The following is a 57,052-nucleotide window of genomic DNA, read 5'->3' on the forward strand; positions in this document are numbered from 1 at the left end:
GGTGGTTAATGGAGATGTGAAAGCCATCTTAGCTGGAAAACCTGATACCTCATGCAACATCTCCAAGTTTTTTTTTATTCCAGCCACACTCAAATGGCACAAGCATCAGTTTCATTCAGTAATAGTGGTAGAAAAAAGTAAGGCAAGTAACAAAAGGTAGTTAGCTGATCAATTGACCCACAGTAGAACTTTTTATAATAGCACAGAAGCAAAATACTCTCCTTCAAAATACTCTCCATTAGATGACACGCACTTGTCCTAACAGTTTTTGCATTCCATTTATATTCTTCTGAACTAATGATGTTAATTGTCCCCAGCAATTTTTTCCTTACCTTTTCTATATCCTGAAAATACTTTCCCTTTAGGATTTTCTTCATTCTTGGGAATAAGAAGAAGTCACAGAGGGCTAAGTTATAAGAATAAGAGGAGGGGGGTGACCCTAATTTTTTGTCAAAAGTCATCACAGTGGATGAATCTTGGTGTTACGCCTATGATCCTGAAACTAAACAACAGTCCAGCCAGTGGAAGACAGATTCATCGCTCAGGCCAAAAAAAATCACGGCAAGTAAAATCAAATTTGAAGATTTTTTTTTCTTCAACATCAAAGAAGTCGTTCATGTTGAATTTATTCCTCAGGGCACCTCAGCCAACCAACGTTACTAACTGCAAGTGCTGAAGTCATTGCGTGAGGCAGTGAGTAAAAGACAACATGAATTGTGGCGATTGTCAGACTGGCTGCTTCATCATGACAGCGTGCCTGCCCACACAGCATTGAAAGTCAACCAGTTTTTGGTAAATGTCATGATAATGGAATTTTACCCACCCCTTACTTGCCCAAACTAGCCCCCTGAGACTTCTTCTTATTCCCAAGAATATAGAATAACCTATAGGGAAGTGTTTTGAGAACGTAGAAGAGGTTAAGAAAAACAAATCTGAAGTCACTTAACAGCATTAGTTTAGAAGAATATAAATGTTTCGAACAGTGGATAAAACATTGGTACAAGTGTATATCGTCAACTGAACAGTATTTTGAATGGGATTAATGTTTTCAAGATGCTATATTGAATAAAACATTTTTAAATAAGTAATTCTCATGTTTTGGGTTACCTCCTCATATTACTTTTATTATGCTGTAGGGCAGGGGTGGGGAACATCAGGCTCATAGGTTTTAATTTACCTTTTCTCCAGTCATTGGGCAAATTCCTGGGGACCACAGTACTTGAGTTGACAGCTGTGTTTTGATGGTCACCCGTAATTTTAATAACTTCTTTCTCTGTGGGCACGCGCACACAGCATTCACTACTGAACGCTGAGGCATGTGCAATGAAAGATTACATCCTGACACCAGTGCCAGCATCAACACTTATTTTGTGGGTGGAGTTTGTGAACAATATATACGACCCCCGAAGGATGGTTTAAATATCCAAATGGCCCTTTGCGAGAAAAGGTTCCCCACCTCTGCTCTAAGGTCTTAAGAGCCCTTAGACCATAATAGGGGATATTCAATTTGGAAAGAAATAATTTTCTCCGAATAGAATTTCCACAATGCAAACAGCTAAATTTAAAAATTGCTTGATTCGCTCATCTCTAAGTACCATAGAAAATAGATAAAAGAAGAAGCTATTGAGTTTATGTAGAATGGTTAAACATACGCATGCAGAATATGGACAATAAAGAATCAAGACAGAAGAAGAATTGTCAACTACGAAATGTGGTGATTGAGATGGATGTTATCAACACCATGGATTGCAAGAAGAACAAACTAATCAATTTTGGAAAAAAAAATCAAGCCAAACATATCACTGGAAGCAAGGATCACCAAACTACGATTTGCCTCCTGTGAAGACATCATACGAAGAGAGCGATCACTGGAGAAGAACAGTATGGGTGGAAAAATAGGAGGAACAAGGCAAAGAGAAAGACCAGCATCCTGATGGCTTAATACTTTCAAGATAACCGTGGAGAAGACCCTGGTGGACCTATCTAGGCTTGTACAAAATCCATATTCCCATAGAGTGTTCATCCTTCAAGTCTCCATTGGTCGAGATTAAGCTGGTTAAAAATGGTTATTATTGATGATCATCACATCCCTGTTAGAATTTATATCTTGGGGGTCTCTAATTTCCAAATTCATGATCCAGTAGGTGTTCTGGTAATAAGCAAATATTTAAGTAAGAGTTCATTGGCGCAAGATGCTGATTAAAAGCAGATATCTGTCAAAAATCAATTTTATCTCATTTGATTTTTGTTACTGCTTGCTCATAAATCGTTATCTTTAGAGGAAGTGTGAAATGTTTTGTCTTACTAAAGGACACAAGTAGGAAAATCAGACATCTGTCTTCTTATAATGACTTTATTGTGTGCATTTATAATATTAAAGATCCAACTCCTTTGTGGAAGACATGAGTGTGAATGGATGCTCTTCAGTATTTTACCCAGCGATACATTGTGCACAATGCTTTTTATAATAAAGAAAGAACAATTATATTTTTATACACTTGAATCATGCACTAAACACAGATTAAGGATATGTATAGGATTTAAGCTTTAAATATAACATTTGACTTGGCAACTCATGTTGTGTCATAAGCCTATATCTCTTTGTGAGCTGCAATGAATATCTGGGCCTTATAATCAATGTAGTCATTCACATCTGTTCTCTTTTTAACCTTACAGCGGTCAATGATCAAACCTTCTCCAACTAGAGCTTTCCTGACAAAATCCTCATCATGATTGAAACCATGGAACTTATGATTCCCGTGTAATATGTCATCTCTAAGCTACTAATTATTATGATGTGTCCTCCAGGTTTCAGTAACTTTAAGAACTTCCTCAGATATCTGATGTAATCATCTTTATCTTTGCTGATAATTTCCAGAAGCCAAGCACTGATGATACAATCTGCCGGTGGTAAGACAATCGGATCTATGATATCTTCTTTCTCGAGGTTACACTTCACAATATGTTGAAGGGCTGATCGCACTTTTCCTTCTTTGTCCTGTAACTGGTCACTAAAATAAATGAGAAAAATTATGAAAGTGATTTTCCCCTAGTCAATACTAATTAGGACGGCTTTAGAGCTCAGTGGTTATCAGTGGTTCATTGACTTCCAGTTGCCGAAATAGTTGAATCCCCCAAGACTGTTATATATTGTTTGGATATAATTGTTTTGTTCCCTTTAAATGCATAAATCTGTAGGACTCCATTCACCTATATGAGGCCTTATATAGTGTCTTATCGTTCTCTGTTAATGTAGTATACACTGGCAACATTTTTTACAAAATAGAAAAATGCAGCAAATTGCACTTTCCTATACAGAGAGCCACTGCAAAAACTTATATCATTAAATGCTCTTTTTTTGCTCTTTGGTCAATGATGATCAATTCCCACTGTGTGGCTTATCAGAGGAATACATTGGATTCATACATCAGAGCTGATCTTTGTATACTGCCATTTTATTCCTATAACCAAAATGTGACAGAAACTGAGCCTTACTGTTCCCTTCCAACAGCACTCATTATTCCACAGCTACAAAAACGGTGAAATTTTTAACTGACATGTAAAAATAAATTTTGAATTGGTTGTGAATATAAAATAAAGTAGACAAAAGATACTCAATATTACACTAAGACCGCACTAAGAATAGTATGCCAACTAGCGCTATAGGAAATGATGAAAAGGACCACTTGAAGTGATGTATAAACTCCCGTATATTTAGACTTATGTAAAAATGTTATCCTTACATGTATTGCACTTGCCCCGTATTTCCCTTTAAAATTCACTATGGTTCAATAGGTAAAAAACTTTAGATGTGTCTCGCACAAGTTTCCTACTCATGGAACTTAGGATGAAATATACAAATAAACCCCATTCGGTGAAGGACTAAGTATTGCTAATTATACACAGGCTTAATTGTTATGTTTACCAATGTCAATTGCCGCCCTTAATTGTCTTTAAGTTGGGACTTATTCCCGCATCTGCTAATATAGATCCATTTTTAAATATCTAATACAAATATGACAACATTGCACACTGAATAAATGGACGAGAATATGCCAACCTTAATAGTCCCGCTACTTGCACCTGTTGGTAAGATGTCCACTTTTGCATAGACCACGTAAAATGGAGATGGAATACTGAAATGTTCCATTACAGATGACGGTGCGCCTAGAAGGTTTCAAGCTGTACCTACTTGCTGAAATCCACACCCGTGTAAGTTGAAGACTCCGGTGAATTGAGTACCTAGGTAAACTTGAATAACCCAGTGTCACGCGACTTCACGATGGTTCTAAGGAAAACTGAATGTATCAATTCCTACTCGTTTTGGAAGCAAACGGCTTGCTCCACGATCCCTGATGATGGAAGCTATTTGCTCCCGATACACCACATCTAAAGTTTTTTACATATTAAACCATAGCAAATTTTTAAGGGAAATCTGGGGCAAGTGCAATACATGTAAGGATGAAAATTTTTACATAAATCTAAATATACGGGCTGCACACATCACCTCAAGTGGTCCTTTTCATCATTTCCCATAGCGCTACTTGGTGTACTATTACAATAATAAAGTTTCTGTTTTTGCAAACTGTGGAATTTGCTATTCAACCACCAGTTGGGGAAATTAAGGATATTTAGTGCCACGGTATGCTCATTATTATTACACAGTCATCTCTTATGTACTGTAGAAACAATGACAGTGGAATTCCCCCAATTTATGGACAAATGCTTAACCAGTTTCCTTCTACGTCAGCATGAAGTTTTGTGGCATGGTTCCAATCAAATGCTCCTGTACGCTCGTCCACCCATCTTTTCAGCTCTATGATGCATTGGTCTCTCATCTTCAGCACTATGATGTGCTTGAAAAAGGCACAGGCTGCAAACAAATGATGAACCACAGATCCAACACTGAGGTCAATCAAGATATCGCCTTTAACATGACCTGCAGAAAAAAATCCAAATATTGAAATATTTATACATAGAGGTGAAATGGTCACAAAATCAGTTATGAATATCTAAATATACTACTTTTGCTGTAAACCATAGGCGGATTAAACATTTATTTTTTTATTTTTATGTCTTGTGATATTCATTGACCTTTTTGCAACAAATTCTTCAGGTTGGAGACACCCTAGATTGTAATAAGGTACAAATTCCTTGACAAAACCCACACGAACAGTGAAATTTGCCTGATCTGCTCATCTATATCCTTTTCCTTTCCTCTTTTTTGGTCTTTGACCTGTTTTTCATCCTTTTTCCACATTGGCTTCAAATTTGCTCCAAAATATCTAGTGTACATGAAATCATCTTAGAGGAAGACTAAAGTATGAACTTTAGAGGCAAAGGATGATTCAATCCAGCACACCCAACTCAGTAAAAATATGCGTTTATTTCATCATGTTTTTAAAAGAAGCTTAAAAAGAAACTTGATGAGATTCTGCACCAAAAGGGGCGCCCTTAATCATAGAATGTCAGAAAGAAAATAGAAACATGCATATAAAGACAAATAAACCAATAATCTCAGAATTAATTAAGTATGGGTGACTGCAGATGGGCAAACAAATGACGACACATATCTGGATGCAAGCAGTTAATAAACTTAACATAAGTTGTTCTTGTAATTCATCCTGCGAGGATCTGAGGTTGTGGTTTATAAAAATAACCTAGACAGGATAGCAATGCAAATATTTTTAATTCCATACACCCATGGTTGCACAACAAATCCAGGTAGATGGCCAAAATACAATGTCCTCAATACACAAGATCCTTTCCCCGGGGCCGATAGTCCCACTGCTCAGGTATCAGGTGCTACTCACTGTCTCTGAACTTTTGGTATCCCACAGATTCATATCTCCTGCCATTATAGTCTGTAGTCACAATCCAAGCTCCTACAAACGACAAATATCACAACCGACGTCCATGTATCCAGTATCAACAATCCTTAAGATAATTTGTTAAATCCAGACAACAGATCCCTCAACTGTAGCAGGCGGATCCAGCCCAGGCAGCAACCGATCTCCAAAACTCCATAGATGATCCATCTCAGCTTGGATCCTCTCCATTCAAAGTCAATCCAACAACTGCCTGATTCAACCTATGTGTCTTTTTCTCCCTCCCCCTTAAACATTTTCCTTTAGCTCACAGAATGAAGCATATTCCATCACCTGGGCATCATCACATGGGCAGCACAGTGGCTCAGTGGATAGCATTGCAGCACTGGGGTCCTGGGTTCAAATCCCATCAAGGACAACATTTGCAAGGAGTTTGTATGTTCTCCCCGTGTTTGCGTGGGTTTCCTCTGGGTTCTCCGGTTTCCTCCCACATTCCAAAAAACTTACTGATAGGGATTCTAGATTGTGAGCCCCATCGGGGACAGCGATGATAATGTGTGCAAACTATAAAGCATTGCGGAATATGTTAGCGCTATATAAAATAAAGATTAATATTATTATCACCTGGGACTGCATGTGAGATCCCGTCGTTATGGCTCCCCTGGGTCTACAATCCCCATCCACACAATGGGCCTAGGACTCTGAGTACAATGGCGTGAGACCTTGTGATACAGATGAGATTGATAGTCTAGCCTTAAGGTACCTTCACACTAAACAACTTTCCAATGAGAAAGACAACGATCCGTGACGTTGCAGCGTCCTGGATAGCAATCTCGTTGAGTTTGACACGCAGCAGTGATCTGGATCCCGCTGTTATATCGCTGGTCGGAGCTAGAAGTCTGGAACTTTATTTGGTCGCTAGATCGGCGTGTATCGTCATGTTTGACAGAAAAAGCAACGATGTCAGCAATGTTTTTACATGGAGCGTGAACGATAAGTGAGTCGCCGTTACATCACTGGATTGCTCCTGCATCTTTCTGGAGCTGCTGTGTTTGACGTCTCTACAGCAACCTAACAGCGACGCTCCAGCGATTTAGTTTAGGTCGGATCGTTGTCTATATCGCTGGAGCGTCGCTTAGTGTAACGGTATCACGGGGAGACTTGGTGAGCGAGAGCTAATAACCCGGGCCCCTGCAATTTCCCTCAGACTAGAGAAATCCTGACTGACCCTCTACCTGGAGTTTACACTGAAGGTGTGCATGTCCAGGCCTCGAACCTCACCCTGTCTCCTGAGCTCAGCCCTAGGCTGAAACCTCCACCCATCACCCAGTGAAGATGTAACACACCAATACCCACAGTTAGCACAGACAAGGATAAAGGAAAATATACACCACGCCGCAGTCACTCAGGAATACACTATAAATGTGCAGGGCAAAATAAATACAAATATAGGAAGGAGTAAATAAGACAAAGGAAAATACACCATCAGCAACGAATCTCCAACAACCAGCTCTCCACTCCAGACCGAGATAACAACGCAAGAAGACAGAAGCTATAATCGGCGATGCCCAATGATCAGGAGAACTATTTAAAGGCAATGGGCATGGCCCAGCCTCCAATCCGAGGATCAGGTAAATTAACCCCGGAACAGCTAGATAAAATCTAGCCGATGCCAATGAGCACATAATGGTCAAAAGCGGAATTACCGCTGTCTGTCGAACGACCTGGTCTGAACAACGTCCGACATGACAGTACCACGCCTTCTACGAGGGACCCCAGGGCCCTCACGGCTTATAGGACCCGGCTTGTCTGGATGGCGACGATGAAAAAACCTGACCAGCCGATCCGCATGAATGTCTGAGGCTGGTACCCAGGACCTCTCGTCAGGCCCATAACCACGCCAGTGTACCAAGTACTGTAAAGTGCTGCGCACTACATGAGAGTCAACCACCTTGGAGACTTCAAATTCCAGGTTACCATCCACCAAGACTGGAGGTGGCATAGGCGCCGCGTCCACAGAACCCACCACCTTCTTTAGAAGAGACCTGTGGAACACGTTATGTATCTTATACACAATAGGGAGCTCCAATCGGTACGCTACTGGGTTAATGACGGCGGTGACCCTAAATGGACCAATAAACCATGGACCCAATTTAAGGGACGGTATTTTGAGTCTTATGTTTTTTGTGGATAACCACACCCAGTCATCCACACTCAGGTCTGGACCTGGCACACGCCTACTGTCAGCCACACGTTTGTACCTAGCACCCACACTCAACAGGCGCTGTTTAACTCTTCTCCAGACTGACGACAATTGTGCTCCTAACTGGTCCTCCTCCGGAACGCCAGAAGAGCCCCTCTGACTCAAAGTACAAAATTGAGGATGAAGCCCGTAAACACAAAAAAACAGAGACTCCCCAGACGACTCCTGGCGGTGATTATTGATGGCAAACTCAGCCAAAGGAAGAAAGGTAGACCACTCCTCCTGATTATCAGAGACAAAGCAGCGTAGGTACTGTTCCAAATTTTGGTTCATACGCTCAGTCTGACCATTTGACTGAGGATGAAACGCCGAAGAATGAGACAACTTGATCCCCAGCCGTGAGCAAAATGCTTTCCAAAATTTTGCCACTAACTGAGACCCCCTATCAGACACGATGTCAGATGGAACCCCATGAAGTCTGACCACCTCCTGCACAAATACCTGAGCCAGAGTCTTAGCATTAGGCAACGAAGGCAAAGACACAAAGTGCAACATTTTTGAAAACCGATCAACAATCACCAAGATGACCATGTTCCCAGCTGATGAGGGCAAATCAGTGATGAAATCCATGGAGATTTCCATCCATGGCTTACTAGGTACCTCAAGAGGAAGTAGTGTGCCAACAGGACGGGAGAGGTGCGTCTTAGCCTTAGCGCACATGGTACAAGCTGACACGTATGAGACCACGTCCTGTCGGATCTTGGGCCACCAAAACTGACGTGACACCAACTCCAAGGTACCTCTAAGCCCTGGGTGGCCAGCCAGGACAGCATCATGATGCTCCGCTAAAACCTTTAAGCCGAGATGAAGCGGTACAAAAGATTTGTTGATGGGAAGCTCAGATGGTACCTCCTCCTGAGCCTCGGCAATCTCAGCCTCAACCTTGGTAGTGAGAGCCGAAACCACAACACCCTTTTGGAGGATGGGTACTGGATCCTCTCGAGGTTCTCCCCTGGAAAACACCTGGAAAGAGCATCTGCCTTAGTGTTTTTAGACCCCGGTCTGTAAGTGACAACAAAATTGAACCACGTGAAAAACAATGCCCAGCGAGCCTGCCTAGGGGACAGACGCTTGGCTGACTCCAAATACAGCAGATTCTTATGATCAGTAATAACAGTAACCTGATGTACCGACCTCTCCAAGAAGTGTCGCAATTCCTCAAAGGCCAACTTAATAGCCAACAACTCCCTGTTGCCGATATCGTAGTTACGTTTGGCGGATGACAGTTTCTTGGAGAAATAGGGGCACGGACGCAAACCACTCAAAGATGAGCCTTGAGATAGTACCGCCCCCACACTAACCTCAGACGCATCGACTTCCACAACAAAGGGTTTTGATACATCTGGCTGCACCAGAATGGGGGCTGAAACAAAACTGTTCTTAAGAAATTCAAATGCGCGCACAGCAGCCTCAGGCCAAAGGGAGAAATTGGTACCCTTTTTAGTCATGTCAGTAAGCGCTTTAGCAATGATGGAAAAATCCTTGATAAATTTCCTATAGTAGTTAGAAAACCCAAGGAACCGCTGAAGTGCTTTCAGGTTATCAGGCCGTTCCCAATGCAGCACTGCTTGCACCTTAGCGGCGTACATTTTAAAACCAGAAGCAGACACAATATAACCCAAGAAAGGCAACTCTTGAACAAAAAATACACATTTCTCAAGTTTAGCATACAGCTTATTCTCTCTGAGAAGCTGTAACACCTGCCTGACATGATCTAAATGAGCATCACGGTCACAAGAATATATGAGAATGTCATCTAGGTACACGATAACGAATTTCCCCAAAACATGCGAGAACACATCATTGATGAAATGTTGGAACACTGCAGGTGCGTTAGTCAACCCAAATGGCATCACCAAATTTTCAAAATGACCCACAGGGGTATTAAAAGCCGTCTTCCACTCATCACCTTGACGGACTCTTATGAGGTTGTACACCCCCCTGAGGTCAAGCTTGGTAAACCACTTAGCACCTGCCACCTGGTTAAACAAATCTGGTATCAGTGGCATAGGGTATGGATCATGAACCGTAATCTGGCTCAACTCCCTGAAATCCAAACACGGGCGTAATCTGCCATCTTTCTTCTTCATGAAGAAGAACCCTGCTGTCACCGGCGAGGATGATGGCCTGATGTGCCCTTTGCTCAAGCTTTCAGCAATATAATCTTTTAACGCTTGTCTCTCCGGACCGGAGATGTTAAACATCCTTGCTTTAGGCAATTTGGCCCCTGGTTTAAACCTGATAGAACAGTCATAGGGACGATGTTGCGGCAACTCTGAACAACCCTTTTCAGAGAACACATCCACAAAATCCAGAAGTGACTCTGGAACACTTGAAGTCACCGCAGCCACACATGTGGCCAGGCAATTCTCCTGGCAGAACTCGCTCCACTGAATTATGTCCTGAGTTTTCCAGTCAATTACCGGGTTGTGCATAGACAACCAAGGAAAACTCAAAACCATCTGAGCAGGAAGATTCCTGAGCACCTTACATGTAACCCGCTCGGAATGTAGAACCCCAATGTGGAGTTTCACCTCAGCCACAAATTCAGTAATCTCCCCCTGAGAGAGAGGAGCTGCATTGATGGTGACCACGTGGATAGGATGAGACAGTTTTTCAATCCTAAAACCTGCTGTGCGCACAAACTCCTCATCAATGAGGTTTGTGGCTAAACTACTATCCGCAAAAACAGTAATTGGCAGCTCACTGCCAGCGAAAAAAACCTTAGCAGGGAGCATGCATTGAGAAACCACCATGGAGGATATACATAAGCTCAGATTGGTCTCCTCCACACCCTCTGAGCTTAGAAGTTTTCCGCCGTTGCATTTTTCTTAGACAGTAGAGGACAGATGTTAATAAAATTACCAGTTTTACCACAGTAAAAACAGGCTCCCTGCTTCCTGAGCTCAGGGGCCCGACGCTTCACATGTGACACCCCTGAGACTTGCATAGGCTCCGTGGGCTCACCTGCAGCAACCTCACGTGAACCTAAACCTTCTCCCATAGGCAGTGTCTCATGCTCCCCCTGACGCAAACGGCGATCAATGCGGACAACCAGACTCATAGCAGAATCTAGAGAAGCAGGAGTCTCGTACATCAGAAGGGCTTTTTTAACCCTTCCAGAAACCCCATGAATAAACTGACTCTGCAATGCTGGATCATTCCATTGTGTATTGATCGCCCAGCGACGAAATTCAGAACAGTAATCCTCTGCAACTCTCTCCCCCTGGCGAATAGAGCGTATCTTAGATTCTGCCAGAGCCATTCTGTCAGGTTCATCGTAGATTTTCCCAAGAGAAGAAAAAAAACTCTCCACATAGTCAAATGCAGCAGAATCAGATGGCAAAGAAAACGCCCATGCTTGGGGATCCCCGCTTAACAATGACAACACCAGGCCCACACTGAGCCTCATTACCCGAGGAGAACAGGCGCATACGGAAATATAGTTTGCAAGCTTCACGAAAAGAAACAAATTTACTACGTTCCCCAGCAAATTTTTCAGGCAAAGGAAATTTAGGCTCAGCAACTCTTCCTGTCTCTCCAGCTTGCATATTAGATACTGCTAGTCCCTGTTGCTGTACTGCCCCCCTCAACTCAGTGACCTGTAGGGACAGCGCCTCCAACTGGCGGGTTATTGAAGTCATGGGATCCATGACAAAACACAAAAAAAAAGAAGCCCTTTTTTTTTTTTTTGTGTTGTTGGGCCGATTATAATGTCACAGGGAGACTTGGTGAGCGAGAGCTAATAACCCGGGCCCCTGCAATTTCCCTCAGACTAGGGAAATCCTGACTGACCCTCTACCTGGAGTTTACACTGAAGGTGTGCATGTCCAGGCCTCGAACCTCACCCTGTCTCCTGAGCTCAGCCCTAGGCTGAAACCTCCACCCACCACCAGTGAAGATGTAACACACCAATACCCACAGTTAGCACAGACAAGGATAAAGGAAAATATACACCATGCCGCAGTCACTCAGGAATACACTATAAATGTGCAGGGCAAAATAAATACAAATATAGGAAGGAGTAAATAAGACAAAGGAAATACACCACCAGCAACGAATCTCCAACAACCAGCTCTCCACTCCAGACCGAGATAACAACGCAAGAAGACAGAAGCTATAATCGGCGACGCCCAATGATCAGGAGAACTACTTAAAGGCAATGGGCATGGCCCAGCCTCCAATCCGAGGATCAGGTAAATTAACCCCGGAACAGCTAGATAAAATCTAGCCGACGCCAATGAGCACATAGTGGTCAAAAGCGGAATTACTGCTGTCTGTCGAACGACCTGGTCTGAACAGCGTCCGACATGACAAACGGTACCTTTAGGCTACTTTCACACTAGCGTCGTTTGCAATACGTCGCAATGCGTCGTTCAGGAGAAAAAATGCATCCTGCAAAGTTGTCTGCAGGATGCGTTTTTTCCCCATAGACTTACATTACTGATGCATTGCGACGTATTGCCACACGTCGCAAACGTCGTGCGACGGTTGCGTCGTGTTTTGGCGGACCACCGGCACAAAAAAAAGTTACATGTAAAGTTTTTTTGTGCGTCGAGTTCGCCATTATCGGCCGCGCATGCGCGGCCAAAACTCCGCCCCCTCCTCCCCGGACCTTACAATGGGGCAGCGGAAGCATTGTAAGACTGCTTCCGCTGCCCACGTCGGGCATTTATTTCACAGCATGCGTCGGTACGTCGGCCCGATGCACTGCAACAGGCCCGTACCGATGCTAGTGCGAAAGCAGCCTTAGGTATACATAGGATCTAACCTGCACGCCTTCCTCTGCTTGCTGTCACTGAATGGAAACATTGATTTCTGTGGATGAAATGACGAGCAAGCAAATCACTAATAAAACACAGCAAGCAAATATCTATTAAATTACAATAATACTGATGTAACCAGTGCTCCTTGCTGAAAAAAGTCTCTATCATTTAGAGCTGTGGACTCGGCTGTACATTCATTTGTCCGTTAGTCTTTAGTAAGTGGCCCGCTCCTCACACTCTTCCCCCACTTTTTTCAGCACGGACACAAATGTAAGAGCCTTCACCCTTATAAGAACGAAACTTTGTATCATTCAGTTTCCTCAAGGCATATTCCATGTTGTCCTTGTGAATAACACCACAGTACCCATTCCACCCTGGTGTACATCAACATAGTAGACATCTCCAGCTTGTCTCATACTATCTTTCAGATCCTGCCAATTCCCTGATGGGGGAAGACCTGTGACGAAGACTCTGGGTTTAGTTAGCTTGGACAGGGGTCTGTTTTTCCAGTGTGGTCCTCCATATCCTCCCTTTAATCCATGGTTGGACCTGGGAAGCTCCACACGTACCCGATGAGAACCAAGCTTGTATCTATTGCGTCAAACCCCAGAGTGCTGACCCCTAGAGTTGAGCGACTTTCATTTTTTTAAGATCGAGTCGGGTTTTGTGAAACCCGATTTTGTCCAAAGTCGAGTCGAGTGCAGTCGGCCGATTATCGCTAAAAGTCGGGGATCGACCGAAACACGAAACCCAATGCAAGTCAATGGGGAAGCATAGTCGGCAGTGAGTGGAGGCCAGGAAAACACCTACAGTGCCCATTTTAATGCCAAAAACATCCATTCTTGTTTCTGAAGCTTGTCAATCTTAATTAACTTTATAATAATAGTTGGGCATAGGGAATTGGGGGTCATTTGGCAAAAGTTGTGGGGGGAGTAGGGCCGGCTCAAGTTTTTCGTGGGCCCAGGAAATGCGGACTACGTCACGGCGGTGTTGCAGGGAAAGGTAAGTATTTCAACGTTGCAAGTGCTGTGATCCTGAGCAAGCAGGGGGGGCCCACTCGTTCGCATTGGCACTGGCACAGGGCCCCTCAAAGTACAGCGATGTGTGTTTGCATGGCGGGGGCGCCTCCCACCAGCAGCAACACTTTTGCGTACTCTGAGGGGCCCTGTGCCAGTGACGTCGCCAACGAGTATGCCCCCCCACCTGATGAAGGAACCTGCACTTTCATCTGCACCTTCCTCTCTGTCCCTGTGTAAGGTGGTATAACATGCGGGAAGGGGAACCTTACTTTCAGCAGGGTCAGATTCTGGCTGTGTAGAGTATAAGGGGAATGTAGTGGTCTAGGTCAATGTACCAGCAGACTCATCTAGCAGTGGCTGGGCAATGGGCAGGATGAGGAGGAAACAGATATAGGGCCAAAGAATAAAGTAGGCTAAATGCAGTTCAAAATTGGTAACAGGACTAAACAGGCGGCATTGCTTTGTTCAGTGGAGTAGCAAACCCAAGAGCAGCAGACACTGTTTCAAGGGCATAACCACACTAGTAGGCCAAATGCAGTTTAATATCTGATAGTATAGGGCGAAAGCCAGAATGTGGAAGCTCAGCTTTGTTCAGTTGAGGACAACACCAGGCAGGGGCAGACAGACACCTTTAGTAGGCCGGAACAGCCAATTGCATTTTTAAAAATGGTAATTTGGAACTGAAGGTTGAAGCTCAGCTTTATTCAGTTGAGGACAACACCAGGCAGGGGCAGACAGACACCTTTAGTAGGCCGGAACAGCCAATTTTTAAAAAAAACAGCAGTTAGTAAGAGGCAGAAGGTAGAAGCTCAGCTTTATTCAGTTGAGGACAACACCAGGCAGGGGCAGACAGACACCTTTAGTAGGCCGGAACAGCCAATTGCATTTTTAAAAATGGTAATTTGGAACAGAAGGTTGAAGCTCAGCTTTATTCAGTTGAGGACAACACCAGGCAGGGGCAGACAGACACCTTTAGTAGGCCGGAACAGCCAATGGCATTTTTAAAAATGGTAATTTGGAACTGAAGGTTGAAGCTCAGCTTTATTCAGTTGAGGACAACACCAGGAAGGGGCAGACAGACACCGTTAGTAGGCCGGAACAGCCAACGGCATTTTTAGAAATGGTAATTTGGAACAGAAGGTTGAAGCTCAGCTTTATTCAGTTGAGGACAACACCAGGCAGGGGCAGACAGACACCTTTAGTAGGCCGGAACAGCCAATTTTTTAAAAAAACAGCAGTTAGTAAGAGGCAGAAGGTAGAAGCTCAGCTTTATTCAGTTGAGGACAACACCAGGCAGGGGCAGACAGACACCTTTAGTAGGCCGGAACAGCCAATGGCATTTTTAAAAATGGTAATTTGGAACTGAAGGTTGAAGCTCAGCTTTATTCAGTTGAGGACAACACCAGGCAGGGGCAGACAGACACCTTTAGTAGGCCGGAACAGCCAATGGCATTTTTAAAAATGGTAATTTGGAACTGAAGGTTGAAGCTCAGCTTTATTCAGTTGAGGACAACACCAGGCAGGGGCAGACAGACACCTTTAGTAGGCCGGAACAGCCAATTTTTTTAAAAAACAGCAGTTAGTAAGAGGCAGAAGGTAGAAGCTCAGCTTTATTCAGTTGAGGACAACAGCAGGCAGGGGCAGACATTCACCTTTAGTAGGCCGGAACAGCCAATTGCATTTTTAAAAATGGTAATTTGGAACAGATGGTTGAAGCTCAGCTTTATTCAGTTGAGGACAACACCAGGCAGGGGCAGACAGACACCTTTAGTAGGCCGGAACAGCCAATGGCATTTTTAAAAATGGTAATTTGGAACAGAAGGTTGAAGCTCAGCTTTATTCAGTTGAGGACAACACCAGGCAGGGGCAGACAGACACCTTTAGTAGGCCGGAACAGCCAATTGCATTTTTAAAAATGGTAATTTGGAACAGAAGGTTGAAGCTCAGCTTTATTCAGTTGAGGACAACACCAGGCAGGGGCAGACAGACACCTTTAGTAGGCCGGAACAGCCAATTGCATTTTTAAAAATGGTAATTTGGAACTGAAGGTTGAAGCTCAGCTTTATTCAGTTGAGGACAACACCAGGCAGGGGCAGACATTCACCTTTAGTAGGCCGGAACAGCCAATTGCATTTTTAAAAATGGTAATTTGGAACAGAAGGTTGAAGCTCAGCTTTATTCAGTTGAGGACAACACCAGGCAGGGGCAGACAGACACCTTTAGTAGGCCGGAACAGCCAATGGCATTTTTAAAAATGGTAATTTGGAACTGAAGGTTGAAGCTCAGCTTTATTCAGTTGAGGACAACACCAGGCAGGGGCAGACAGACACCTTTAGTAGGCCGGAACAGCCAATGGCATTTTTAAAAATGGTAATTTGGAACTGAAGGTTGAAGCTCAGCTTTATTCAGTTGAGGACAACACCAGGCAGGGGCAGACAGACACCTTTAGTAGGCCGGAACAGCCAATTGCATTTTTAAAAATGGTAATTTGGAACAGAAGGTTGAAGCTCAGCTTTATTCAGTTGAGGACAACACCAGGCAGGGGCAGACAGACACCTTTAGTAGGCCGGAACAGCCAATGGCATTTTTAAAAATGGTAATTTGGAACAGAAGGTTGAAGCTCAGCTTTATTCAGTTGAGGACAACACCAGGCAGGGGCAGACAGACACCTTTAGTAGGCCGGAACAGCCAATTGCATTTTTAAAAATGGTAATTTGGAACAGAAGGTTGAAGCTCAGCTTTATTCAGTTGAGGACAACACCAGGCAGGGGCAGACAGACACCTTTAGTAGGCCGGAACAGCCAATGGCATTTTTAAAAATGGTAATTTGGAACAGAAGGTTGAAGCTCAGCTTTATTCAGTTGAGGACAACACCAGGCAGGGGCAGACAGACACCTTTAGTAGGCCGGAACAGCCAATGGCATTTTTAAAAATGGTAATTTGGAACTGAAGGTTGAAGCTCAGCTTTATTCAGTTGAGGACAACACCAGGCAGGGGCAGACAGACACCGTTAGTAGGCCGGAACAGCCAATGGCATTTTTAGAAATGGTAATTTGGAACAGAAGGTTGAAGCTCAGCTTTATTCAGTTGAGGACAACACCAGGCAGGGGCAGACAGACACCTTTAGTAGGCCGGAACAGCCAATTGCATTTTTAAAAATGGTAATTTGGAACAGAAGGTTGAAGCTCAGCTTTATTCAGTTGAGGACAACACCAGGCAGGGGCAGACAGACACCTTTAGTAGGCCGGAACAGCCAATTGCATTTTTAAAAATGGTAATTTGGAACTGAAGGTTGAAGCTCAGCTTTATTCAGTTGAGGACAACACCAGGCAGGGGCAGACATTCACCTTTAGTAGGCCGGAACAGCCAATTGCATTTTTAAAAATGGTAATTTGGAACAGAAGGTTGAAGCTCAGCTTTATTCAGTTGAGGACAACACCAGGCAGGGGCAGACAGACACCTTTAGTAGGCCGGAACAGCCAATGGCATTTTTAAAAATGGTAATTTGGAACAGAAGGTTGAAGCTCAGCTTTATTCAGTTGAGGACAACACCAGGCAGGGGCAGACAGACACCTTTAGTAGGCCGGAACAGCCAATTGCATTTTTAAAAATGGTAATTTGGAACTGAAGGTTGAAGCTCAGCTTTATTCAGTTGAGGACAACACCAGGCAGGGGCAGACATTCACCTTTAGTAGGCCGGAACAGCCAATTGCATTTTTAAAAATGGTAATTTGGAACAGAAGGTTGAAGCTCAGCTTTATTCAGTTGAGGACAACACCAGGCAGGGGCAGACAGACACCTTTAGTAGGCCGGAACAGCCAATGGCATTTTTAAAAATGGTAATTTGGAACTGAAGGTTGAAGCTCAGCTTTATTCAGTTGAGGACAACACCAGGCAGGGGCAGACAGACACCTTTAGTAGGCCGGAACAGCCAATTTTTTAAAAAAACAGCAGTTAGTAAGAGGCAGAAGGTAGAAGCTCAGCTTTATTCAGTTGAGGACAACACCAGGCAGGGGCAGACAGACACCTTTAGTAGGCCGGAACAGCCAATTGCATTTTTAAAAATGGTAATTTGGAACAGAAGGTTGAAGCTCAGCTTTATTCAGTTGAGGACAACACCAGGCAGGGGCAGACAGACACCTTTAGTAGGCCGGAACAGCCAATGGCATTTTTAAAAATGGTAATTTGGAACAGAAGGTTGAAGCTCAGCTTTATTCAGTTGAGGACAACACCAGGCAGGGGCAGACAGACACCTTTAGTAGGCCGGAACAGCCAATTGCATTTTTAAAAATGGTAATTTGGAACTGAAGGTTGAAGCTCAGCTTTATTCAGTTGAGGACAACACCAGGCAGGGGCAGACAGACACCGTTAGTAGGCCGGAACAGCCAATGGCATTTTTAGAAATGGTAATTTGGAACAGAAGGTTGAAGCTCAGCTTTATTCAGTTGAGGACAACACCAGGCAGGGGCAGACAGACACCTTTAGTAGGCCGGAACAGCCAATTTTTTAAAAAAACAGCAGTTAGTAAGAGGCAGAAGGTAGAAGCTCAGCTTTATTCAGTTGAGGACAACACCAGGCAGGGGCAGACAGACACCTTTAGTAGGCCGGAACAGCCAATTGCTTTTTTAAAAATGGTAATTTGGAACTGAAGGTTGAAGCTCAGCTTTATTCAGTTGCAGCTTCTTGGCAATAATATAAAGAAGACGAGACAGGACAACACTCGTTGGATGCCATATCTGTGTTTTCACTGGAAAAAAAACTGTCAGTTAACTACTTGTAGGAGAAAGTTTTTGTAGCTGGAGGCCACTTTTTGTATTGTACCAGTTTTCTGTTGTATGTTTGGAACTGAAGGTTGAAGCTCAGCTTTATTCAGTTGAGGACAACACCAGGCAGGGGCAGACACCTTTAGAAGGACGGAACAGCCAATTTTTTTAAAAACAGCAGTTAATCAGAGCCAGAAGGTAGAAGCTCAGCTTTATTCAGTTGAGGACAACTTGAATTAGGGACTGCAGACAGACTTTGCAGGCTGTCCCCTGTGTGGACCATGCATCCAATACATTAACCCATTTAGCCACAAAGGACACGTAACCTTCCGTGGCCAGGCCTACAGGTCCATGTGTCTGTTGTCAGGTATACCTTTGGACTGACAAATTGACAGAATGCAAGGACAATGCGGTCTTTAACATGCAGGTGGAGGGGTGGGATGGCTTTTCTCGCAAAAGAATTGTCAACTGGGTAGCTCATAGCGTGGTATATCGTAGTTCATCCTGGCTTTATTAATATTAAATTAAATAAAAAAATAGGCTCTAGGCACTTTATTATTGGTTCCAGGGGTACACGGGCAGCAGTGGTCTGGTCAGTGGAGGCCTAGTGGAAGGAGGGACCGCAGACAGGCTTCAAAGGCCTAACATAATAAAATGGGCTGGCTGTAGGCACTTTATTATTGGTTCCAGGGGTACACGGGCAGCAGTGGTCTGGTCAGTGGAGGCCTAGTGGAAGGAGGGACCGCAGACAGGCTTCGAAGGCCTAACACAATAAAATGGGCTGGCTGTAGGCACTTTAAAATTGGTTCCAGGGGTACACGGGCAGCAGTGGTCTGGTCAGTGGAGGCCTAGTGGAAGGAGGGACCTTAGACAGGCTTCGAAGGCCTAACACAATAAAATGGGCTGGCTGTAGGCACTTTATTATTGGTTCCAGGGGTACACGGGCAGCAGTGGTCAGGTGAGTGGAGGCCTAGTGGAAGGAGGGACCTTAGACAGGCTTCGAAGGCCTAACATAAAAAAATGAGCTGGCTGTAGGCACTTTATAATTGGTTCCAGGGGTACACGGGCAGCAGTGGTCTGGTCAGTGGAGGCCTAGTGGAAGGAGGGACCGCAGACAGGCTTCGAAGGCCTAAAATAACAAACAATAGGCTCATGGCAGTTTTACAGCGGTTACATGGATACACGGGCAGGCAGCTTGGTGGTCAGTGGAGGAGTATTTAAAGTAGGGACCGCAGACAGGCTATCAAAGGCCTAAAATAACAAACAATAGGCTCATGGCAGTTTTACAGCGGTTACATGGATACACGGGCAGGCAGCTTGGTGGTCAGTGGAGGAGTATTTAAAGTAGGGACCGCAGACAGGCTATCAAAGGCCTAAAATAACAAACAATAGGCTTATGGCAGTTTTACAGCGGTTACATGGATACACGGGCAGGCAGCTGGTGATGAGTGGAGGAGTATTTAAAGTAGGGACCGCAGACAGGCTATCAAAGGCCTAAAATAACAAACAATAGGCTCATGGCAGCTTTACAGCGGTTACATGGATACACAGGCAGCTTGGTGGTGAGTGGAGGAGTATTTAAAGTAGGGACCGCAGACAGGCTATCAAAGGCCTAAAATAACAAACAATAGGCTTATGGCAGTTTTACAGCGGTTACATGGATACACGGGCAGGCAGCTGGTGATGAGTGGGGGAGTATTTAAAGTAGGGACCGCAGACAGGCTATCAAAGGCCTAAAATAACAAACAATAGGCTTATGGCAGTTTTACAGCGGTTACATGGATACACGGGCAGGCAGCTGGTGATGAGTGGAGGAGTATTTAAAGTAGGGACCACAGACAGGCTATCAAAGGCCTAAAATAACAAACAATAGGCTTATGGCAGTTTTACAGCGGTTACATGGATACACGGGCAGGCAGCTTGGTGGTCAGTGGAGGAGTATTTAAAGTAGGGACCGCAGACAGGCTATCAAAGGCCTAAAATAACAAACAATAGGCTTATGGCAGTTTTACAGCGGTTACATGGATACACGGGCAGGCAGCTGGTGATGAGTGGAGGAGTATTTAAAGTAGGGACCGCAGACAGGCTATCAAAGGCCTAAAATAACAAACAATAGGCTTATGGCAGTTTTACAGCGAATACATGGATACACGGGCAGGCAGCTTGGTGGTCAGTGGAGGAGTATTTAAAGTAGGGACCGCAGACAGGCTATCAAAGGCCTAAAATAACAAACAATAGGCTTATGGCAGTTTTACAGCGGTTACATGGATACACGGGCAGGCAGCTTGGTGGTCAGTGGAGGAGTATTTAAAGTAGGGACCGCAGACAGGCTATCAAAGGCCTAAAATAACAAACAATAGGCTTATGGCAGTTTTACAGCGGTTACATGGATACACGGGCAGGCAGCTGGTGATGAGTGGAGGAGTATTTAAAGTAGGGACCGCAGACAGGCTATCAAAGGCCTAAAATAACAAACAATAGGCTTATGGCAGTTTTACAGCGGTTACATGGATACACGGGCAGGCAGCTTGGTGGTCAGTGGAGGAGTATTTAAAGTAGGGACCGCAGACAGGCTATCAAAGGCCTAAAATAACAAACAATAGGCTTATGGCAGTTTTACAGCGGTTACATGGATACACGGGCAGGCAGCTTGGTGGTCAGTGGAGGAGTATTTAAAGTAGGGACCGCAGACAGGCTATCAAAGGCCTAAAATAACAAACAATAGGCTTATGGCAGTTTTACAGCGGTTACATGGATACACGGGCAGGCAGCTGGTGATGAGTGGAGGAGTATTTAAAGTAGGGACCGCAGACAGGCTATCAAAGGCCAAAAATAACAAACAATAGGCTTATGGCAGTTTTACAGTGGTTACATGGATACACGGGCAGGCAGCTTGGTGGTGAGTGGAGGAGTATTTAAAGTAGGGACCGCAGACAGGCTATCAAAGGCCTAAAATAACAAACAATAGGCTCATGGCAGTTTTACAGCGGTTACATGGATACACGGGCAGGCAGCTTGGTGGTGAGTGGAGGAGTATTTAAAGTAGGGACCGCAGACAGGCTATCAAAGGCCTAAAATAACAAACAATAGGCTCATGGCAGCTTTACAGCGGTTACATGGATACACAGGCAGCTTGGTGGTGAGTGGAGGAGTATTTAAAGTAGGGACCGCAGACAGGCTATCAAAGGCCTAAAATAACAAACAATAGGCTTATGGCAGTTTTACAGCGGTTACATGGATACACGGGCAGGCAGCTTGGTGGTCAGTGGAGGAGTATTTAAAGTAGGGACCGCAGACAGGCTATCAAAGGCCTAAAATAACAAACAATAGGCTTATGGCAGTTTTACAGCGGTTACATGGATACACGGGCAGGCAGCTGGTGATGAGTGGAGGAGTATTTAAAGTAGGGACCGCAGACAGGCTATCAAAGGCCTAAAATAACAAACAATAGGCTTATGGCAGTTTTACAGCGGTTACATGGATACACGGGCAGGCAGCTGGTGATGAGTGGAGGAGTATTTAAAGTAGGGACCGCAGACAGGCTATCAAAGGCCTAAAATAACAAACAATAGGCTTATGGCAGTTTTACAGCGGTTACATGGATACACGGGCAGGCAGCTTGGTGGTCAGTGGAGGAGTATTTAAAGTAGGGACCGCAGACAGGCTATCAAAGGCCTAAAATAACAAACAATAGGCTCATGGCAGCTTTACAGCGGTTACATGGATACACAGGCAGCTTGGTGGTGAGTGGAGGAGTAGTGCAAGGAGTGTCTGTCCCAGTACTCCCAAAATATAAATAGATGTTAATGTCTCGCAAAACAACCAAAACAAAAAAAAAGGTGGCATACTTAGGTACAGGGGTGGGCTCATCTACTGAGTTTCTGACATAGTAATTTGGCAGTAACTATTTAATGGTGCCAATATAGGACACAGACACAGACTACTTTAAGTTGCATCATAGATGTCTACAAATTTGTATTGTCAGTGCCAGACATTGAATGATGTCAGCGAATAGACTAAAGATTGGTGGAGCTGTGCGACATAATTTTGCACGTGGTAGAGCACATTTTGAGCTGGGGTAGGGGGGAACTCTCTTGAGGCCGGCGGGACCGCCCCAGGGCCCCTCATGTTACAACGGTGTGTCTGACGTTGGGTGCGCACCGCCACCGCCAGAGACACTACATTGTACTATGAGGGACCCAGTAGCAATGCCGTCAACCAAAAGCGAGCACACCCACCTCTTCAGACAAACAGCAGTCTCACGGGTGCTTGCGCCAAGTCGCGATACCACGGCCCCGTGTGGGGAGTTTTGCCATTTAGGGAGGTGTAAACATGTCGTATGCTGTACAATCAGCTGCAGCAAATTAGACATTAGAAAAGTAATTCACAGGCAAGAGCTTTTCATAGGAAAGCTAGGTGTCGGCCGGGCAAGGTGGGGCAAAAGATTTCGAAATCCAGTTGTGGTTCATTTTAATGAATGTTAGATCGTCAACATTTTGGGTAGCCAGACGAGTCCTTTTTTCGGTTAATATTGAACCTGCAGCACTGAATACTCTTTCTGATAGGACACTTGCTGCCGGGCAAGCAAGCTCCTGCAATGCATATTCTGCCAATTCTGGCCAGGTGTCTAATTTGGAGGCCCAGTAATCAAATGGGAATGACGGTTGAGGGAGAACATCGATAAGGGATGAAAAATAGTTAGTAACCATACTGGACAAATGTTGTCTCCTGTCACTTTCAATTGATGCAGCAGTACCTGTCCTGTCTGCGGTCATAGCAAAATCACTCCACAACCTGGTCAGAAAACCCCTCTGTCCAACGCCACTTCTGATGTGTGCACCCCTAACACTCCTAGTCTGCTGCCCCCTGGAGCTCGTGTGAGAACGATCACGTGCGCTGTGTGCTGGGAATGCCTGAAGCAAACGGTCAACAAGAGTTGATTGTTTGGTTGCTAATATTAGTTCCAAGTTCTCATGTGGCATAATATTTTGCAATTTGCCTTTATAGCGTGGATCAAGGAGGCAGGCCAACCAGTAATCGTCATCGTTCATCATTTTCGTAATGCGTGTGTCCCTTTTTAGGATACGTAAGGCATAATCCGCCATGTGGGCCAAAGTTCCAGTTGTCAAATCTCCGGTTGTGATTGGTTGAGGGGCAGTTGCAGGCAAATCTACGTCACTTGTGTCCCTCAAAAAACCAGAACCCGGCCGTGACACGCAACCAATTTCCTGTGCCCCCGGGAAAGGTTCGGCATTAAAAATATACTCATCCCCATCATCCTCCTCGTCCTCCACCTCCTCTTCGCCCGCTACCTCGTCCTGTACACTGCCCTGACCAGACAATGGCTGACTGTCATCAAGGCTTTCCTCTTCCTCTGGTGCAGACGCCTGCTCCTTTATGTGCGTCAAACTTTGCATCAGCAGACGCATTAGGGGGATGCTCATGCTTATTACGGCGTTGTCTGCACTAACCAGCCGTGTGCATTCCTCAAAACACTGAAGGACTTGACACATGTCTTGTATCTTAGACCACTGCACACCTGACAACTCCATGTCTGCCATCCTACTGCCTGCCCGTGTATCCTCCCACAAATAAATAACAGCACGCCTCTGTTCGCACAGTCTCTGAAGCATGTGCAGTGTTGAGTTCCACCTTGTTGCAACGTCTATGATTAGGCGATGCTGGGGAAGGTTCAAAGACCGCTGATAGGTCTGCATACGGCTGGCGTGTACAGGCGAACGTCGGATATGTGAGCAAAGTGCACGCACTTTGAGGAGCAGGTCGGAGAACCCAGGATAAGTTTTCAATAAGCACTGCACCACCAGGTTTAAGGTGTGAGCCAGGCAAGGAATGTGTTTCAGTTGGGAAAGGGAGATGGCAGCCATGAAATTCCTTCCGTTATCACTCACTACCTTGCCTGCCTCAAGATCTACTGTGCCCAGCCATGACTGCGTTTCTTGTTGCAAGAACTCGGATAGAACTTCCGCGGTGTGTCTGTTGTCGCCCAAACACTTCATAGCCAATACAGCCTGCTGACGCTTGGCAGTAGCTGGCCCATAATGGGACAACTGGTGTGCAACAGTGTCATCTGCCGATGGAGTGGTTGGCAGACTGCGTTCTGTGGAAGAGCTGTAGCTTCTGCAGGAGGACGAGGAGGAGGAGGAGGAGGGGGTGCGAACGCCTACAGCCAACTGTTTCCTAGACCGTGGGCTAGGCACAACTGTGCCTAAATTGATGTCGCCTGTGGACCCTGCATCCACCACATTCACCCAGTGTGCCGTGATGGACACATAACGTCCCTGGCCATGCCTACTGGTCCATGCATCTGTAGTCAGGTGCACCTTTGTACTCACAGATTGCCTGAGTGCATGGACGATGCGCTGTTTAACATGCTGGTGCAGGGCTGGGATGGCTTTTCTGGAAAAAAAGTGTCGACTGGGTAGCTCGTATCGTGGTTCAGCGTACTCCATCAGGGCTTTGAAAGCTTCGCTTTCAACTAACCGGTAGGGCATCATCTCTAACGAGATTAGTCTAGCTATGTGGGCGTTAAAACCCTGTGTACGCGGATGCGAGGATAAGTACTTCCTTTTTCTAACCAGAGTCTCATGTAGGGTGAGCTGGACTGGAGAGCTGGAGATCGTGGAACTTTCGGGTGTGCCGGTGTACATGGCAGACTGAGAGACGGTTGGAGACGGTATTGTTTCCGCCGGTGCCCTAGATGCAATATTTCCTCCTACAAAACTGGTGGTTCCCTGACCCTGACTGCTTTTGGCTGGCAAAGAAACCTGCACAGATACTGCCGGTGGTGCGGAAAATGGTGGCCTTACAGTGACGGAAGGGATGTTGCGTTGCTGACTAGCTTCATTGGCCGAGGGTGCTACAACCTTAAGGGACGTTTGGTAGTTAGTCCAGGCTTGAAAATGCATGGTGGTTAAGTGTCTATGCATGCAACTAGTATTTAGACTTTTCAGATTCTGACCTCTGCTTAAGCTAGTTGAACATTTTTGACAGATGACTTTGCGCTGATCAGTTGGATGTTGTTTAAAAAAATGCCAGACTGCACTCTTCCTAGACTCGGATCCCTTTTCAGGGATTGCAGACTGAGCTTTAACCGGATGGCCACGCTGTCCTCCAACAGGTTTTGGCTTTGACACGCGTTTTGGGCCAGATACGGGCCCGGCAGATGGAACCTGTTGCGATGTTGATGCCTGCTGCGGCCCCTCCTCCACCTCCGCTTCTGAACTACTGCCGCCTGCACCCTGTTCCCCCAATGGCTGCCAATCGGGGTCAATAACTGGGTCATCTATTACCTCCTCTTCGAGCTCGTGTGCAACTTCGTCTGTGTCACTGTGTCGGTCGGTGGTATAGCGTTCGTGGCGGGGCAACATAGTCTCATCAGGGTCTGATTGTGGATCTGTACCCTGAGAGGGCAATGTGGTGGTCTGAGTCAAAGGAGCAGCATAGTACTCTGGCTGTGGCTGTGCATCAGTGCACTCCATGTCAGAATATACTTGTAATGGGCATGGCCTGTTAAATGTTTCACTTTCTAAGCCAGGGACGGTATGTGTAAAGAGCTCCATGGAGTGACCCGTTGTGTCGCCTGCTGCATCCTTCTCTCTTGTTGTAGTTTTTGCTGAGGAGGACAAGGAAGCGACTTGTCCCTGACCGTGAACATCCACAAGCGACGCGCTGCTTTTACATTTACCAGTTTCGGAAGAGGAGGCAAAAGAGCTAGAGGCTGAGTCTGCAATGTAAGCCAAAACTTGCTGTTGCTGCTCCGCCTTTAAAAGCGGTTTTCCTACTCCCAGAAAAGAGAGCGTTCGAGGCCTTGTGTAGCCTGACGACGAAACTGGCTCCACAGCTCCAGACTTAGGTGGAATATTTTTATCCCCACGACCACCTGATGCTCCACTACCACTACCATCATTACCAGCTGACAATGAACGCCCACGACGACCTCTTGCACCAGACTTCCTCATTGTTTTAAAATCTTAACCAAAGTAACTTTATTTGTTGCTGTCAAACAACTTACACGGTGAGCTATAACTTCAGTATGATTTCAATATCCCTTAACAGGTTGGTGAGACCACAAGGAAAATCAGGCACAATGTTACACACTCTGTTTTCTGTGGCACAAAATCACAGAGATGACACACACGCAGGACTGTCACTCAAGCACTAATGTCAATATTAATCTCCCACCTAATTTATTTATTTTTTTTTTTTCAGGGAGACTTTAGAAACCAAATAATATTAAAAAAACCAAAAAAATAAATAGCCTTTCTATGGCCCACTGAATGAGAGAGAGAGGTGGCACACCCAGGAGTCAAGACTGGCACACAAGCTGAAAGGGCAATATTACTCTCCCACTGTTTTTTTATGTATTTTTTGTTTTTTAAGGGAGACTTTAGAAACCCAATAATATTTAAAAAAAATAAATAAATAGGCTTTCTATGGCCCACTGAATGAGAGAGAGGTGGCACACCCAGGAGTCAAGACTGGCACACAAGCTGAAAGGGCAATATTACTCTCCCACTGTTTTTTTTTTTTTTTTTTTTTTCAGGGAGACTTTAGAAACCAAATAATAAGAAAAAAAATAAATAAATAAATAGGCTTTCTATAGCCCACTGAATGAGAGATAGCACACACAGCAGTGGCACACAAGCCCTGACTGAGGCCAATATTTTTCTCCCACTGATTGATGTAGTGTTTTTGTGTTGAGGTAGATTTTAGAACACAAATCAAGGAAAAAAAAAAAATGCTTTCTATGGCCCACTGAATGAGAGAGGTGGCACACCCAGGAGTCAAGACTGGCACACAAGCTGAAAGGGCAATATTACTCTCCCACTGTTTTTTTATGTATTTTTTGTTTTTTAAGGGAGACTTTAGAAACCCAATAATATTTAAAAAAATAAAATAAATAGGCTTTCTATGGCCCACTGAATGAGAGAGGTGGCACACCCAGGAGTCAAGACTGGCACACAAGCTGAAAGGGCAATATTACTCTCCCACTGTTTTTTTAAGTTTTTTTTTTTTTATTTTCAGGGAGACTTTAGAAACCAAATAATATTAAAAAAACCAAAAAAATAAATAGGCTTTCTATGGCCCACTGAATGAGAGAGAGGTGGCACACCCAGGAGTCAAGACTGGCACACAAGCTGAAAGGGCAATATTACTCTCCCACTGTTTTTTTTTTTTTTTTTTCAGGGAGACTTTAGAAACCAAATAATAAGAAAAAAAATAAATAAATAAATAGGCTTTCTATAGCCCACTGAATGAGAGATAGCACACACAGCAGTGGCACACAAGCCCTGACTGAGGCCAATATTTTTCTACCACTGATTGATGTAGTGTTTTTGTGTTGAGGTAGATTTTAGAACACAAATCAAGGAAAAAAAAAAAATGCTTTCTATGGCCCACTGAATGAGAGATAGCACACACAGCAGTGGCACACAAGCCCTGACTGAGGCCAATATTTTTCTACCACTGATTGATGTAGTGTTTTTGTGTTGAGGTAGAATTTAGAACACAAATCACGGAAAAAATAAATAGGCTTTCTATGGCCCACTCAGTGAGAGATGGCACACACAGGGATGGCACTGTAGCAGAAATGCCAATCTTAATCTCCCACAAAAAAAAAAAAAACAGGGACTGTCCTACAATTACTATCTCCCTGCAGTAATCTAAGCCAGGTATGGCAGGCAGCAATAGGAGTGGACTGATGCACAAATTAAATAAAAAGTGTGGACAAACAAAAAAGATAGCTGTGCAGAAAGGAACAAGAGGATATGTGCTTTGAAAAAAGCAGTTGGTTTCCACAGTGGCGTACACACAGCAATACAGCTATCACGGAGCCTTCTAGGGCAGCCCAATGAGCTACAGCGCTGAGGAAAAAAAAAAAAAAAAATAGCTTCCACTGTTCCTGCACACCGAAGGTGGTGTTGGACAGTGGAAATCGCTACAGCACAAGCGGTTTGGTGGTTAGTGGACCCTGCCTAACGCTCTCCCTGCTTCTGACGAAGCGGCAGCAACCTCTCCCTAAGCTCAGATCAGCAGCAGTAAGATGGCGGTCGGCGGGAACGCCCCTTTATAGCCCCTGTGACGCCGCAGACAGCAAGCCAATCACTGCAATGCCCTTCTCTAAGATGGTGGGGACCAGGATCTATGTCATCACGCTGCCCACACTCTGCGTTCACCTTCATTGGCTGAGAAATGGCGCTTTTCGCGTCATTGAAACGCGACTTTGGCGCGAAAGTCGCGTACCGCATGGCCGACAAGCACAGGGGTCGGATCGGGTTTCATGAGACGCCGACTTAGCCAAAAGTCGGCGACTTTTGAAAATGATCGACCCGTTTCGCTCAACCCTACTGACCCCAAAGCTAGGGGGATGGTCACTTGGTGGCTTGGTAAATAATATTCTGGGGGATAGTATTTGGGTTGACCAGGGTGATGTTAAACCTAGTGTCCTGAAGTCCCCGGGCCTCCTCCCTGAAGTCATTTACCTCCCCAGGTCACATTCCTTTATGGTCCAGTTTGGCTGGACGGCCAGGTCTAGGAAGACTTCTGGTGGTCCCAAGCTTCTTCCATTTAAGGATTATGGAGGCCACTGTGCTCTTAGGAACCTTGAGTACTGCAGACATTCTGTTGTAACCTTGGCCAGATCTGTGCCTTGCCATAACTGTCTCTGAGCTCCTTGGCCAGTTCCTTTAACCTGATGATTCTCATTTGGTCTGACATGCACGTTGAGCTGTGAGATCTTATATAGACAGGTGTGCGCCTTTCCAAATCAAGTCCTATCAGTTTATTTAAACACAGCTGGACTCCAATAAAGGAGTAGAACCATCTCAAGGAGGATCACAAGGAAGTGGACAGCACGTGACTTAAATATGAGTGTCTGAGCAAAGGGGTTGAATACTTATGACCATGTGATATTTCAGTTTTTCTTTTTTATTAAATTTGCAAAAATGGCTACATTTTTTTTTCTTTTTTCCAGTCAAGATGGAGTGTAGAGTGTACATTAATGAGAAAAAAATGAGCTTTTTTGAATTTATCAATTGGCTGCAATGAAACAAAAAAATTAAAGGGGTCTGAATACTTTCCGTACCCACTGTATCTATCTATCTATCTATCTATCTATCTATCTATCTATCTATCTATCTATCTATCTATCTATCTAACTTTTTAGAGATCATTTCATCTTCAACTTGCTTAGCTGTTCTCAATAACAGTAATTTTGGCCATGGGTGCCCAAATTTTTACATGCTACTTTATGAACAAATTCACAAAGAATTAATCAATAGCTCCAAAATACGCCAGATGCAGAGTAACAGTCCCAGATTTTGGTCTACTTCTTGCTCTCCCAGGTGGTCTGTTGAATTTCCTTTGCAGCCACCATACCCCCCTGATATTTTTTCCTATAAGGGTAGAAAGAAATGGTAAATGGATCTGAATAAGGATTTGATTAGGGGTTGCCACAGCACACATATTTTGTCCCTCTTTCTCTTCTGTGAAAGTTGGAATGTATGATGCTGGTGTGCTTCTTTAAAGATAACATTCATATCAATAAGTTATAATCTGAGCTCTTAAGGAAACTCATTTGCACAATGCAAAAAAACTTCAGAAACTGACCTGAAATTTGGAGACTTTAAACATTGGATTTTATCTTGTGCAACGCACGGCAAATGAGTATCAAAATCCAAATTGAATGTGGATTTACTATGGATCTGCAGCAAAATCTGCATTTGTAAATGTGAACGTATTATTACAGCAGATTTAAAAGTAATTGTACCAACAACTGAAATGTTTGTTAAACCATTTATTATCCTCAACTTATTTCCAGTGTTCTGAAAATTACAGAGGAAACCAGTGACACTAACCCCTGAAATTGTATAGTATTCATCATACGGAATAATCAAACACAGCTTTGCTCTACTTCCCTTGCTTGAGATGAGTCGGGCACTGTACTTTCCACCTTTGATCCCCCAAACCACTAAAAACTAAATTTCCTTATTTGTATTTAGTTAAAACTATCTAAACAGATCAATTAGGATACTTACCCTCTTTAAAACTTTTCAGAAGATTTTCAATGGGAAATATCAAGGAATCCTCTGCAGAGATCATATCAGCTTTATCTGACAAATAACTGTCCAAATGTTGTCTGGAATCAAAGTTATCTTCATGGTAGCGCTTATGGGTGCTGGAATCCATCGTCTAATCTACTATCACAGGCAGGGTGACTTCTTGTACACTGCTGCTCAAGGCCTTTATATCATTATCAGAAATCTATTTAGCAAGGAATATGTTTACTTATCATATCACAAGTTCTTCTCTTCATTTATACAGTCATTTAATTAAAATATAGCATAAGCAAAAAAAGTTTTACCCATTAATGACCCTAATTTCAGGAATACACAATTATTTTTAAGTTTGCTTTTCACCATTGAAAATCTCATATTTTGTCCATCTATGATTGCACGTATCCTGTGACAAAGCTTGGTGAAACATGAGACCGGATGCCTCACCACAATAGCTGACTAGAGTACCCTGTTTATTATCTGATAAAGCATGTTCACTACTTACTTATGGGGCCTACAGTGAAATATAGAGGCAGTGTCCTTAAGTGGGTCTGCTGGAGTTGGGGAGCTACAGTTCATTGATGGTATTGTAAATTCATAGATGGACGACTCTCTATATTGAAATAGAAGATGCTGCCATTGCTCAGTGCCCTTTGTAAATGAGCTCTTTTCCAACATGGCATTGATCCAAAACTCACATCTGTTGTATTTCAGAAGGAAAGCAGGTGACAGTGATTCAGTGGTCAAGTGTGTCCTGATCTGACCCCCACCAAACACCTATGGGAAATTCTGAAGAGACAAGTTGTAATCACTCTCCATTCAGCACCCGGGCTCTAAAAGAGCTCGTTGTCGAAGAATTGAATAAGAGCGATGCTGCAATATGTTGGCAACTTGCTCATTCCTGGCCTTGAAGACTTGATGCTTTCCTTACAAATAATGGAGGTCATATAAATACTAGATGTAGTAGATTTTGATGTGGGCTGTACTCATTTTTACAACAACTAATTTAAGTAAAATAGAAGATTGTGTCATGCTATGAGATAAGAAAGTTCTAGGAAATTCAGTCTCATCAAAATTTTGGAAAATGTTATATTATTCAGTGAGATATTGATTAAAATCTTACTTTTCAAAGGGCAATGCAGTCGTTTATGCTCAAACTCACCTGTGGCAAGTAACAGGTATGGGGATTATGAAAATCACACCTAAAACCAGATAAAAAGGGGAGAAGTTGACTCAGTCTTTGCATTGTGTATCTGTGTGTGCCACACTTAGCATGGAGAACAGAAAGAGGAGGAAACAAAACTGTAATTGTCTGAGGACTTGAGAACCCAAATTGTTAAACAATATCAACAATCTCAAAGTCATAAGTTCATCTCCAGAGATCTTGATGTTCCTCTTTTCTTTTTTTTTTTTTAACTTTTCCGACCCTCTACCTTTCAGCAATTTTGCTGAATTCGTATGCAGCAGATTACAAAAAAATCTGAATTCGCCAGAATGCGTTTTTTTGGCGGAATTTGAGAAGAATTCATTTCCACTCGAAAAACTTTCTTCTTCTCTAGTTGTTTCTTATTACATATGAAATTACTTAATTAGGGGTATATTATACGAAACTTACAAACAAAAATACTCTTTTAAAACTGAAAACTTTTATTGATATCTAGTGTTGAGCATTCCGATACCGCAAGTATCGGGTATCGGCCGATACTTGCGGTATCGGAATTCCGATACCGGGAATCCGATACTTGCCGCGTATCGGATACGGGAATCGGAAGTTCCAAGATTCAAAATGCAGAAATTCAGCCAATGAGAATGATTCCAAGTGTGGGCACATCCTGTTTAGCATGGAGGGCATGAAACTACTGGCAAGGCTGTGATTGGCTGCTGAAATGATGTCATGATGCAGTTTAAAAGTCGCTGGCGCCATATTGCGATCACTCTGCTGTGAATTCAGTTAGTGACAGGACGCTGTTTGCTGACTGAGGGACAGTTTAGAGATAGTGATTTGCTTCTTTGTGCTTTCCAAAGGCTAATTTAGCAACCGCTGTGTTCACCTATTATTCACCTTGCTTTTGCCTTGTAGCGCTGTTTTCACAGCGATCTGCAAGGTCTGTGTGTGTGTGTGTGTGAGTGCAGCCCACTCTCTAGTCTGAGTGCAGCCACATAGGCCATCCATAGCTGGTTGTATTCAGTTCAGGGAGGGTGGTTCATTGCCTCATACTGTTCTTTTTTTTTTTTTTTTTCAAGTAGTGTAGTCTGCTGCTAATTTATTCAAAAAAATCCTATTAGTGTCTTTCCACCCGTCTCCAGCTAATTTGTGGAAAAACACTACATAGGATAACGTAGAGGAGGGTTTTTGGGCCTTGCAGCGCCGTTTACGGCTGTCTGCACGGTCTCCGTGTGACTGCAGCTCGCCCTGTAGTCTGTGAGCAGCCGTAGCCTGGTTGTCTCCAGCTCAGGGTTGTTCACTGCGTCATACCGCCAAATCAATTTTCATTTTGTTTTAAGTAGTGCAGGCTGCTGCACATTTTTTCAAATGTGTGACTGCAGCTCTATCCGTTGTCAGTTCAGCCCCCAAAAAATAAATAAATAATAAAGTTCACCAAACACACCAGTTACACCACTTTACATTTGTGTAGGCCACATTAGCTCATATTAAAGTCTAGTCCACACTTTAGAAAATTAGTGTTTCTTATACCTGTTAGGAGGAGTTGCTCAGGAATAAGCACACAAAGCCGTTAGTACTTTTCTGCTTATCTTTATCAGTCAACCAAGATGAAGAAGGCAGTGAGTAAGGCACGTGGGCGTGGGCGTGGGCGCGGAGCAGGGAGGGGACGTGGGGATTCTGTGCCTGCTGCGGGCACCGGTGACTCATCAGCACCCACATTCACCAGGCAACAGTCGTTCATGCGCAGCTTTGTGTCAGAGCGCCGAACACCGCTGCTGCGTGAAGAACAAATTGAAGCCGTTGTCGGATGGATGGCAGCTAATGCATCAACTTCAATTAGTGCCACATCCTCTCAGACACAGAGCACTGGAGAGCAGCCATCTGTCTCTTCACCACCTGCCAAATTGCCCAGGCAGACAGAGAGCCCAGGACAGGAGCCGTCTCTACTTCTGTTCTCTGAATCTCTTGGCTTGGAAACAGGGGGCCAGCCAAGCAGCATTGGAGAAATGGAAGAAGAGGCAGGGTGCAGTGATGCCCAACAGCTTTTTCTCTCTTCCTCTGAAGAGGCGGGTGGGCCAGTGGCTCCGGTCACCACATCGCAGGCCGCATCAGCTGATGATGACACTCAGGTGCCACTTACTGGCGCGTGCTCTGCTGCTGAGACTACCCAGGAGGAGCAGTTGGGGGCAGAGGGTAGTGTAGATGATGAGGTCCTTGACCCATCTTGGCGTGAGGGACAGGAAGGTGGTGGGAGCAGCTCTGAGGAAGAGATTCCCCGTACGGCCCAAAGAGGGAGAGGGAGGGGGAAGACTGCGGATCCTGCAGCCTCCGCTTTGGCACCCGTTAGGAGCACGTCTCTTCCAAAAGCCAAAAAGGGCGCTCCCAAGACTTGCAGTGCCTGGTCCTTTTTTGACACAGTTGCAGATGACATTTGCTATGTCAGATGCAAGGTGTGTCATCAAAAAGTCAAAAGAGGTCGAAATGTCAGCAACCTCAATACCTCCAACATGTGGAAACATGTGCGCAACAGGCACCCGGCGGAGTTAGAAAAACACACTGAAGAGCTAGGCCAACCAACAGCGGCAGCTACCACCTCTTCAGCTCGTGTTGCCTCTTCCTCTAGCTCACACGCAGCTGGTTCGGCTTCCTCCCAGGATCGCCGTGGAAGAACCTCTGGCCCTGTTGTCCAGAGACCCGCTGTAATTCCACCCGCAGCACCACTTTCCCAGTCATCCACACACTCCCAGCCCAGTCTACAGCCATCGGTAGTACAGGCATGGGAGAAAAGGCGGCCTTTCTCGTCAAACCACCCACGAGCACAGGCTCTGACTGCAGGCATTGCCAAACTTCTTTCACTGGAAATGCTGTCATTCAGGCTGGTGGAGACTGACAGCTTCCGTGACTTGATGTCATTGGCAGTCCCACAGTACAATGTGCCCAGCCGCTTTTACTTCAGCAGGCAAGCCGTCCCTGCCCTGCACAAGCATGTGGAGGGACACATAAAACACGCGCTACTGAACGCCGTCAGTAGCAAGGTCCACCTCACCACCGATGCGTGGACCAGTCAACATGGACAGGGGCGATACCTTTCCCTCACTGCCCATTGGGTTAATGTCGTTGAGCCGGGTACAGACCGTGCGAGTGGCGCAGGACGTGTCCTGCCCACTCCAAGGATTGCAGGAATCCATTCTGTACGCATTGACTCCTCCTCTTACACCAGTTCCTCAGAATCATCGCTGCAGGAGCCGTCACAGTCCACCTCCACATGGACCCGTGATGAACGTGTACCTGTTACGACCGACATGAGCACAGCCGTGGCCAAACGTCAACAGGCCGTCTTGAAATTAATTTTTTTGGGGAATCGTAGCCACACAGCGCAGGAGCTCTGGAATGCCATCAAGCAGGAGAGCGATGTGTGGTTTGTGCCAGCGAATCTCCAGCCAGGCATGGTAGTGTGTGATAATGGCCGAAATCTGGTGGCAGCTCTGGGCCTCGGCAACCTCACTCACATCCCATGTCTGGCACATGTGCTCAATTTGGTCGTGCAGAGCTTTTTGAGGGACTATCCGGATCTTGATGCACTGCTGCACAAGGTCCGCCTAGAGTGTGCTCACTTGCGGCGTTCCAGCACGGCAAAAGCGCGCATTGCGGCTCTGCAGCGCCGACACCGCCTGCCGGAACATCGCATCATATGTGACCTACCTACCAGGTGGAATTCCACGTTACATATGTTGGAGCGGTTGTGTGAGCACCAGCAAGCAGTAATGGAGTACCAGCTGCATCAGGCGCAAAGAAGTCGCAGTCAGCGCCGTACAGACTTCACAACCACAGAGTGGGCCACTATGAATGACGTCTGCCAGGTTTTGCGTCCCTTTGATTATTCCACGCGGATGGCGAGTGCAGATGATGCACTAGTCAGCATGACTGTCCCCCTTATCTGCCTGCTTGAAAAATCACTGCAAGCGCTAAGGGATGATGTTGTGGAAGAGGTGGAGGATGAGGATTCACCATTTCCATCATCTTCTGGACAGTCAGCGCCACGTGGTTCCTCACAAACGCGTAGGCAGCGGACAGTTTGTGAGGAGGATGAGGAGGAGTCAATGGAGGAGGAAGACATCCGTCCAGAGGAGGGAGTTACCGAATTGTCCAGTACTCAGTGTGTACAGCGAGGGTGGGGTGATGATGAGCGGGCAGAGACCACGCCTCCAGCAGGGGACAGCGTTTCTTGGGCAGTTGGCAGTCTGCAGCACATGGTGGATTACATGCTGCAGTGCCTGAGAAACGACCGCCGCATCGCCCACATTTTCAACATGTCTGATTATTGGGTGTTCACCCTCCTCGATCCTCGCTACCGGGACAACGTAGAAAGCCTCATCACACCGTTGAACCGGGAGTGAAAAATGCGGGAGTACCAAGACACACTGGTCAATTCCATCATCTTCTCCATTCCAACTGAGAGAAGTGCTGCTAGTGCATTCCAAAGCAGCTCAGTGCGTCCAGGCAGTGGTGGAGGCTCTGCACAAAGAGGGAGCAGAAGCAGTGCCTCTGCACAAGGCAAGACCAGTATGGCCCAACTGTGGCACAGTTTTCTGTGCCCCCCACAAAAGTCTACACCATCACAGACGGCTCCAGTCAGCAGGAGGCAACGGTTCCGTCAGATGGTGACAGACTACATGTCTTGCCCTCTTGCTGTACTCCCAGACGGCTCTTCCCCTTTCAAGTTTTGGGTCTCAAAGCTGGATACATGGCCAGAGCTAAGCCAGTATGCATTGGAGGTGCTGTCTTGCCCTGCGGCCAGTGTATTATCGGAACGTGTCTTTAGTGCTGCAGGTGGTGTACTAACTGACCGTCGCATGCGACTATCCTCCGATAACGTTGACCGGCTTACTTTCCTGAAAATGAACAAGGCCTGGATCTCGCAGGAATTTGCCACTCCTCCTCCTGATTAAATAATTAGGTCACTGTATACGTTATCCAGGTCTCCTGTTGTGTTCATCTTTCTACCACCTGAACTTAAATTCCTGGGCTCCAACACCGCCAGTTGAGGCTCAGAAGTGCCGTCTGCACAGTCAAAACATACGACCCAGTGTTATTGGGTTTCAGTAACGTCAGCTGATCCCCAGCTGTGTAGCCGGCAATGTGTCATGCGACCGCCACGCTGACACAACAACTGAAATGTAAGGGAATCTGTCCCCCCCCCCCCAAGGCGTTTGTTACTGAAAGAGCCACCTTGTGCAGCAGTAATGCTGCACAAGGAAAAGGTAGCTATTTTGGTTTAGCTCCTTGCACACGCAGAACTTAACACTTATAAAATGTGTCCACTGATACCGTAAAACCGTCCCGGAGGTGGGACTTTCCTTCGTAATATGACGCAGCACAGCCATCATTCCTACCCCCCCGGCGCTGCGCCCCGGCTCCTCAGCGTTGTTTGATTCTGTCCCGGAGCCTGCGCTGTTATGTTATCCCGTGGCCAGGCACACTTAGCGCTGCCCGTCTTCTGGCATCATTTGGTGTCAGGATGGCTGCGCCTGTGCGGCCGCGCTGGCCGAGAGCCCGCCTCGCAGTGTCTTCTGATTTAATCCCACTGGGGGCCTGGGATCCATGGACATGCGCATTGCATATCTGAACCTCCACCTCTCACTCATCTCCCTATGGCTTCTTCAGACTGTTCGGTGTCAGCTGGTCCCTAATAGCATGCCACGGTCGTGACACCGCACAGTCTTAAGAAGCCGTAGGGAGGGGAGTGAGAGGCGAGGATATGCACTGCGCATGGCCATGGATCCCAGGCCCCCAGTGGGATAAAATCAGAAGACACTGTGAGGCGGGCTCTCGTCCAGCGCGGCCGCACAGGCGCAGCCAGCCTGACACCAAATGATGTCAGAAGATGGGCAGCACTAAGTGTGCCTGGCCAAGGGATAACTTAACAGCGCAGGCTCCGGGACGGAATCAAACAACGCTGAGGAGCCGGGGCGCGGCGCCGGGGGAATAGGAATGACGGTTGTGCTGCGTCATATTACGAAGGAAAGTCCCACCTCCGGGACGGTTTCACGGTTTCAGGGGACACATTTTATAAGTGTTTAGTTCTGTGTTTGCAAGGAGCGTGATGAAAAGAGCCACCTTTTCCTTTTGCATCTTTTGTGCTGCACAAGCTGGCTCTTTCAGCTACAAACGCCTTGGGGGGGGTTAAAGGTTCCCTTTCGACTTTCTCAGGCTTCGGCCTACATTGTGTTCCTCTGCTTTTCCACCTGTCCCTGGGCTCTAACACCGCCAGTTGCCGTCCAGAAGTGCTGTCCGCACAGTCCCAACAGTCGCTCCTCTGTTATTGGGGTTCAGTAACGTCAGCTGTTCCCCTGCTGTGTGTGTGGCAATCCCTCCTACCTCCCCCTACCTCCTCCTCCTCCACCTGTCCCTGGGCTCCAACACCGCCAGTTGCCGTCCAGAAGTGCTGTACGCACAGTCAACAGTCCCTCCTCTGTTATTGGGGTTCAGTAACGTCAGCTGTTCCCCTGCTGTGTGTGTGGCAATCCCTCCTACCTCCTCCTACCTCCTCCTCCTCCACCTGTCCCTGGGCTCCAACACCGCCAGTTGCCGTCCAGAAGTGCTGTACGCACAGTCAACAGTCCCTCCTCTGTTATTGGGGTTCAGTAACGTCAGCTGTTCCCCTGCTGTGTGTGTGGCAATCCCTCCTACCTCCTCCTACCTCCACCTCCTCCACCTGTCCCTGGGCTCCAACACCGCCAGTTGCCGTCCAGAAGTGCTGTACGCACAGTCAACAGTCCCTCCTCTGTTATTGGGGTTCAGTAACGTCAGCTGTTCCCCTGCTGTGTGTGTGGCAATCCCTCCTACCTCCTCCTACCTCCTCCTCCTCCACCTGTCCCTGGGCTCCAACACCGCCAGTTGCCGTCCAGAAGTGCTGTACGCACAGTCAACAGTCCCTCCTCTGTTATTGGGGTTCAGTAACGTCAGCTGTTCCCCTGCTGTGTGTGTGGCAATCCCTCCTACCTCCTCCTACCTCCTCCTCCTCCACCTGTCCCTGGGCCCCAACACCGCCAGTTGCCGTCCAGAAGTGCTGTACGCACAGTCAACAGTCCCTCCTCTGTTATTGGGGTTCAGTAACGTCAGCTGTTCCCCTGCTGTGTGTGTGGCAATCCCTCCTACCTCCTCCTACCTCCTCCTCCTCCACCTGTCCCTGGGCTCCAACACCGCCAGTTGCCGTCCAGAAGTGCTGTACGCACAGTCAACAGTCCCTCCTCTGTTATTGGGGTTCAGTAACGTCAGCTGTTCCCCTGCTGTGTGTGTGGCAATCCCTCCTACCTCCTCCTACCTCCTCCTCCTCCACCTGTCCCTGGGCTCCAACACCGCCAGTTGCCGTCCAGAAGTGCTGTACGCACAGTCAACAGTCCCTCCTCTGTTATTGGGGTTCAGTAACGTCAGCTGTTCCCCTGCTGTGTGTGTGGCAATCCCTCCTACCTCCTCCTACCCCCACCTCCTCCACCTGTCCCTGGGCTCCAACACCGCCAGTTGCCGTCCAGAAGTGCTGTACGCACAGTCAACAGTCCCTCCTCTGTTATTGGGGTTCAGTAACGTCAGCTGTTCCCCTGCTGTGTGTGTGGCAATCCCTCCTACCTCCTCCTACCTCCTCCTCCTCCACCTGTCCCTGGGCTCCAACACCGCCAGTTGCCATCCAGAAGTGCTGTACGCACAGTCAACAGTCCCTCCTCTGTTATTGGGGTTCAGTAACGTCAGCTGTTCCCCTGCTGTGTGTGTGGCAATCCCTCCTACCTCCTCCTACCTCCTCCTCCTCCACCTGTCCCTGGGCCCCAACACCGCCAGTTGCCGTCCAGAAGTGCTGTACGCACAGTCAACAGTCCCTCCTCTGTTATTGGGGTTCAGTAACGTCAGCTGTTCCCCTGCTGTGTGTGTGGCAATCCCTCCTACCTCCTCCTACCTCCTCCTCCTCCACCTGTCCCTGGGCTCCAACACCGCCAGTTGCCGTCCAGAAGTGCTGTACGCACAGTCAACAGTCCCTCCTCTGTTATTGGGGTTCAGTAACGTCAGCTGTTCCCCTGCTGTGTGTGTGGCAATCCCTCCTACCTCCTCCTACCTCCACCTCCTCCACCTGTCCCTGGGCTCCAACACCGCCAGTTGCCGTCCAGAAGTGCTGTACGCACAGTCAACAGTCCCTCCTCTGTTATTGGGGTTCAGTAACGTCAGCTGTTCCCCTGCTGTGTGTGTGGCAATCCCTCCTACCTCCTCCTACCTCCTCCTCCTCCACCTGTCCCTGGGCTCCAACACCGCCAGTTGCCGTCCAGAAGTGCTGTACGCACAGTCAACAGTCCCTCCTCTGTTATTGGGGTTCAGTAACGTCAGCTGTTCCCCTGCTGTGTGTGTGGCAATCCCTCCTACCTCCTCCTACCTCCTCCTCCTCCACCTGTCCCTGGGCTCCAACACCGCCAGTTGCCGTCCAGAAGTGCTGTACGCACAGTCAAGAGTCCCTCCTCTGTTATTGGGGTTCAGTAACGTCAGCTGTTCCCCTGCTGTGTGTGTGGCAATCCCTCCTACCTCCTCCTACCTCCTCCTCCTCCACCTGTCCCTGGGCTCCAACACCGCCAGTTGCCGTCCAGAAGTGCTGTACGCACAGTCAACAGTCCCTCCTCTGTTATTGGGGTTCAGTAACGTCAGCTGTTCCCCTGCTGTGTGTGTGGCAATCCCTCCTACCTCCTCCTACCTCCACCTCCTCCACCTGTCCCTGGGCTCCAACACCGCCAGTTGCCGTCCAGAAGTGCTGTACGCACAGTCAACAGTCCCTCCTCTGTTATTGGGGTTCAGTAACGTCAGCTGTTCCCCTGCTGTGTGTGTGGCAATCCCTCCTACCTCCTCCTACCTCCACCTCCTCCACCTGTCCCTGGGCTCCAACACCGCCAGTTGCCGTCCAGAAGTGCTGTACGCACAGTCAACAGTCCCTCCTCTGTTATTGGGGTTCAGTAACGTCAGCTGTTCCCCTGCTGTGTGTGTGGCAATCCCTCCTACCTCCTCCTACCTCCACCTCCTCCACCTGTCCCTGGGCTCCAACACCGCCAGTTGCCGTCCAGAAGTGCTGTACGCACAGTCAACAGTCCCTCCTCTGTTATTGGGGTTCAGTAACGTCAGCTGTTCCCCTGCTGTGTGTGTGGCAATCCCTCCTACCTCCTCCTACCTCCTCCTCCTCCACCTGTCCCTGGGCTCCAACACCGCCAGTTGCCGTCCAGAAGTGCTGTACGCACAGTCAACAGTCCCTCCTCTGTTATTGGGGTTCAGTAACGTCAGCTGTTCCCCTGCTGTGTGTGTGGCAATCCCTCCTACCTCCTCCTACCTCCACCTCCTCCACCTGTCCCTGGGCTCCAACACCGCCAGTTGCCGTCCAGAAGTGCTGTACGCACAGTCAACAGTCCCTCCTCTGTTATTGGGGTTCAGTAACGTCAGCTGTTCCCCTGCTGTGTGTGTGGCAATCCCTCCTACCTCCTCCTACCTCCTCCTCCTCCACCTGTCCCTGGGCTCCAACACCGCCAGTTGCCGTCCAGAAGTGCTGTACGCACAGTCAACAGTCCCTCCTCTGTTATTGGGGTTCAGTAACGTCAGCTGTTCCCCTGCCGTGTGTGTGGCAATCCCTCCTACCTCCTCCTACCTCCTCCTCCTCCACCTGTCCCTGGGCTCCAACACCGCCAGTTGCCGTCCAGAAGTGCTGTACGCACAGTCAAGAGTCCCTCCTCTGTTATTGGGGTTCAGTAACGTCAGCTGTTCCCCTGCTGTGTGTGTGGCAATCCCTCCTACCTCCTCCTACCTCCTCCTCCTCCACCTGTCCCTGGGCTCCAACACCGCCAGTTGCCGTCCAGAAGTGCTGTACGCACAGTCAACAGTCCCTCCTCTGTTATTGGGGTTCAGTAACGTCAGCTGTTCCCCTGCTGTGTGTGTGGCAATCCCTCCTACCTCCTCCTACCTCCACCTCCTCCACCTGTCCCTGGGCTCCAACACCGCCAGTTGCCGTCCAGAAGTGCTGTACGCACAGAGCAAAACACCTCGCCAATGTGTTAGTGGGGTTCAGCACCGCCAGCTGTTCCCCTGCTGTGCAGCCGGCAACGTGTACTGCGACCGCCACGCAGGCACAACAAGTTAAATTTAAGGGAACCTGTCCCCCCCCCCAGGCGTTTGTTACTGAAGGAGCCACCTTGTGCAGCAGTAATGATGCAAAGGGAAAAAGTGCCTCTTTTCGTGGTGCTCCTTGCACATGCTGATCCTAACACTTATGAAAAGTGTCCCCTCCTACCGTGATACCGTCCGGTTGGTGGAACTTTCCTTTGTGATGTGACGCAGCACAGCCGTCATTCTTACCCCCTTGGCGCCGTGCGCCGCCTCCTCAGCGTTGTTTGAATCAGTCCCGGAGCCTGCGCTGTTAGGTTAGCCCTTGGCCATGCACACATTTTGCGCTGCCCGTCTTCTGACATTATTTGGTGTCAGGCTGGCTGCGCCTGTGCGGCCGCGCTGGCAGAGAGCCCGCCTCGTACTGTCTTCTGATTTAATCCCACTGGGGGCCTGAGATCCATGGACATGCGCAGTGCATATCTGAACCTCCACCTCTCACTCATCTCCATACGGCTTATTCAAACTGTGCGGTGTCAGCTGGTCCCTAATAGCATGCCACGGCCGTGACACCGCACAGTCAGAAGAAGCCGTAGGGAGATGAGGTGCAGCCGGCATCGTGTCCTGCAAAAGCCACGCAGACACAAGAACTGAAATTGAAGGGAACCTGTCCCCCCTCCCCCAGGCGTTTGTACGTTTTTAAGGCCACCTTGTACAGCGGTAATGCTGCATGTGTGCAAGGTGGCTCATAAACGTATTCTCCTCGCACATGTGGAACTGAAAACACATCTGAAATGTGTCCTCTGTGTGACCATTTAACCGTCCCAGGGGTGTGACTTTCCTTTGTAATGACACGCTGCAACCCCCTTGGTAGCGCTGCCCGTCTTCTGGCATCATTGTTTGGCTGCCTGCGCCTCTGCGGCTGCCCTGACCCACACAACGCCCCTCGGTGTCTTATTTCTTGGGACTGCGAGGGTGTGATTGATGGGCATGAGCAGTGCATCAGTTCGCCTGTCCCTCATCTCCTTCCGCCTTCTTCAGACTGTGCGGCTTCATGGCCATGGCATGCAATAAGGGATCAGCTGACGCCGCACAGTCTGCAGCGGGTGTAAGGACCCGAGTGCGAGAGGCGAACATATGTGCTGCGCCAGGCCATGAATCACAGCCCCGCAGTGTTTTAACAATGTTAAGACACCACGGGGCTGGGATTCATGGTCATCGCGAACCGCAGCGGCCGACATTAAATGAGGTCAGAAGGTGGGCAGCGCTAACAGCGCTAGGCCAGGGGATAACACGACAGCGCAGACTCCTGTACAGCAAATAACAACGCTCAGGAGGCTGCACCCAGCACCAAGGTGGGATTCTTGACATCTGTGCTGCGTCTCATTACAAAGGGAACTCGCGCCTCCAACACAGTTTGACTGTATAAAGGGCTAAATGTTATACGTGTTTCATTCAGCGTGTGCAAGGAGCAAAATTAAAAGAGCAACCTTTGACTTGTGCAGCACTACTGCTGCATAAGCTGTGGCTCTTCTACTTTGTAACCCCTGAGGGGGGGTTAAAGGTTACCTTTGAAATTGGTTCAAGTAGGCTTCGGCCTACACTCTGCTCCCCCTGCAGAGCCCGGGCTCCAACACCGCCAGTTGGGGCCCGGTACTGCTAGCTGCACAGAGCCAAACACCAGCCAATGTGTCAGTGGGGTTCAGCACCGCCAGCTGTTCCCCTGCTGTGCAGCCGGCAACGTGTCCTGCAACAGCCACACAGGCACAACAGACCCAAAGCTGCCGCCAGTGCAGGCTTCGGCCTACACTCTGCTCCATCTCCTCCTCCTGCTGACCCCGGGCTCTAACACCGCCAGTTGGGGCCCGGTACTGCTAGCTGCACAGAGAAAAACACCAGCCAATGTGTCAGTGGGGTTCAGCACCGCCAGCTGTTCCCCTGCTGTGCAGCCGGCATCGTGTCCTGCAAAAGCCACGCAGACACAAGAACTGAAATTGAAGGGAACCTGTCCCCCCTCCCCCAGGCGTTTGTACGTTTTTAAGGCCACCTTGTACAGAGGTAATGCTGCATGTGTGCAAGGTGGCTCATAAACGTATTCTCCTCGCACATGTGGAACTGAAAACACGTCTGAAATGTGTCCTCTGTGTGACCATTTAACCGTCCCGGGGGTGTGACTTTCCTTTGTAATGACACGCTGCAACCCCCTTGGTAGCGCTGCCCGTCTTCTGGCATCATTGTTTGGCTGCCTGCGCCTCTGCGGCCGCCCTGACGCACACAACGCCCCTCGGTGTCTTATTTCTTGGGACTGCGAGGGTGTGATTGATGGGCATGAGCAGTGCATCAGTTCGCCTGTCCCTCATCTCCTTCTGCCTTCTTCAGACTGTGCGGCTTCATGGCCGTGGCATGCGATAAGGGATCAGCTGACGCCGCACAGTCTGCAGCGGGTGTAAGGACCCGAGTGCGAGAGGCGAACATATGTGCTGCGCCAGGCCATGAATCACAGCCCCGCAGTGTTTTAACAATGTTAAGACACCGCGGGGCTGGGATTCATGGTCATCGCGAACCGCAGCGGCCGACATTAAATGAGGTCAGAAGATGGGCAGCGCTAACAGCGCTAGGCCAGGGGATAACACGACAGCGCAGACTCCTGTACAGCAAATAACAACGCTCAGGAGGCTGCACCCAGCACCAAGGTGGGATTCTTGACATCTGTGCTGCGTCTCATTACAAAGGGAACTCGCGCCTCCAACACAGTTTGACTGTATAAAGGGCTAAATGTTATACGTGTTTCATTCAGCGTGTGCAAGGAGCAAAATTAAAAGAGCAACCTTTGACTTGTGCAGCACTACTGCTGCATAAGCTGTGGCTCTTCTACTTTGTAACCCCTGAGGGGGGGTTAAAGGTTACCTTTGAAATTGGTTCAAGTAGGCTTCGGCCTACACTCTGCTCCCCCTGCAGAGCCCGGGCTCCAACACCGCCAGTTGGGGCCCAGTACTGCTAGCTGCACAGAGCCAAACACCAGCCAATGTGTCAGTGGGGTTCAGCACCGCCAGCTGTTCCCCTGCTGTGCAGCCGGCAACGTGTCCTGCAACAGCCACGCAGGCACAACAGACCCAAAGCTGCCGCCAGTGCAGGCTTCGGCCTACACTCTGCTCCATCTCCTCCTCCTGCTGACCCCGGGCTCTAACACCGCCAGTTGGGGCCCGGTACTGCTAGCTGCACAGAGAAAAACACCAGCCAATGTGTCAGTGGGGTTCAGCACCGCCAGCTGTTCCCCTGCTGTGCAGCCGGCATCGTGTCCTGCAAAAGCCACGCAGACACTTGCTCTTGTACCTTCTGCTCCCCATCCTGGTTCCAGTACCGTCAGCTGGTTCCGGGCAGAGCCTTTGGCTTAGGTGCCTCCCTCTGGGTATCCGAGTTCCACCAACGTCAGGTGGTCCTTGGTAGTGCTTTCAGGCACGGGTACCTCCTGCTTAGTAACCGGGTTCCAGTAACGTCAGCTGGTCCTCGGTAGTTCCATTGGCTCTTGGACCTTCGGGTAGCCATCCGAGTTCCAGTTCCATCAGCTGGTTCTCGGCATTTTCTCAGCCTTCTTGTACCTTCTGCTATATTTCCAAGTTCAAGAGACTAAACACGATGACCCGGAAGACCACCCCTAAGATGACGACGACACCAGAGACGACAACCACCGTGATGATGACGACCCTGGAGACGATGACCCCGAAGACCACCCCGATGACGACGACCCCGGAGACGACGACCCTGAAGACCACCCCGATGACGACGACCCCGGAGACGACGACCCTGGAGACGACGACGACCTGGAAGACCGAGAAGCAGAAGAACAAGAGGCTGCAGAACAAAGAGCAGAAGAACATTAAGCATAACACTAAATATCAGAGCAAAAAATATTATCTAAATTATAAGCAGAAAAAGACTAAGCAGTGTATGGGGGTGAGTCCGTTCCTCCTCGTGGTGCCCCTGGATAAAGCCTGATGCTGCAGGCCAAACTGAACGCGGACAAATGTAACTCTTTTGTGACAGGCAGAACGGAAGGTGTAATCTTCAAACTTTTATAGATAACAACTACGGGAATACCTGTCACAAATAAGAATATGATGAAGAAGTAGAATATGATGAAGATAATAGTAAAATAAAAAGAATATGAACAATGTAAGAAAAAAAATAATAGGTAGAAGATGAAGAAGAAGATGAATAAGGTGAAGAAGTTGATGTCAAAGAAGCTGATGATGAGGATAATGAAGAAGAAAGTGTGGGAGAAGTAAAAAAGAAGGTGAAGGGCGTGGAAGTAGTGAAACATCAATATCTGACAAAATAAAAAAAAATTAACATAGTCAAAATCTTTCTACCGCCGAACGTCATAAAAAAAAACAAAAAACCTGCTATTCTATTACATTGGGCTAAACCTCTGTGCCTTGAATGTCTCCGCCACGTCCCCCAATACATCCTACATTATTCTTAGTTGTTTTCCTTCATGTAGAATGAACCTACAAGTTTATAAAGGGTTTATTTTAATTCCGATATTTTCGTCCCATTGACTTGCATTGGGATCGGGTATCGGTATCGGATTAGATCCGATATTTTGACGGTATCGGCCGATACTTTCCGATACCGATACTTTCCGATATTGGAAAGTATCGCTCAACACTATTGATATCAGTTAAAATCTAATTTTCAAGACCGTTTGTTCACACAGGAACTAAATACATTTTCCATATAGGGAAGAGTAAGATATTGGACGGTTTTAGGTCACAAGGTTGTCCACCCTTGTCAGACCAATCTCTGCTAAGAGGAACACAGAAAGATTGGTGGGACAGTCATGTCAGCAAAAATTATATTTAATATTTAATGTCATTGCAGCGCCCCAGAGTCCTGGTCGTTGCAGTACTGTGGCTCCGCCACTATGGGGAGCTATGGTACGTTTGGTGGCACTGAAGGAGTTCATCTGATCAGGTATCACAGACACCAAGACATTTCACAGCCGGGCCTCCGGGGGGAGCTAAGGGTTCTATTCACTAGGCCACTCCCCACCATAGTGGGTAAACTGGGGGTCAGGCAGGAAGTTAGATCAGAAAGCTGACTGGGTTGGAACCAGGCAACACCTTGTGGCAGAGGGTGTTGCAGGGGAAGATACAGTAGGGTCTCTGTCAGGGGTGGGATCCTGACAGAGGCTTGGCAACTTGAACGAACGTAACGGGACCGTGCCTGCTCAGGATAGCGGCGGTGCCCAAGGAAGGATCAGAAGCGAGATAGATTGTGCTGAGTGAGAAACGAGATCAAAGCAATAGGAGAAATACCAGTAGGAGTCGTGCTGTAAGACCGAGGCAACATCCTACTGAGGCGCACTACCGGTGGCCGGAACGCCGAGGGAGTATTACAACATCCAGCTTCAAGCAATACTCTAAACAGCGGCAGGACAGTAAGTCTAAGGCGGGCTGTCTCACTTAAATCACCTATGCAGTCTTGGGGGGCAACTTGTGGAGAGGGGCGACTCTAGGGTCCCGGAAGAGCTCCGAGCCTACCCGTCAAACGGGTGCCGTCCCAACCAGAACATCAGGGAGGGACGGAGGATTAGCAGAACATCATCTAATCGAGTTGTGAGGGAACTTAAGAAACAGACACAACAGTTGTGGGGACTTTCCGTAAGCACAGCAGGGAAGGACCGCAACACCTAGCGCTAGAAGGAAGGCACAGATTTCCACCTGCTAAGAGAACTCTGGAGGTGCCATTGGACCCCTGGACTTGCGCAGCCTGGTTATCCGGATTCCGGACTGAGGACTCAGAGATCTTCAGTAAAGAGGTAAAGAGACTGCAAACCTGGTGTCCTCGTTATTTGCTGCACTGCACTACAGCATCACCATCATCCACCATATCTATTATTCACTGCGCGCCCCTCAGCAGGGCCACGGACCAGGGCCTAGCCACCGTGACAACCCCAGAGCAGAGACTCACAGGCCCGGTACCGGGTACCCCTCGGCCCTGCGGCAGTGGGGGCGCTACATCATCACTTCTTGTCATCCAGAATATGTAGATTTAAGGGGATAGTTTCCCTACAGACATCTATTAAATTCTTTCCCTCCATGCCAGCGGAGGTTGGTACCCTAGGGGGGCACGATATGGTGCCCCGCTCCATGGCAGCTTTCCCTAATTTCCACTAATTCGCCCTCACAGAAGTAGAAGAGATGGGTGGGGAGGGGTATGTTTGTGAAGGGATAGACATATATATCCCAACCTATAGGTTTATGAGTAGTGTTGAGCGATACCGTCCGATACTTGAAAGTATCGGTATCGGAAAGTATCGGCCGATACCGGCAAAGGATCTAATCCGATACCGATACCCGATACCAATACAAGTCAATGGGACTCAAGTATCGGACGGTATCCCTGATGGTTACCAGGGTCTGAAGGAGAGGAAACTCTCCTTCAGGCCCTGGGATCCATATTAATGTGTAAAATAAAGAATTAAAATAAAAAATATTGCTATACTCACCTCTCCGACGCAGCCTGCACCTTACCGAGGAAAACGGCAGCCTTGTTTGCTTAAAATGCGCACGTTTACTGCCTTCCGTGACGTCACGGCTTCTGATTGGTCGCGTGCTGCCCATGTGACCGCGACGCGACCAATCACAACAAGCCGTGATGTAATTTTCAGGTCCTAAATGCCTAGAATTAGGCATTCAGGACCTGAAAATTACGTCACGGCTTGTGATTGGTCGCGTCGCGGTCACATGGGCGGCACGCGACCAATCACAAGCCGTGACGTAATTTTCAGGTCCTGAATGCCTAGAATTAGGCATTCAGGACCTGAAAATTACGTCACGGCTTGTTGTGATTGGTCGCGTCGCGGTCACATGGGCGGCACACGACCAATCAGAAGCCGTGACGTCACGGAAGGCAGTAAACGCGCGCATTTTAAGCAAACAAGGCTGCCGGTTTCCTCGGTAAGGTGTAGGCTGCGTTGGAGAGGTGAGTATAGCAATATTTTTTATTTTAATTCTTTATTTTACACATCGATCCCGATACCGATTCCCGATACAACAAAAGTATCGGATCTCGGTATCGGAATTCCGATACCGCTAAGTATCGGCCGATACCCGATACTTGCGGTATCGGAATGCTCAACACTATTTATGAGTGATGACCAATAGTTAATAGTCTATGTATGGAAATTAACTGATAGCAAAGGTAATCATGTACATTTCTGTCATAGAAAATCAACAATATAGTTTCTATTTTAGATACATGTATAAGAAAAAGGTTTTAATGAGCACTACAATATTGTCATGAAATCACTTATCTGAAATGTATACAGTCCTTCCTCAATGATATAACTTATCTCAAATGTTGGTAGAGTATACACTCCTGCTTCTATGTATTTTCACTCATTCCCCTCAGTTATTACCAATAGTTAATTATGTGAAGTAGGGTTGAACGAAACGGATCAGACAAATTCAAAAATCGCCGACTTTCGGCAAAGTCGGGTTTCATGAAACCCGACCCGATCCCAGTGTGGGATCGGCCATGCGGTCGGCGATCTTCGCGCCAAAGTCGCGTTTCGTATTACGCATTCACCGCCATTTTTCAGCCAATGAAGAAGGACGCAGAGTGTGGGCAGCGTGATGACATAGGTCTCGGTCCCCACCATCTTTGAGAAGGGCATGACAGTGATTGGCTAGCTTTCTGCGGCATCACAGGGGCTATAAAGGGGCATGCACGCCGACCGCCATCTTACTTCTGCCGATCTCAGCATAGGGAGAGGTTGCTGCAGCTTCGTCAGAAGCAGGGATATAGTTAGGGAGGGAAGATTAACCCCCAAACCGCTTGTGCTGTAGTGATTTCCACTGTCCAACACCACCTTTGTTTTGCAGGGACAGTGGAGGCTATATCTTTGTGCATCAGCTCTGTAGCTTATTAGGCTGCCTTATAAGGCTCCCTGATAGCTGCATTGCTGTTTGCACCGCTGCTGTGCAAACCAACTGCTTTTTTAAAAGCAAAAAACCTGTTGAGGTACTTTCACACATAACGATTTTGTTAACGATATCGTTGCAACGTCACGCTTTTGGTGACGTAGCAACGATCCCGCTAACGATCTCGTTATAGTGTGACAGCGACCAACGATCAGGCCCCTGCTGGGAGATCGTTGGTCGTAGGGAATGATCAGGACCTTTATTTGGTCGCTGATCACCTGCTGTCATCGCTGGATTGGCGTGTGTGACGCCGATCCAGCAATGTGTTCACTTGTAGCCAGGGTAAATATCGGGTTACTAAGCGCAGGGCCACGCTTAGCAACCCGATATTTACCCTGGTTACCATTGTAAAAGTAAAAAAAAAAAAAAACACTGCATACTCACATTCCGATGTCTGTCACGTCCCCCGCCGTCAGCTTCCCGCACTGACTGTCAGCGCCGGCCGTAAAGCAGAGCACAGCGGTGACGTCACCGCTGTGCTCTGCTTTACGGCCGGCGCTAACACAGTCAGTACGGGAAGCTGAGGGCGCGGGACGTGACAGACATCGGAATGTGAGTATGTAGTGTTTTTTTTTTTTTTTAACTTTTACAATGGTAACCAGGGTAAATATCAGGTTACTAAGCACGGCCCTGCACTTAGTAACCCGATGTTTACCCTGGTTTCCCGGGTGCTGCAGGGGGACTTCAGCATCGTTGAAGACAGTTTCAACGATGCCGAAGTCGTTCCCCTGATCATTGGTCGCTGGAGAGAGCTGTCTGTGTGACAGCTCCCCAGCGACCACACAAAGACTTACCAACGATCATGGCCAGGTCGTATCGCTGGTCGTGATCGTTGGTAAGTCGTTTAGTGTAACGGTACCTTTGCTCCTTTCTGCAGTTATCTTGTTTATTTGTCCACACTTTTGTGTGCAGCAGTCCTTTTTGTTGCTGCCATACTTGTCCTGAGATCATTGTAGGGAGATAGTAATAGTACTACAGTCCTTGGACTTTTTCAGATATCTTCCAGCCACTTGCTGCCATTTACATTGCGTTGTGTTACACACTGTGCCTGAGTTGTGGTGCTGTCTCCCCCCCAAAAAAGGGAGATTCAAATTCTCACAAAGTGGATATACGTCAGTTCTGTTAGTTTGTCGTATATCAGCCAGCCACGTTCTGCCACTTACATTGTGTTGTAAAATACAGTGGGCCTAAATTTGGGTTCAGTCTCCCCCCAAAAAAAGTGAGATTGAAATTCTCACAAAGTGGATATACCTCAGTCCTCTTAGTTTGTGGTGTATCAGCCAGCCACTTGCTGCCACTCACATTGCTTTGTAAAATACACTGGGCCTGAGTTTGGGTTCTGTGTCCCCCCAAAAAAAGGGAGATTGAAATTCTCACAAAGTGGATATACGTCAGTTCTGTTAGTTTGTCGCATATCAGCCAGCCACTTTCTGCCACTTACATTGTGTTGTGTTATACACTGGGCCTAAATTGTGGTGCAGTCTCCCCCCCAAAAAATGGAGATTTAAATTCTCAATAAGTTTAGATACACCTTCTACCTTGTTTTACAGTACCATATAACGGTTGTTATTTTGGTTACATTTTCCCAAAAATGAGGAAGTCTGGTGGAAGAGGCCGTGGGCGGTCGTTGCCAGCTGGTAATGATGGTGGTGGTGGTGGTGGAGCATCTGGTGGTAGTGGGAAAAGCAAAATAGCAGCTAAGGCTCGAGCTGTTGAGCCAGCATCATCTTCTGGCTACACAAGGCCTCGAAGGCTCCCTTATCTGGGAGTAGGAAAACCGCTGTTAAAGCTGGAGCAGCAGGAACAAGTTTTGGCTTTCCTTGCTGACTCAGCCCCTAGCTCTTTCGCCTCCTCTGCAGAAAGTTCCAAATTTAAAAGCAGTGAGTCATCAGTGGATACTCCCGGTCAGGAACAAGTCGCTTCCTTGTGTCCTTCACCCAAACCAAAAGTGAAGGATGCGTCAGGCGACACTACAGGTTACTCCATGGAGCTCTTTACGCATACCGTGCCTGGGTTAGAAAGGGAAATTGTTAACAGCCCATTACAAGATGAATCGGACATGGAGTGCATTGATGCACAGCCACAGCTAGATTATTATGCTGTTCCATTGACTTAGATCACTACATTGCCCTCACAGTGTACTGAGGCAGAATCTGACCCTGATGAGACTATGGTGCCCCGTCCCGAACGCTATAGCACCTAACACGGTGACACAGAGAAATGTGCACATGACATTGAAGAGGAGGTGATAGATGACCCAGTTGTTGACCCAGATTGGCAGCCATTGGGGGAAGAGGGTGCCGCTGACAGTAGCTCAGAAGCGGAGGAGGATGATCCGCAGCAGCCATCTTCATCGCAACAGTTTTCATCTGGCAGGCCCGTCTAAGGCCAAAAACGATTGTCAACCAAAAAAACAGTTTTAGGACAGCATGGCCATCCAGTGAAAGTAGCATAGCGTGCCATGCCTGAAAGGGTATTCCATAGTAGGAATAGTGGATTGTGGTAATTTTTTAACCAAAATCCGAATGATCAGTGCAAAGTTATCTGTAGGAAATGCTCAAAGACCTTAAGCAGAGGGAAGAATCCCCAAAATGTAAATACAATGTGCATGCGTAGACATTTAACCAGCATGCACTTGCAAGCCTGGACTAACTACCAAATGTCCCTTACCGTTTCGTGCACCTGCTCAGAATGAAGGTAGTCAGCAACGCTACATTGCTTCCCTCACTGTAAGCCCACCGATTAGGACACCACCAGCAGCAAATGTGGAGGTATCATCGCAAGGCCAAAGCAGTCAGGGAATCACAAGGTTTTTGGTAGGAAACACTGTATGTAGGTCAACCTCAAGAGTACCATCACCAACCCTCTCTCAATCTGCCATGTCCACCACCACCACCACCGCTTGTTCCACCATATGAAGCTCTCCAGTCCAGCTCACCCTACAAGAGACTCTCGTTAGGAAAAGCAAGTACTCATCCTCTCATCCGCGTACACAGGGTTTGAACGCCCACATTGCAAGACTAATCTCATTAGAGATGATGCCCTACCGGTTGGTTGAAAGCAAAGCTTTCAAAGCCCTGATGGCCTACGCAGTACCACACTATGACCTACCCAGTCGACACTTCTTTGCAAGAAAAGCCATCCCAGCCCTCCACCAGCATGTCAAAGCCCGCATTGTCCATGCACTGAGGCAATCAGTAAGTAGAAAAGTGCACCTCACAACAGATGCATGGACAAGTAGGCATGGCCAGGGACGTTACGTGTCCATCATGGCACACTGGGATAATGTGGTGGACAGCCATAGTGGGACAGTTCTGCCTAGCCCACGGTCTAGGAAACAGTTGGATGTAGGCGTTCTCCACCCCTCCTCCTCCTCCTCCTCCTCCTCCAGAAGCGAAAGCTCATCCACAGAGCACAGTCGCACAACCACTCCATCCGCAGCTGCCAGTGTTACACACGAGGTGTCCCATTATCGAACAGCTAGTGGTAAGCGTCAGCAGGCTGTGTTGGAAATGAAGTGTTTGGGCATCAAAAGACACACCGCGGACGTAGTGGCCAAGTACTTGCAGCAAGAAACTCAGTTATGGCTGGGCAGTGTACATCTTGAGGCAGGCAAGGTAGTCAGTGATAACGGAACGAATTTTATGGCTGCCATAGCCCTTTCAGAACTGAAACACATACCTTGCCTGGCTCACACCTTGAACCTGGTGGTGCACTGCTTCCTGAAAAATTATCCGGGGTTACCAGCCCTGCTCCTGAAGGTGCGAAGACTTTGCTCGCACATCCGCCGGTCACCTGTACACTCCAGCCGTATGCTGAACCATCAGTGATTGCTGAAGCTTCCCCAGCACCGCCTAATAATCGACGTTGCAACAAGGTGGAACTCCACACTGCACATGCTTCAGAGGCTGTGCGAACAGAGGCGTGCTGTAATGTATTTGTGGGAGGATACACATACACGGGCAGGCAGTTGGATGGCAGACATGGAGTTGTCAGGTGTGCAGTGGTCGAAGCTACAGGACCTCTGTCAAGTCCTTCAGTGTTTTGAGGAATGCACATGGCTGTTCAGTGCAGATGATGCCATCATAAGCATGAGCATCCCACTAATGCGTCTGCTGATGCAAAGTTTGACGCACATTGAGGAGCAGGCGTCTGCAGCCGAGGAGGTGGGAAGCCTTGATGACAGTCAGCCATTGTCTGCTCAGGGAACTCTCCTGGATGTGGTGGGGGACGAAGAGGAGGAGGAGGAGAATGATGGGGATGAATATTTATGGGAGGAGGATGCTTCTCAGGGGGCAATAGAAACTGGTGGCGTTGCAAGATCAGGTACAGGGTTTTTGCGGGAGACAAGTGATGTTGATTTGCAAGAAAGTACTCCTCAACCCAGTACAAGCAGTGAATTTACACCTGGATCATTGGCCCACATGGCTGAGTATGCCTTGCGTATCCTAAAAAGGGACCCCCGCATTATCAAAATGATGACCGATGACGATTACTGGTTGGCCTGCCTCCTGGATCCACGATATAAAGGAAAATTACAAAATATCATGCCATATGAGAACCTTGAGCAAATATTGGCTACCAACCAAGCAACTCTTGTAGACCGTTTGGTTCAGGCATTCCCAGCACACAGCGGTGGTGATGGTTCTCACACGAGCTGTAGGGGGCAACATGGCAGAGGTGTTAGAGGTGCGAAATCATAAGTGGCGTTGAACAGAGGGGTTTTATGACCAGGTTGTGGAGTGATTTCGCAATGACCGCAGACACGACAGGTACTGCTGCATCGATTCAAAGTGACAGGAGACTGCCTTTGTAAAGTATGGTTATGAACTATTTTTCCTCCCTTATCGATGTTCTCCCTCACAGGTCATTCCCCTTTGATTACTGGGCATCTAAAATAGACATCTGGCCTGAATTGGCAGAATATGCATTACAGGAGCTCGCTTGCCCTGCTGCTAGTGTGCTATCAAAAAGAGTCTTCAGTGCTGCTGGTTCAATACTGACCGAAAAAAGGAATCGTCTGGCTACCCAAAATGTTGATGATCTAACCTTCATTAAAATGAACCAATCATGGATTCCTAATTATTTTGCCCCACCTTCCCCTGCTGACACGTAGCTTGCTTACAAAATTTCTTGCTCTTGGCCTCGTCTTACTGACTGCTCCAATTCCTCCATTTGCAGCTGCTGAATGTCCACCATAGGCCATATTTTTACCTCCCTAAATGTGCTGACTCCCCCCACAGGGCCGTGGTCACCACCTAGCGCAAGCACCCGTGCGAGTGCCGTTTGCCTGGACAGGTGGGTGTGCCCACTTTTGGGCGACGGCACTGGCACAGGGTCCCTCATAGTACAATGAAGTGTCTCTGACGGTGGTGGTGCACAACCAACGTCAGACACACCGTCGTAATATGAGTGGCCCTGTGCCATTACCGCAGCCCACGAGAGAGTGTGCCCCCCAGCTCGAACAGTGCTCTACCACTTGCAATACTTACCTCTCCCTGCTCCACCACAGTGTAGTCTGTGCTGATAAATCCTTCAATGGCACTGCCAATACAAATTTGTTGAAATGATAGATGATAGTAAAAATATACAGGGGCCCTGGCCTCCATTTAGGCTAGTTCATACTTTGCGCCAATTACCACTGTCTGCTACTCAGCAGAGGAGCCCACCCCTGTACCTAGCTATGCCACCTGTTTATTTATGAACATTTTTTTGGCAGACATTTACCTCACTTTATTATTTTGGCCTACTAACTGTGTCAGCCACTCCTTACAGTTGTCCTCCACTGAACAAAGCTATGCTGCCTGTGTACTCCTGTTACCAGTTTTGAAGTGCATTTAGCCTACTTTTTTATTTTAGGTCTACTAAGTCTGTCTGCGCCACTCCTTACAGTTGTCCTCCACTGAACAAACCAATGCCGCCTGTGTACTCCTGTTACGAGTTTTGAACTGCATTTAGCCTACTTATTTGGACCTACTAACTGTGTCTGCCTCCCATTACAGTTGTCCTCCAATGCACAAAGCTGAGCCGCCAGTTTACTCCTGTTTTGACTATTAAACTGCATTTGGCCTACTTGTTTGGTTGGGCCTACTAACGGTGTCTGCCACTGCTTGTTGTTCTCCTCCACTGAACAAAGCTGAGCCGCAATTGTAATCCTGTTTCGAATATTAAACTGCATTTGGCCTACTTGTTTGGTTGAGCCTACTAATGGTGTCTGCCACTCCTTGCTTTTCTCCTCCACTGAACAAAGCTGAGCCTCAATTTTCATCCTGTTTCAAATAATAAATTGCATTTGGCCTACTTGTTTGGTTGGGCCTACTAACGGTGTCTGCTGCTCCTTGCTTTTCTCCTCCACTGAACAAAGCTGAGCCGCAATTTTCATCCTGTTTTGAATATTAAACTGCATTTGGCCTACTTGTTTGGTTGGGCCTACTAACGGTGTCTGCCGCTGCTTGTTGTTCTCCACTGAACAAAGCAGTGCCGCCTGTTTACTCCTGTTGCCAATTTTGAACTGCATTTGGCCCACTTTATTACTTGGGCCTACTAACTGTGTCTGCCACTGATTACAGTTTTCCTGCACTGAACAAAGCAATGCTGCCTGTTTAGTCCTGTTACCAACTTTGAACTGCAATTAGCCTACTTTATTATTTGGGCCTCTATCTCTGTTTTTCCTCCTCATCCTGCCCATTGCCCAGCCACTGCTAGATGAGTCTGCTGGTACATTGACCCAGACCACTACATTCCCCTTGCACTCTACACAGCCAGAATCTGACCTTGCTGAAAGTCAGGCTCCCCTTCCCGCATACTATACCACCTTATACGGGGACAAAGAGGAAGGTGCAGAAGAAAGTGCATGTTCCTTCATCAGCTGGGGGGGCATACTCGTTGGCGACGTCACTGGCACAGGGCCCCTCATAGTACCAAAAGTGTCTGCCGGTGGGAGGCACCACCGCTGTCAAACACACCGCCGTACTTTGAGGGGCCCTATGCCAGTGCCAATGCGAACGAGTGCCCCCCCCCCCCTGCTTGCTCAGGATCACAGCACTTGCAAAGCTGAAATACTTACCTCT

The 57,052-nt window shown here is 47.4% G+C and overlaps 1 pseudogene across 1 annotated transcript; it reads right to left on the reverse strand.

Moving 5' to 3' along the window:
• Positions 1–2,337: 2,337 nt before the first annotated feature.
• Positions 2,338–30,893, reverse strand: LOC143764295 (indolethylamine N-methyltransferase-like; annotated as a pseudogene). Its single transcript, XR_013213144.1, has 3 exons — positions 30,696–30,893; positions 4,732–4,939; positions 2,338–3,011 (listed from the first exon to the last, which is right to left on the reverse strand). The product of XR_013213144.1 is annotated as an indolethylamine N-methyltransferase-like (transcript).
• Positions 30,894–57,052: the final 26,159 nt, after the last annotated feature.

This window comes from Ranitomeya variabilis, chromosome 4, assembly GCF_051348905.1.
Source record: "Ranitomeya variabilis isolate aRanVar5 chromosome 4, aRanVar5.hap1, whole genome shotgun sequence".
Lineage (NCBI taxonomy): Eukaryota > Metazoa > Chordata > Amphibia > Anura > Dendrobatidae > Ranitomeya > Ranitomeya variabilis.